Source organism: Metopolophium dirhodum, chromosome 3, assembly GCF_019925205.1.
Source record: "Metopolophium dirhodum isolate CAU chromosome 3, ASM1992520v1, whole genome shotgun sequence".
Classification (NCBI taxonomy): domain Eukaryota; kingdom Metazoa; phylum Arthropoda; class Insecta; order Hemiptera; family Aphididae; genus Metopolophium; species Metopolophium dirhodum.
This window is the reverse complement of record NC_083562.1, coordinates 9,628,995-9,701,083: the sequence shown is the minus strand read 5'-3', so window position 1 is coordinate 9,701,083 and position 72,089 is coordinate 9,628,995. Positions and strand designations below refer to the sequence as shown.

The following is a 72,089-nucleotide window of genomic DNA, read 5'->3' as shown; positions in this document are numbered from 1 at the left end:
ACTATCTTGTAACGTTTTGAATTCGATTTAGTCGAAGCGGGTGCGTATTTTCTTCTCTCTCTCTCACTCCCTCTCTCAGTCCGGCGCTCCTCGGCTCTACCACCCCGCCCAAACAGCTCGCCCGGTCGTTAATGGCAAATCCGTGTTTACAGACACGACCAAAAATCCTGCAGGACAAGTACATCAATTAAAAAAGTATATAATACACAACTTGAGCGCTAGTCGAAGACATTATTGCACGCGAGCGAACCCGTGTAGACAAAATAACGACAATGACGCGATAACAGTATAATATAATAATGATAATAATCGTAAATATATAAACAATATTTTTTTACAATACTATCACAATATAGATTGGTTTTTGCGGCAGAAGCTCCGGCCGCATATCATAATAATATAATAATATCGTACTGTGAATAATTATTCTTCCTTTTTAACTAAAATACACAATATTATAACGAAAAATAATGTTATTACTAGACCGCTGTTCGGAGTTCGATGTTATTGTATCACTCCAAATCAATAATTATTATTATTTATCATACGACGGTAATAATATTTCGTGATATGATTATTATTTCCGTGTAAAGCGCGATCATTATAATAATATTATTATCGTGCGATTTCAGTATTGTATAGTCAACGCCTGTTATTCCGACAGGTATGCACGAGAGCACCACTCAGTCGCTCGAACGTGTGCCTACAGGTAACGCCTTAAAACTCGCATCTACACATGATTGTATTTCTTAGTTAAATATTATTTGTGATTTATCAAATAGTTCTGTTAATAATATTATTCCGTGACCGAAACCATCTGAAATGGCCAAACGGGGATTTAAAAGGTTTTATTATTTATTCAATATTTCGTTTATTACACGTGATTTATTCTTGTTATTCATTTCCATTATATAGGTTAGGGGTATAGATACTATATCTATTAATTCATTGTGTTTTTGCCAGCCTGTAAGTTTGAAATTTGTATAATAAGCATTATTATTATTATTTTATTTTTTGTCTTTTACGTTTATATAATTTAGATATCTATTATTTTTTATAAATAAATATGTTTATTCAAAATTTGGGTATTATTATTTGTTTGTATTAACTATTAGCACAAATCGACAAAACAAATAGTATTTAATGACTGCAGAGACAGGAAGTTGACTCGTTTACATGTCACCGAATCGATGTCAAAATTCTGTAGAAAAAAATCCCATCTTCTTAAATTTAAATAAATTATTTGGAATTCTAGTTTTTTTTTTCAATTTAATTATTATCAGTGAATATATTATATTTTATAGCATTAAATTTCAATAAAAATATAATAAAATACATTTTTTATCTAAATACTATATTCCAATCACTTCATAATATACTTACACATAAATGTTTTCGTATTATATTATTACTAAAATTTGACAAACGTATATTTTTTTTTATCTTAAAATAATGCTGTACCTATCTATATCGTATAAGTAGTTAAACTGATATGCTGTATTGTTGTGTCTATAGTCTATATTATAGTATTGCTCAATTTGAAAAACTCGTACAAATAAATTCTTAGACAAAATTTTGAAGAGAAAAATAACTTAACTAAGTAGTCGGATCCGTATTGGAAAATCTATACAATATATTAGTATACAAAATTCAAAAAATACTATTCTAAAAACTGTATTTGAAGATACATTTTTTTTTCAAACATTTGTGTTAATTACTCGGATTTTATACTCACTTCGATATAATTCAGATACGAAAAACAAAAAATCTGGGCTTGGCTCTCCACCATCCGAAACATCGCATCTCGTGAATTATCTTTACTTTCAAATTTAAATATACCTACATATTATACATATTACATACATATTATCATACGACATACACATACACTATTACAATTTGAATTATGATATACCTAATGTAATAATATATTATATCTATATTAAAGACTATAAAGTATCGTATAACTGTTCGTATTTTATTGCAGTTGGATATATCGTGTACACGGCCCGGTTGGACGACGAGGGGGATAACATAATAATCATCAGACACCGCCACGGTCGTTTCATGGTTAAGCTACGCGTGTACCTATATAGGTAAGTGCTGCCTGCAATATTATTATATATACAGCCAAACTAGCAAACGGCATTAAGACTTCAAGTCATATTTGTTTATGGTATGTACATGTCGTATTATTATAATAATAAGTGGTCCTCTACCGAACGTAAAAAACAAATACAAAATACACATTATATACATATAGTATTATATTTCACCGTATCCTATACACACTTACATTGTACATCCTTAAGTGGTGTCGAACAGATAAGACGCCGCCGTCACTACCGCCAAAGCGCAGAGGCGTAAAATAATAATATATCGTACAAATATACGAAATCGGTATACGATTGATTAAACGCCGCGCGCGCCCGTGTAAACACGCCACAAGTGTAAAGTCGTCGCCTCCAAATACGCCTAATACCTACAACGAATATTTCTTATCTCGGTCGCTGGTCGGACCACATCGATATTAAACGTACATTATACTGTATAATTATTATATAGTATATTATATAGAGTACACGAGCTACAATGTTGTATTATACATAATATATTTTACGGGTATTGGTGGAAATCGGAGACGAGTTAGTGAAGAGGAGGAGGAGGAGGGATCACATACTAACCGGTTACCGTTATAGTATTAGGTACTTAAAAGTGATTGTGTGTGTGTAAAAGATTCTTTTGTGCGAATAATATCAGTATAGGCAAGTGGGCACTTAAAATATAATTGTCTTTATAAAATTTCTAAATTCTAACCTTCTACAATGCAACTCATCTCATACTTTTAAGAAACATAATATGTAAAATTCAATAACAGGTTAATAACTCACGATGTTGAAGCCTAAACTTTAAATTAAAAAAAATGTTTTTTAAAAATTCTCATTTATTATGAGATGCTTGTAAAGTCATATCCTCACCTGTTATTGATTTGAAAATAAAATTATAAAATAGGTGAACTTTTGAAAATCTTCCATTGATATAGGTTCGGTTATAGATTTATTAATGCGCATTAGCTACAATACAGATATATCGATATATTATTGCGAATTTACATTAAATCTGCAACAAAAAAAAAAAAATATTTAATTTTTATTATTTTCTACAAGGAATTATAACAATATTGTAGTTTGTCGAGCAAGAACATTTTATCTATCGTATTATCAAAATGTTAGCCCCTTCTCCATTAAAATTTTACCCGATTTCCGCTTATGTATTTATAATATTCTATAGGTGTGTATATAATATAACATAACTAAATCGGCGGCGATGGCGTGCACACGGTTTTTTCCCCATATAAACATACGTCGTATAATAGTAATAATCGTATACATTATATTATAATTATATATATATATATACAATGTACCTATATAATATTATACTCTCAGTGGTTTTTTATTCGATATTTTTTTTTCGTTTTTCGTTTTTTTTTTTTCGTTCACTCTTTACGATCTAGACGCCAACACGGCCGTTCCGACGATGGGAATCACATCGCATTAATAAAAATTTACTTATATAGGTACGCGCCGTCGTCTGCGGCCAGCGCCTCATCTCGACCTGCGACAGCATCGCCGCTGCTGCCGCTGCAGTGTGTGTATAAGCGCGCGCACTCTCGCTCACACTCGCATAATAATACGATATGTATATATAGTATAATAGTATCCCATTCGACATTTATTATTATTATTATTATTATCATTTTATTTTTTCTCTCCGTGCGGTTCATTAATTAAAACGATCGTCGTCGTTTCATTCAACGTATACACGGCCAGCTCGCCTCAATGAACTCTCCATAGATCGTTATCTCCTACATTATAAACACGAACCTCTTGTTTTCCGCCCTCCTCTCCCCTACCGCCGCCGAGCACAGGTTGTAGTCGTCCAAGTCGTCGTCGTCGTCGTCGTCGTCTCCGTCGTCGCCGTAAGCCGTCCGATCTCGCCGTAACATCTTCGCCCGCGTGTGCATTATATTTATTATAATTATAATAATATATACGCGCTGCAGGATACGACGTGACGATGAGGGACGTTTTTCGACTTACATCGCCGATTACCGTGTACGAGCGACCGCATCGATATGTATCCGTGATATTATAATAGAATATTATATACTTTCACACACAGATTGAGGAGGATTCAAAGAACTCGGCCGTTTCCTGGGACGACGTCGCCGGGTGCGTTGTTGTGTATAACTAATACGTTTATGTATGATATAATATATATATATATATATATTAATGGTTTTGCGATGGAAATTTTTCTGCAGAAAACTTAGCAAAATGTTAACGACGTATATATTATACAATAATATAAATACATACACACAAGTGTATACGTATATATTTATATATCTAAATTCGCTCTGCCAGGCATGATTGCACGAAGCGAAGACGGTGCAGGCGTCGGCGATCGGGTGTGTGAGTGCAGGGCCGGCGGTGTGGAGCGGTGCACGATGATGGGTCGGGTAGACATCACTTATTTACACAGTGGAAGTTTGCGAGTTGGCAACAACTTTTGCGCAAAGTTTTTCAAGCACTCGTTTATATAAACTTCGGTGTTTGTCTTCGCGGAAAACGCTCTGCGGAGTTTTTTGATAAACGCGTAAAAGTCGTTTGTCGCACGAGCGCTCGCGACTAAATTTAAGTGAACTTACAAAACCCCCGAGATAATTTCGAAACATTTTACATTTCATAAAGTGTGTAGTAGCAACGACTCCGCTAGTTGTATATACATAGAGTTTAGAAGTTGAGTTATTGTGAAATACAAATACACATTATATATACCTATCTGTGTAATATATCAAGCATGTTCATGATTGGCCAATGCACACGCGCACGCTTGTGACATACATTGATAAGATATACTTATAGAACTGCAGTTATCGGCCAAATATGAATAGTATAATATATGTATCGTGTAGAGTTAATTATAATATTTTCTACGCAGAGAATACATACGTGAGCCCTGAGGGTAAAAATATACATTGTCTGTACCATACAGGTTGATTTTTTAAGCATGCTCACCCTAATTTTTCCCTATAACAGTAAATTCATTTAAATTCTGATTTTTAGAATTTCTAAGCATACCTTAAGACCATATTTTAAAATTTCTGATATTTTTTGTACTACTAGAGTACTAGAGTGCACTGTGTTGACACAAACTTCTATTTTTCAAATGGGAATCCCTCTTTTTTACTATAAATTATTTAATGGATGATAATTTTGAATATTTCGATGTATCTATTTAAATTAAAATTCTTATGAGGAGTTTCTGTAAAATTCTTATACTATGGATATTAATAATAGTTTTATAAAAATTAAAACTATAGGTATGTACTATTAGATGTATTATTTATTATACTTGGATAATTTTTACAAATTATTTATAATGATAAATCAGTAGTATAATATGAATAATTTTTCCAAATCGTCTAAGCTCCCATATCTACCTCACCCATCACTATAGACATATTATGCTTAGTACATAAAGTTATATAACTCAAAATCTAGTAACTCAAATTTTGATTTAGATACATCAAAATTCTCAAAAAAAATATCTGCTTGATAATTAAAAATGAAAAAGGGGTTCCCTTTTGAAAAACAGAAGTTTGTGTTGTCACAGGATCAGTGGTACAAAAATCTCAAGGATTCAAAAATATGGTCTTCAAGTGTACCTATTTAAAAATTCAAAAAATCAGAACTTTTATATTTGCATAAAGATTAAATTTAAGCATAAAACAGGGTCACCAATGACCATGCTTAAAAAATCAACCTGTATAGCTATAACCACCGAATATATAGCTACTAAAATGTAGTTTTTATATAGGTACACTGTAATATTGTTACTTGGTAGTGCTATATAAATTATATACACAATAAACGGTCATGAAACGAGTTATATACTGCAGGTACCTAATTTTCTCGCAGTACTAATATGCGTCTATTGTATACATTGTACAGTCGTTAAAACTTGCAACACACTTTTCGTCTGGCCACTTTAACTTTAACTGACCACTTGGCGTTGATGCGATTTGCAGCGTTACACCGTGCGCACACCAGGGGATATCGGCACGTGCATAATACCACAAGTCTTTTTTTTTATATAGAATTCTATATACTAACTATATTACCAATTAGAACTGTAATGAATTATAGTATCATTGGAATACCTATAAAAGAAGATATACAATAATATTATATATACATTTGTATTATATGTATAGTTAATGTGGCGATGAAGTTTAAATAACATAAATAAAACATTTATACAATATTCATATTATATAAATATATAATATTATGTTTCATAAACTTTTCCTCCCAAATTTAAATTTCCTTTATTTAATCACTGTATTTAAACAGTTTTGAAGATATAAAACTGTATTTTAAAATAAATTGCATAGGGACTTATAGCATAAAAATTGGTACTTACTTATTTATATATATATTTTTTTATACACAACATAAAATTTAAGTCTGATATAATATGCATGTCAATATAGTTTATTACTATTAGTAATATAGCTATTATAATAAGCTATTGTTATATTAGAAATTAAGGTACGTTTATCTTATATTATAATTAGGAATGTACTACACTATAATATAACCGATATGTATAGTATATAATTAGATGATAAAACCTAATTGTTTTAAATAGAAATTGATTTAGGTAAAATAAATATTTTTTGGCTACCACGAAAACAATTTTCCTAAAAACTCAGCGCCTCCCACAAATAAATCCTTTTGGCTACTGATATACATATATATTATACTGCACCAAGGGTGAAAATACGATGAAAATATATTATTCCTCGTTGTTTTTCGACTTGGGCGGTGCTGTTGTTACACACAAAATGCTCGACGTGTGTTGTTCAACCGCAGACGACATTTCGCATGTTGTTGGCATTTATTTATTTATTAGAAAAAATGGTATACAAGTCCTGCAATGTACAAATAAACAGAAGCCTTAAACATAAAACATTTAAAAGTTTTTAAATTACTAAATATAATTTCAAATAAATTATAATGGGAAATAAAATACAACACCGCCTGAGGTTAAGTTTTTCTTAAAAATTCGTCAATAGTGTAAAATGTATAAAAAAAAATATATTTGTAAATTTTTAACGGTGACGATTTGACGAACTGACACGTCTTGCGAAGAACACGAATATCATATAATAAAATAACGTGCAAATCTGTAGTATAATAATTACGGCAAAACGAATATTTATTATTATTATTTTTTTTTTTTTTATCAAAAGTCCATATTTACAACTTGCGTATCGTCGTAAATAACCGTTCAAAATAATATGAACCGCCATATAAAATCGTGTATATAATATTATAACATATAAATATGTACAATGTGTATGCATATTATATTATGTTGTGATATCAAACAAACGTCTTCGAGTGCGTGCTGCAACAAGTGTGTATATATATATTTATTGTTTAGTATTCGAATTGTCGCGACGGACGCGAACTATCGTTTAGAAATTATATAGATATTCATAAACGGTATCGTCTAGTCGTATATAATAATAATATTATGCGTGTGCTCACGATGACAAGACATACGCACACCACACACTGCAGCACATAATATAATAATAATATAATCGTCGACAGGAACCGGGACCGCGTGATTGCGGAAGTCGACCGCCGCCGGTGTACATTATTGTCATTATATTTATGTAGAATATACGTTACAATATATTATACTTATATACTATACTTATAACCGTTACAATATGTATTATACACCCGCGGTTGTTCGCCTCGGAAGTGCAAGCGGCCAAGATGAGTCACGTCGCAGGAACCGGAACTTATTTCTTGGCTGTGTGCACACACGAGCGCGGTCGCGCGCGATCGCTTGGGCATTATTCCTGCCGGCACACACACACACACACACGTACAATACATACGCACATGTTATATTGACGCGTGCTGGCAAACACAATAGGAAAAAAAACATTATATATTTCGGTTTTCATATTATATTATTATTGTATATCGTTATTGCGTTACGTTTTTTTTTTTTTCACCGTCATTATTATTCCGCACGAACGTCACGTGTAATGATTATTGGTGATCGTGACTTCCTGCGTCTTACAACAAGTCGGGCTGACGCGATGACGTCGAATCCGTCCATTAACCGCGTCGAGCTCCACTGTATATTGAGGGCTACAGTACGTTATAATGCAGGTTACGGTGTGCACCCATATGGCTATACAATATGGTATATACATTGTATAGGTATAGGTACCTACCTAAAGATATCATCATATATATATATATATATATAACGCTGCTGCAGGTCTTGGATTAAAACCTAATCAACTGTCCGCTGCAGTTTATCCAGATAAATCCGGAAGTCACTATAGTACATTCAATCGGATACATGCGTCGTTTTCACAGTCATTTAATTCCCCATGATGTCATTTAACTCGTTTTTTATTTGATTTATACGCGACGGCTCGGCTTATATATATATGTATATCGCGTGTGTAATTATGTGTTTTATGAGTCTGCGGAAAAATAAACTCACTTGCAGGGTTTTAGCCCGGGTTAGTCACTATTAAAACGCATATCGATCGGTTTGTTGTACAGCGTGTATATATAGCGGGCGCGATCGAATTCGTGTACAGACATGTGTCGAATACGAGCTTTGCGAGATGAATTGAGAGGGAAAATAGTATAAAGTGTAATTAGGGGTCCGTCCACGAGGGTCGGCCTTGCACGTCGGCTTGTTTTCTTTGGTAATGGATGACGGAGTTATCGCGGGGATTGAGGCATACGTCGAATGAGACGGCGAGTGGTGAGGATGCGCGTATATAGAGTGATTATTACCTACTACTACAGAGTCCCGTCAATAGAATAATATATATATATATATATTTATCGTTAATTGTTCTAGTAGGTGTACGTGTAGAAAAGTTGATCGTTGCAAAGCAGACTGCGGATTGACAGACAGAGATTATATAGAGGAGTAGCCTCTCTGGAAAATAAAATATAGAAAAGCTGATACTAAATATATATATATATTTTAGACTGAGAAAAAATAATAGCAATTCCTTTTTATTGTTAATTCCGTTGATTGAGGCGGAGGCGTATCGAGTTGTATAAAACTAAAACTCGTGGTAAGCCTTAATCATTATTCATTAACATTATATTACAGTAATATACGTATACCTTCGTATATATACTTTATAGTTTTATATACACCGCGGCGCTTTCAGTAATCGTATATAATATTGACGTTCATTTTTCAGTAAACGAAACGACACTGCGACGATAGACAATCTTGACGGACGTTTGGACGGCAATGAAAATCGGATGTGGACAATGTGGTGATACGGCAGTAAACCAGACAGTTTCGGCATTCTATTGGAAGAGAAAAACGGTTTTAGATCGATCAAAGAGAACCCCCGTGAGTGATTACGCATTTAATTATATAAAGGTTTTACCTGTGTAACAACCTGTATAATTTAAACACATTTAAATAATATAATTTCAATATAAAATTGTCAGATGTTCTTGATAAACCCCGTGGGCGTGTATATTAACAGTTAAACGGATAGGTACACGAAATAATAATTTAAAAAATCATTCTCTTCGCCGCGTTGATACAGCACAGAAATGCATAATTTTTTTTTTTGTGGGGGAGGGGGGGGGAAGATGATAATATGTGGGTGGTACAGGTTAAGCTATCAATTAGAATCCCTCAAAAGTTTGGTATGCCGTCATTCTGATGCCATTGGTGTATAACATTTTCGACTTTTGCTTCAACTATACCGTACAAATTACAATTTTAATAAACGGTTATTACGTCTTATGGTCACAGAACACTGAGAGCATTTTTTAATTTTACTGAATTGTCGGGAAGGGCTGTGGCCTCCCCTGGATACGCCACTGTACATAGGTTGTTTTCACATTCGCGTTCGTCCAATATACTCACTCGTTTTATCGTCCTAAACATAACGCATAATGGGTAATAATAATGTGATATAAAAACCCTCATCGCGGTGACCATAATACACTCAGGAATATAGATAATATCGTTGGTCATCACTCACATAGTCACATGTAGTTTACAGTTTCAGTATAACAGCAGCTGTCTTATGGGTTTTTGAGGGGAAAAAATAATTCACCCTTGGTATGTTATACTTTTGTCCGTGTCTACACGCACACACTTATTATAATATTATATTGTAAAAGCGACGATGTTTTAAATGAAAAATAAAATAATCCCGAAAGCGAACCCGCCCAATGGAAACTACGTGTGCACGCCCACGGTGTGCTGCGCGTAACGTGCGAGAATCGTGCTGTACCTTATATTATTATTATATTCTCCGTCCACATATAAACATATATAATAATACATGCGCATACGTAATCATGTCGACTCGAGTTTTAAATTATTTATACGATTTATATTGTTTTTTTATGCAGCCTCGTGCTTTAATTAAACGCGCGCGCGCTCGTATTCCGTGAACAATATTCGCACGCCGATGTATAATGATGGCACATTCGCCGACGAACACACGCATATAGCATACACTTATTTTTTTCCGCCAAAAAAAACGATTTCACGCGACGAGGTGAATATCTCAGCATAGTTATTCGAGACGACGACGACAACGACAACGATAGACGTATATAATATATATGTATAGTGTTAGTCTCAAGGACCTTATTGTCCGCCGAACGCTCTTATAAGCCGCTTATACGAGCACACGTCTAAATACATTTACGATCGCGGCCGAGTCTCTAGTTTATTTCCCGTCGCGGAAGACAGAGAGTGATACTGCAGAGGGATAGAGCGCGAAAAATAATAACGATAATCCGATTTCTGCCCACTCGTCGGCGGCGGCCCCCTGCACTATGTGTGTACGTTCGGGATTTCGTGATAAATATGACACGTATGTTTGACACGCGGATAAGACGCGGGAAATATATCGCAATATAGAAGGGACCGTGCTGTGTACATATAATATATATGAAAAACGATCGGATTTTCTAATACGCGATTTTGACGGGGACGAACGTTAGAGGTGTGTGTATATATATATTATACACAAAACAAATACGCCAAAGCTCGTTTTTTCGGTCGACGACGTCACCGCCACTACACGCACATATTTTAACGGGAATAAGGAATACTGCGAGCGATTTTTATATTATTATAATATCCGCACCGCCAATAGAGTTCAGTTGGATTAAAACCAAATCGCGAACGTTGAAACGGAAATGAATTCGACCGAACCAAAATCACACCACTATACATTATACTGGTACTATCGACAATATAATATCATGTCGTATCATCGAATGTCATGGTATAGTGACAAACTGACGAACTGGTAGGTACATAGGTAGGTACCCACTGTACTTTGTGGTAAAAGAGGCGTACAGATGGAGCCGTTGGGTGCGCTTAGATACAAACACACGTACGCATCAGCGTGTTGGAAAGACGTGCAGTTCATTGCGCCCCGGGCAAAGACCATAATATTATATATTATATAATTTATGAATGGTGTTATAAGACCATAAGTGTATACTATGTAGATGATGTTATTATTATTGTCGTCGGAAATGACTAAAATGTTAATACTAATGTATAATCCGTCGTATCCAGTGGTTGGAAGTAGCGTGACATATTTAGCATGTATAGCAGACGCAGCAGTATCGCGACTTGCCAATAGATTAGTATATTATACTAGCTACTATGATAGGTAAAGGTATAGTATAGTAAATATATATATTGCTGAGCGAAGCAATCTGCGTGTCTTCTATTTTGTTCGCTTAGAATCAGCAAGAGTGACACTAGAAATGCCCGTTAATCAAATTATGCTATACTATTTACAACCATAAATATAGTTACTAATATAAAAACTATAATAAAATAACTCAATTTAATCGAAAACTAAAATAATTAACTCAGTCTAAAGTCATTTTTACACGTCTCAACAAAATACTGATATTACTTCACTTTATTCACTTCAGCTAAACTATGCACCACTCGTATTACAAATACCGAATAGTAAATCTGGCGCTAAATCTGGCGCTTTAGGGCGGACACCGGCAGATCAAACAGATTTTCTTGAGATTTTCTTCCAGAGCTCATAGATATTATTTATCTAACAATGTATGTAACAAAAAAAATCAAATGTGGCTATAATCGATCGTACATCAAAAGTATATTATAGTGACCATATACCGCCACATGGTGATGACAATCACGGAGTGTATTGACGTATAGTGTATAATATAGTAAGTACTATTGCAGTGTCGTCGAGTAGTAACGTGTAATATTGTTATGATAATAATAATATATTATTATCATAATATTCTTTGTCTCGTACGGTCGTTCGTACAGGCTTATATATGGTTTGAACACGCACAGCGCAATATAATACCATAATATCGATTATATTATTACAATACGTCGACGATCATGTCACGTATTTTATTTCGTTTTATATATTATTGTTTTTTTTTCGGCACAAGCCGGTATATGTGCGTAGAATATTTTCTCGATTCCGGCAAGTCGTGCGAAATCCGGACACGCGTAGGTGTATGTATAGATATAAAATAGTGTGTTTGTACACGCAGGTGTAATATTTACCAGTGCGCCAATATAGGTAATATATACGTATTATATATTATGATAGAATATTAATTCGATTTCTAGTCGTCAGTTTTGTATTAATGTTATAATTATTATTTTTTCAACCATCCAATATCTACAATTCGTGTCTTTTCGTTATTATATTATTATACACATATTTTTTTTTCGTTATAATAATACTATATAACGTTATAGTATATATTGTCTGCACGTTGTCAAAAACTCGAATCGTGTATTGTTATATATTATAATATATGCGAAACAATGAGTGATTCTTAATATAATGTACTATATAGTTTTTGTTTTTCATATAACTATGATAAAATATCGATATATTTAAATAAAACGTGTTTGGTTTAAAATTGGCGAACGCCGATCATAGGGCAACCTATAGGTAAAAAAAAATAAACAAAAAAATGTCTCTAACTTAAATCGAAATAAACTTACTATACTGTAAGTGTCAACCAATTAATAAAGCGCATTTAAATGTAAAATCTAATATAATTTAATATTCGAGTAAACAAAAGCTACCTTCTTTAATACATTATTATTTATTATACATGATAATAACTAACCAGCCAGCTCTCCAGTTAAACGCATATATCAATAACAGTGGAATAAGAATTGTCGTATAATATTATATAGGGACACCTATATAAAGTGTTATTTTTTGTAAAATACATAATTTTTAAATGAAAACGCGTGTACTACATTTCATGTCGAGTGTGAACACTTTGAAAATAAGAATAATATAATTTATTATTGTACAAACGCGAAAACTTAAACCATTCAAATTTATCGTTCGAACTATCTCGTGCTATATATGTATATTCTCTGTTTTTAGTTGGATTACTAGATTCTCTAATTTAAACATGTTTTAACATGTTTGTATATTTTAATTATATACAAATATAAGTATCTGTATATTTTATATGTTTATAATGTATCGGGTATAAAATATTTTTTCTAACTCTGCAGTAGATTATTCATTCTCAACATGTAATTTTTTTGTAGTTTATTTATTTTAACGGCACACAAATTGGCAGATAAAATAATACCTAGATATATTATATTACCTAGTTACGATATTCACGTTTAAGTAGGTACCTTATGTAAAGTATACAAATATTTATTGATACCACACGTTGAAGGATACCAGCAATTGTAATAATGATCACTGCAAACATATGTTCTGAAATTGCAGTTTTACAATACAATTATTGTAATATACTAATATAGATAAGTACCTATAATTAATTTAATTTTAACCATGGTTATTTTTAACAATATTTTCGTACCCAAATAAATTATATTATAAAATAACAATTTAAGTGTTTAAAATATATTATAATCTCGTAAGATATATTTCTCAATTGATATTAAATATGTAGGTCAAATTATAATATAACATTATATATATTAAATAGTCCTCAATATTCATATTAACTATTCGATATACAATTTTATTATAATATGTAAATTGTATACATTGCCACAGTATTATACAACTTAAAATCTACCAATATATATTTTTATGCATTACTGCTTGTATTGAACATTTTGAACACTGTTTACTAAAATTAACAATACATGTTATTTAGGTAAGAGATCACGAGGTATTACACACAACAGCCCGATATTTTGTCGTACCTTTACCATTGTTACTTTTATTTCCCATATAATATACAATAATTGTACAAATACATAAACAAGTAGAACTAGTCAGTAACTACAAAAATAAATAAATTACACATAATTTAATAATATGTATTATGATTTCTTTTTATATAATTAATTTAAGTGATTTTATTTTTGAAAAGAACATTAAACCTTAACAATTAAACCAGTATTATAAAATCATCACTAAAATTCTATGCTCTTTTTTTTTTACATATCAGACGACTGACAGACGTTATACATATTTCACTGGTGCGGACTATTTTTCTATGTTACTGTACGGTTGTGTACATACCTATGTGGTTATGTATTATAGTATGGTAGTTGATCTTCTGTTCGTGTCTTTAATTGGATATGTGTGACATATTATATAAATCAAAATCAAGTTAACGAAGATGTGTCATTAATAATTGTGGCTTCTACTGAGAAAATCGAATAATGAACTCTCCAAAGTACCAACTATAAATTCAATTTTAAACAAAACTAAAAAGTCTAAAATCATAAAGTACCAACTACAGCTTTATTAGCAGATATTCGAAACTGTGAAAAAAAATGAGATGACACATCATTTTAATATTCGACACTTTTATATTCGCTGTTAAATAAATTAAAAATAATATTACATATGAAAATAATACTAAAATTATTAATTAATGGCTGTCACAGTGTCACTATATAATATAATATTATGTATATTATTATGTATTATGTATCGATAAATCGAATTCGTCGAATATAAATATAAACGTTATTAATAGTACCTATACCGGATATAATGGTGCAAACTGTATACAAGGTGATTCACCAAGCATACTCACCCCCGTTTTTTTTCATTAATAATACAATTATTCAAATTCTTATTTTTAGAATTTTCAAATATATTCAGACTATTTTTCCAAAATTCTTGAATTTTTTTACTACTCAAGGTGTGTCCTAGCTGTGGCGATACAAATTTCTGTATTTTTAATGAAAACCTCTCTTTTTTACTGTACATTATTTAGTGGATAATTTTATTGAAAATGTTTATGTGCCAACTTCAAGTTTTCCTGCAAGTTTCTCTGTTTATGTTGATGATAATAGTCCTCAGCAGCTGTCTAACAAAAATATAAAATAGATGTAATATTGGATCTTGTATTTAATAAATTTGGACCATTATTACAAATTATTTATGTTGATAGATAGTATTAAATATTGATTAATAATATCCACCAAAAATGTTTAAATCTCTATAGCCTCAATATATCTTCCAAACTCATTATCATTACCTATTATCTTTAGTACATGAAGTTAAATAACCCGAAAACTATTCGTTCAAATTTTGATTTTGATTTTAGTACGTTAACATTTTCTTAAAAATAATTCAGTAAATAATTTACAGTCGAAAAAGAGGGGTTAATTTGAAAAACAGAAGTTTGTCATTAAGTTTGTCATTATGTGACACTCCTTAAGTAATACAAAAAATAATCTTTAACTTAAAAATCCAAAAATTTAGAATTTGATTAATTTAATTGTTTAAGGAAAAAGTGAGAATGCTTGGTGAATCACCCTGTTTATATTATAAATTAATTTACACATTGACGATAATGGTCAGTATATTGTTATCATATTTTTTTTATCCGATTTCTAGTCTGTATAATATAATTTTATAGGGAGAGTGATAACTGATGTAATTGTATAAATATTGCATACTATATACTGCTAATGCATTAAAAAAAAAAAAAAAAAAACAATTATAAAATGTAGTAATTATTATCATTTGTATAACAAATATTATCATCAGGGTCGGCAATGTTGTATATTATACAAGCACGTAAACGACTATAATTAATAACGTCCCGGAGCAATATGTGGACTACAATAAAAGTGCTGCGCTCTGTGAGGGCATCATCAGCCAGTTAGGAGAAGTTTGTAGTATGTTATATATATATACACAGAAAGAATAAGGGGTAGTCCTTTAAAGATGAAAATGAAAAAAAAAAGGTCGTGAAATAATCTTTGGTTCGCGAGGTCAGCTTGTTTAACACGAAGACCCGGGACGACCGCCGCGCTCCACCTGCTTGCCTTCTATATATAAAATGCCTCTCCGCCACCTTTTCCATCCAGCAGAAAACTCTTGTTTCTCCTTTTCCTCAGTCAACGCCATACCCGCGATTTAACTCTGACTGTCCCTATTTTGTACAACACACTAGCGCGTGCCGGATCCAATATAAATGCTACAGTTGCGCGTAAATTTCGTTTTCGTCGGGCTACAACATTTTTTAAAAATATTTTACTTTACTTAAATGGATTCACAAATTCACCTGTAGTTTTAAAAGTTATTTAAAAACCGTTCAATATTCGTGCTCTGATATCTGGTCAGTTTTGACGCAGCGTCAAAATACTTGATTTGCAATAAATATATTTGTATAAAAATCAGCTCCATCCTGAATTCCTGAAAATGTACTATATACCTATATATCTTTATGTATCATATAGGTTGATGATGAACAACAAGTAGTATAATATAACAAATTTAACATACATATATATATAAATAAGTATGGCTAATAATTAATACGACTTTAGTATACTATATAGTATACCTATATAGTATATAATAGGTATACACAATTAATAACGATATGAAATGTTAATGCATTTTTGAAACAATATTAATAATATTTTATAGCTGGTATCCAAAATGAGAAGGTCTATATCATAGACATTATACCAACAGTGTTTCTAAAATATTCAGGATAATGTTTTCTGGCGAGAATCGTATACACTTGGAAATAATCATGTTATTTAAAGAGAATAATTATTTTGTTTTTCTCGATGAGAGATTTTTTATCGTTGCAGTATACATGCACCTTTGACTTTGCAGGGCGCAGGGCTTTGGGGGGGGGGGAGGTCGGCGGGATGAGCTTTTTTGCGCTGAAAACTGGTAGATATATATACGCCGGCCGCCGCCGCCGCCGCCGTACTACGCGTGCAGTCAAGCGCAGTCCGCGCGAGTCGCTATCATCAAACGCTGACCGGACGCCGCGCGGGCAACATGTTCGCGAAACGCCTGCCACGACGACGACGACGATTATTGTACGACGACCGCCGCCGCCGACACTCAGGGGCCATCACCGCCGCGTTTTATTCGTCGTACTGCGACTCGACCTGTACCACGATCTCGGCCACGTCGTGTCCGTTACTAATTCTGCCGAGTTTATAATGTCATTGCAATAATAACTGCAACCGTAACCGCAGTACGCATTTCGGACGCTGTAAAAATTAACCGAAATAATACCGTTAAAAGCTGCAGTCTTATATAGGCGCCGCGACCATGCAAATAGCAGTGCTCCGGGCCCGGTCGTTCGCCGCGGACAACGCCAAACCGGTAAGCTGTACACATTACATCAATATTCAATACATTATACAATATAATATATATATATATATGTAATTGTAATATGTATATAACATCGACACGTCGACATATTATTGTCTATAATTTTTTTTATCGTTGTTTCCATATATTACACTGTGATGCGTCGATAACTACCGTTGTACAGTAAAACCGTTTTACGATGGCGCCTGGTGTGAAATATATTATATTGATTCACGTATTACAATATACATATGTTATTAATTATAATATTTTCGTTCACCCCGAATTACTTTGATAATACATATAAATTTACTAATATAACGAGCTTAAATTATATACACAGTAAATTGTACCTATATATATGCTTTTCTCACACCACCGTCGTGCATTGAATAAGTATTACTATAATTAGCAGGCGAATTCGATAGCAGGTAAATTCACACAAACGCGCTTTGTCGATTTTTAATAATATTATACATAATATAATATATATTTTACATAATATTATAGGTGTATAAGTAATATTTGATGCTCGATTTATCAGCATGAACATTAATTTCGAGCTTTTGTTTTTATATTAAAAAAAAAATAAGTAATTGTATATGTTTGTAAATATCTATTACAAAGAAGACATAATATTTGTGATGCTCATTAACTCCTATAATAAAATGTAGGTGCCTATAAATTATGATTTTGGTTTTTATATTTAATATTCATGTCTACGATTTGTAGTGTAGCACGTGACCGGGTATGTAATAATATATATGTTAACCATATAAAAAGATTGTTGGCTTCATTCATAAATTATGTATAGGTGTAGTTGGCTACCTATCCATGGCTATATAAATATTATTAACATCACGCTGTTTTCCGTACAATGATTCTACATGAATAATTATTATTGAATATTGGGATTAAAAAAAATATGGTTATTCATATTAGGTATAATATATAATCTTCAACCAGTAATAATAACTTTATATAACTACCTATAAACATGCACCTGCAGTATACGTAAATCTAAGTAAAATATAGCTGTCTATATCAATATTATAATATATAGATTAAAATTCATAATATAATAAATTATTTTCCTCCTTTTAAATATTTTTGAATTTTTCAACAAATAATATACAATTACAAACTGTTAGCAACCACATATAAACTATTACAACACGCGTTTATACGCAATAATATATATACACCGGTGCTAATTCGAATTTATTTCTTGACGACCGATAACATCTATTAAAAAAATATACCCATAATATATATATTTATACAAAAGTATATACACCTAGTACCTACCTAGATGCAGTATGAGCTTGTTTTTAAACATAGTTTTTTCCCAATATAATATATAGGTACACTGTACAGGTTGGCATACTACGTGATTTTCCATTTCCAATGAAATGACACTGTAGGCCATTCTGTATATAATATAATGCAATAAATAAACATGGTGACATGCGTTTTAAGTGATAATTATATGAATATGATTCCTTTATGTTATTTTAAAAATATCTATACTAGAAAAAAATATGAAAAGACTAATATTAAAATAAATTATATCAAGATAAAACGTGTATTAAAGTATAATATATACATATATACGATTTTACTTTGTCAACTATATTATATAATATATTGTATACAGTATAGTAGTATACTGTATAGTCGTGTTAACTAAATGAACCTATTTAAAGAATTTTTTTTATAATTTATATCAACTTATGTCGTTTATTTTTTATATATGTAGAACTTGTATAATATAGAGTATAATAAACGGTTGTTTAACGGTGTATATATACGTGTTAAAGTGTTATATGATAAATTCTATTAATTTTTCCACTTCACGCCGTGACAATAATATATAGGTGTACACGACGAATCTACTTACATTTCGTCACCTATCCATTAGTCTAGACGACATTGTTAACGTTTTATTATTATTATAAGTTAACAGCCTGTTGAGTTATTGTGTGCGTATTTAATAATATATTATATGCGCATATATATTATATTGTTTGCTCATATTATGTAAATATGTGGTGCGATTGTATTTATGCGCGCGCGCCTCATGTAATACGCGCTTGTTCAATGACACAGTTTGTAGATATACACCTAAATATACCTAATATATTATATAGGTACACACGCATTCATACATATACCTACCTACCTATAAATATTAAATAATATAAACATGATAACGCGTATATATATCTCCAAATGTAACACGGTGATTGGTGACTATAATTTATCGGGGATTGGGTGTTTTACACGAACGAAATTATTATTTGATTGATATAATAAATGACGGAGTATAAAGCTCGTGAATAGTTATTTTTATTTTTTTTTTCCCGGCGAAAATATTAAACTCTATAGTCCGAACTTAAGGGGCGACAACGACGACAAGGGTGGTCCATCCATCATCGCCTACGATCCGCTCCCATAATTCTTTGTATACAATACACACACACGCGCATATACATATACTGCAGCAAAAGTAACATTGTTATTTAAGAGCACATAATATGTTTAAACACATTTCGTGTTGTCGAATTTATTTTTGCGAATTCTTCCCGCGGCGTAGCTATAGGTACATGTGTACCATGAATATATAGCAATATTATATGTTATACTTTATATTATATACAACTATTATATATATAGTTATTAGAATATATATAGGTATAATAAAATATAATGTATATCATATACATAGGAGTAAGCTTTAATCGCTATAGATACCTATACGGCTATACCTCTATTTATATGATTATCATAATATAATTTATCAGATTATGTCTATATATACGTCATATACATATCATTATTATATGATGTATTATTACGTGATAATCGGCTCGTTATTATACAGTATATTAACTATACTAAGAAAAAAACATTAAAATATAGTGTATAATATATTATGATATGTGCGTGATTAGTTTGATCGGGCTGAAAATTCCGAAACCTATGTGATGACTCCTATATTGAAACGCGTGTGGCTGCCGCGGATAAAAGCAATATATACCTATCGGCTATCGCGTTATAATTGGATAAATTTGTTTTTGCACATTTAATTAATAAAATATAATTTATAAAAACGGATTTTTGATATAGGTTATATTATATAATAATTATGATATAGGTTCAATATGTTTTGTAATATTAAACTGAGGATGAATGACTATAGAAAGCGTAAAAATATCAAATTGATAGTCTATAATAGTATATAAGTAGTCCTACTCCAGCCTTCACTTCGTACATAAACAGTATTGATTTAATGTACCTATATTATGTGAAGGTAACATTTTTACAATAGTTTCGTTTTATTTTTTTTTTTTAATAAATATAACACAATTCGATGGGCAATGTACAGACTTGTACGTGCACTTAAGTATGATGCTCGGGTATTCCTAATGAGCATCTATATATTATGTATTATTATTATTATCTTAACAACTTAACTTTTTATACGAAGTTTTTTTATATTATACATTCATAAATTAATACTGTATTTAATATATTTCAAACTAAAATTATCAAATTAGTTTTAAAACTCTGGTATAGGTACAACGTGCAGTAGAATATTATAATATGTTAGACATTAATAATATTATACTATTCTCTCCCTCTCTCTTTCTATATCTCTCTCTCTCTCTCTCTCTCTCTCTCTCTCTCTTCCTCTATACATATATTACAGTGGTGACAGTAGTGTTTAATCACATGAATAAAGTTTTACTTGACATACATATGATATATAAAATGTACAAAAGTTGTATTATTATCATCATTATTATTAGAATGTATAATATATAATAGTATACGCGCTCGTATAGCTAAATATATAATACTCGCCGTTTATATACTATATAGTATATTTAGTCAATGTACGTATATATGTAGTTTATTGTACATAAAATATATTATATGATATATTTTGTACGCACACGGCGATTATTATAGAAAAATTGTGTTAAATTAGTACAATGTACCTACATCAGGCACCTATATACTTTAAATATGTACTGTATGCTTACACATTTTCTAGTCGCTAAAGGTAGGTAGGTATACAGTGCATATATTTGCAGCCGTTATCGAAACATATTCTCGAGCTTATATAGTGCATAATATATATATAAAATAATACTTATATAATAGTCAATAATCATCGTGTATGTACCTACGGAAACAATATTGCAGTACTTATATATGCGTAAATAGTAGGTATGTATATTATGTATATGCGATATGAAATAAGAATTTACATAGTATATTAGGTACCTATGTACATATATAATGTTTAGAAGTGCGTTATTAGTAGGTATATATATATAATGTGTGCCTATATATATATACCTCGTAATAATATTATTGCGAGTTGAAAGAGGAAATCGCATAAATTAAGGATTTATGCGTATATATATAGTTTGTCATCGTATATGTTGCGAACGAAGTACAAAGGTACTGTTATATTTACGTGCATATTATATAAGTATATAATACACAATATACAATATGCGAGAAATTAGCACCGGCGAAACAATGAGCTTTTGTAGTGCAAGTGCTTATACGATACGCGCGATATAATATACCTAACTAATATATATACAAAGTTCTTATACGACCATCGAAACTATATATTATTATTCTCCCAGCTGCATAGTATAGTCACGGCGTGTACCCTCTATCATCTATACCTATATACTCGTTTTGCACACACTTTCCGCGTCTCACTCCCACTATTATTATTATTATTATTACATTATTATATTATAACATAGGTATACCATATTATATACAATCTTCGACATCGTTTCAAAGGCTGTCACTGATTTCTTGCACCTTATGTATATATAATATTATATATATATATATAGGTAAGTACACGTGCAATGGAATCGCCGACCGAACAAAGAGCTATACACATACCTATACTTCAGAGTACCTATATATATATATATAGTGGCCCGCGGGTTTATACATATATATTGGTACGGACGAGTGGTTGGACGAGGGGTGGAAGAGGAATAATCGAGGGGAAGGCATGTGTTTCTCGTGCACTCTGTATATGTATATTCTATGTACATGCACATACCTTATACCTATATATACCTATGTATATATGCGTATATACATATATTATATATACCAACTCTGCAGCCGCTTGTTGTTTTGCAACAATTGCATCGCCCGCCCGCCGCGACGGTAGCCCTCTTTTGTTTACAATGTCGCTAATGGATTTCGTCGTGTCCCGGGAGCTCGGTTGTTCGCGCGCGACACTTGTTTCAAACGCTCGCGTCACCTCACCGCCGACGCCGCCGTCACACACACATGCGCACACGTATTATAAACATAGTCGTTTGCCGCACGTTCGTCACGCGTGCGCACCGCTCACGCGCCGTTTTCAAACACTATACATAATATGTCATATTATAATATAGTATATTATATAATATATATGATAATTGTCACCCTCGTCATCTCACGGACTCACAGTATATGGGCACCTATTGAAATGCAATAATAAAATAAAATGATTTCGCAATATGTGTCATGAACATAATATATATAAGTATATGGGCAAATATAGATGGTATAGGTACCTGGTACACGTAATAATAAATACGTATGGTGCAGTAGTAGGTATACTTATAATATATGGATTATAGTTAGCATATGATGATATTTTGAAAATGTCAAAAGATTAATTCCGATGAAAATAAAATGATATAATATAATAATAATAGCCTGCTGCGCAAGCCACTCGGCTGATATCGCGTTTAAAATCATGCAATATAATATACTAATTACTAATAATCTATAAAGCCTATATGTATATATATATTTATAAATATAATATTATGTAACTATACATAAAAGATATAGGTACCTATATTGCAGGTAATTGGAAATACATTTCGGATTCGTCATAACTCATTAGAATAAATAGTTTTTTTTTTAATATATTTATTACTATTTTTTATCATTATAATATTGCTCAAGTATTTTCTATTTTTATCAACAACTACACTTTCAATCTCATATTATATTTCACATTAAAGATATATCTAATATGTTATATAAGCATACCAACTATATTTTCAGAACCCTGAACCACGTGCACATAATATATAATATTATATATACGTATACCTACCGATTGAATGACTGTTTCGTGATAAAAGAACCACCCTGTATAACAAGAATAGACGCTATAACAATGATGTCTGCGGTGTGTGCGTGCATCAATGTGTTTTTGTGTGTGTGTGTGCGTGCGTGTGTGCGTGTGTGTGTGTGTGTGTGTGTGTGTGTGTGTTTGTGTGTGTGTGTGAGCGTGTGATGGGTGACGGTGTGGTCGGGTGGAGTATTAAAGGCGGGTAACGCGATTGGGAATGGGCGCGGCCTCTTCTCTCCGTCCCATCAGCACCCCTCCGCCACGGATCGGTGTATCGGTGGTGTGTGTGAGTGTGTGTGTGGGTTAGTAGTAAAGGAGAGGTGACAACTATATATAATATAATGTGTTTGTGTGTGTGTGCGTATACTATATAACGATAAGCATCGTGTGCACACGACCGCGGGACACGGAACGACGACGAATAGCGAACAAAAGTGTGTATATATATTATATATATATAATGTACAAGTGTGTGTGTGTGTGTGTGAGACAAATTCGAAAATGTAAATCGAAGTTAGCGTATATCAGCGTAGTGTATACACCACACACACAAAAGAGAATAGTTTTTTTTTATCATCCGACGCGTGCAAGTACGGTGGCGGGACGGTTTTTTTTATGTACACACGTATAATATATATATTACCCATTAGGTATAATCGAAGATGCGTTATAACCGTTGCCATAATATATTATCTGCACCGCCTATTATGCGTATATTATAGTACTATAGTAGTAATGATAATAAATATATAATAATATTATCATACTATTATTATTATTTGCGTTATAGAAATATTATTATATATTATATTGTAGTCGCGGTCGGTTCGACCGCCCGCAGAGTTTTTGATTCTCCTCTCAATCGCTCTCAATGCATATATATAATATTATTAAATATTATAAAGAATATCGCGTTTGTTATTCATGTGGTTTTAAACGCGACTGGTATACTAATATAATAATATATACATCGCACGCATATTATATTATATTATATTATACTCGCGTATGGTGCGTGTGCGTGTGTGATTATAAAACGACCTATACGCCCCGCGAGTAATGGACAAATTAGTGCGGTTTCGGCGTACCCATTATACCGTTTATATATCTAAACATATATATGATATATACGTTTTGAAACCAGTCGATTTCCTCCCGTTTTCCATTCACCCGCTGTTCAGCAGTTGCCGCCGAGCCCGCATCTACGTGACACACGTCATTGGGTTTACGCCGCGACGCGACAATCTAAATTTAAAAGGCCATTTTATTACACACACACACACGTATATATATATATATATTGTATAGTATATACCTATGTATATAGTGTACATATTATATTATGAATTCACCATCATGGCGGTTGAAGAGCGCGAACGGTAAATCATTTATATATATATATGTATAAAATATAATGATGGTTATAATAGTTTTAACAAAATGAATGTCAACGATTTATTTCGGCCGGCCCGTTTCACGTTTAATCGGCCGCTAAATTTACAATAATAAATTACGCATGTGCGTATTCGAACAAAATAAAAACATAAATAATCACATTTATGCAGCGAGTGTGGCGGTGTGGTCTAGAATTCTAGATGATAATAACGCATCATTCAGCATTGTACTTTATATATGTATTAATGTATAGGTATATAATATATAACTATAGGTTTATATAATATAATTATTAAACAATTCATTTATACGTGATAGCCAATGTGAATATAGGGCCGTGGTCATATAAAAGTACCTATATAATATTTAATATTATATATTATATAGGTAAGTAGGTAACGATAGGTATACCTAAATCAAACGTCAATCATTCTTATAGAAATGGCGATTCATCTAACAAAATATATGTATAATACGCTATTAAATTTTTATCTGCATTATGTCTTGGTTCCGCGTATATTAGGCTTATAAATTAGGTATAGGTATAGTAATATTTATTTATTATTTATTTTTAATATGGACAACGGATTTATATGGATATATAGGTATAAATAGAGCGCAATGTAGTGAAAAAACTATATTATAGGAAGTATATAATTAATATATAATGCAGTGTACCTATTTGCATAACATATATAAATGTGTGGATAATACGTGAAGCTTAACCCGCACACTGCACCCTTACTACTTTCTGCAGACCATAATATATCGAGCATAGGATACCCATCACAGCAACATTTTCCAATTTGTGTGTAACAATAATAAAATTGTATAATATAGCACGTCTCGCGTAAAACTAATAATAACGTAGACTATAATAATATAAAGTCTTAGTGGTATATAATAGGCCTAAAATTATTTGTATATAATATATAGGGAGACAATTTTTGAATATATATATATAGGTACATACTTAGGTATATAATATAATTATAATTGGTAATTACCTATATACCAATAGATATATGTTATAACTTCCAATTATCTATATACATAACATTTAACGGTTTTATTACCTATATATAGGCATGGGTGTAGATATAGCCGATATTATAGGTATAATAGGTACATTATATATATGATATATTATAATGTACCAATATATATATTATATGAGAAATGAGAGTAACAACCAACGCCGCGGAGTTGACGTTGCAGAAAAAATGCTAATATATCATAATGTAAGATTGTATACCGTTAAAAAACCAAAACACGGATAGTAATTAAAATCCATACTGCTGCAACCAGCAGGCGCGCATATATATCTAATATTTTAATTATTTAGTTCCATTTGTGTATTAGTTATCAAATGGGTGCATGTATGATGCGTTTTAAATATATTTACACGGGGAAGGCTTGTAATTTTGAAGTCCGTCGGATTAGGGTCGTCACTGACCTAACGGCATATATTACGATGGAATATATAAGAAAGGGTTCCAACGAGGTGTCTGTATTATATGCACGCAGAGTGCGGGGCCACTGCAGTGTTTATATTATTATACCTACTCGTTTTTCCGCGTCGGCTTTACGATAGAAAACACGCGGCGGCGGCGGCCCTGCACTCCGCTGAAGCATATTAACGTCCTATACGATTTACGAACGGATTTTTTTCGTTTCTCCGTGCAACTGCGACGTCGTAACTGAAATATAAATTATAATATACCTTTAAGGTACAACCGCGATGACAATAATTATATGATATTATTATTAAATTAGAATAGTAGATAAAGTGCCTAATAATATAGCCATATTATAGATAGGTACCTATGCGCGTGTCGAGGGAAAACACGTCCCGTCCGGCGGCCGACTGTAGGGTGTGCGGTATATAAAAGATCGACGGCTGGCCGCGCGCGCGATAACCGTTGGTTGGCGGGGTGGTGGTAAACATGGTCGTGTCGCGGGGAACGGTTGGCGGGTTGGGCGTGCGTAGGAGGCGCTATCCGTCGAGGCGGTGCCCCGCGCGCGCGCGCTCGTGTGTGTGTGTGCGTGGCGCCTGTGTGTGTGTGTGTGTGTTTTGTGTGTGTGCGTGTTCGCGCGTTCCCCTACCGCCGCCGCCGTCTGACGCAGTCCCCGCCACCGCTCCCACGGCAGCCTCCTCCGCGACCCGTTCGTTCGTCCACCGACACCGCCACCCCGTACCGCACCCCACCGACGGATGACTCGCGACCACTAGGCGCGCGCGCATCTACAGCGAGTGTGTGTCTGTGTGTGTGTGTGTGCGCGCGCGCGCGCGTACGTGGACGGATCTTGTGCGTGCGTGCGTGCGTGCGCGTGTAGTCGGCCGTACTCGCAGCGCAGCACGTCGCTCATTATAGTACGCCGCGCCGCGGACAAGTCGCTACCGCGTACACGTCGTCGTCATCGTCGTCGTCGTTGCCGCCGCCGCCGTCGTAGCCGTAGCCGCCACCGCACAGCAGTCTGTTCCGCATAACCGACCCGTGTCGAACACGGACGCGCTGCTACCTCGTAATACCTACATAATAATATTATACGGTACCGATATTATAATATTATTGCCATTACGATATTTATACATTACCGTCCGTGTACGTTGGTAATGACAATATTATAATTCTCGTCATAAATAAATAAAAAACAAAATAGTATCGCAATCAAGGTACATCCGTTAGGTGTGTTCGAGTTTTTTTTTTTTTTTCCGAATCTTGTGCCGTCAGACTTCGGGTTTTTTTGGTTTTTTTTTTTCGCGTCGTACTTGGTTTTTCGAATCGTCGTCCACTTCGACCGCATAGGCGTGCGGCCAATGAATCGCTGCGCGAGGACCGCAACCACCGCCGCAACCCGCACCGCCGCCGCCGACGACTGCACCGCGGCGACGCCGGCCGTTGTTGTCGTAGTGGTCTCGTAGCGCGCGCGTCCCGCGAAAACGTCTCGAAACCGCGGGTCTCCCGCGTACCATGACTTCTCAGTTTTCACAACAACTCGCCAAAAATATCGGACACCAGGTAAGGAGATGATTAATATAGTATTTGCCGATGTGGTATATGGTTATGAATTATGATATATTATATAGGTATACGAGTCAAGTAGGTGGTTAGGAGGTTTAGGCTTTACCCATACAAGCTATAATATCTATATAGAGTTCTCGTTTTCTTTCGTTTCGCAATAATAGTAATCATTTTCTTTGAACCTGCCTATAGTATGCCGTCGAGATATTGACGAGAAGTCAACGAGTCGCAGGCATAATTATATTATAAATTACAGTACTCAGCTATTAGCTAGGTACATTGAAATCCAATTTAAATTTGTCGAAAAACGATTTAGTAGCTCAATTATTCCGATTTTACTTGCGATAATAGATTACCTAACATAATAAGTCTTCAAAATTCGTTCTATATTTTTTGAAAATAAATCTTTTTAATTCGTACAATTTATATAATTGTATACAATAGTATACTATTTGGCATTATTTTCTTCTAGTAAATGTAGATATATAAAATTATAGAATTTTTCTAATTTTATATTCAAAGATATAGGCAAGCCGCTGCTTTTGGTATATATTAGTTATATACTATAACTTTATATAAGCATATTTATAAACCTTGCATAATCTATTTAAATCAGTTCTCCTGTTTTTAGTTATACCTTTACCTAAGTACCTATTTGTTTTCACCAATATAAAAATATTCTGCTAAATGAACGTTTTCGGCGTTTTTTTTACGTAGGTACTTATAGGTATTAATCATTATTCGAAATAAAGCGGTGTTTTAGTAGATAATCGAATGAAAATCAAAAAAATCGTAAACTGTAAAAGTGATTTTACTTATTATTCTGAATGATAATTATTTTGAAACTATTAGAACAATATCTACCTATATTTAGGTATAATATACTTACACTTATGTCATTGTAATTTTGACATTTTTTCATTATTTATGCTACTTTGTTATGTGTGAACATTACATAAATTAACATGTACCTAGTAGAATTAATTTACATAACTTAACTTTAGCACACTTTTAATAACCACTAGCTGTTAATAATTTTATTAGTAATTTTGGACATGCATTTTACGATAATCGCTCATATTTATACAAATATTAAAACCCTATTTCATATTATAATAAATTTCTATGGAATAATAATTAGGTATAGGTAGGTAAATATAGTCTTATTATTGGAAACTTATACCTACTAGAAAACACTTGTTACACACGATTTAGGTACCTATATTTCATAGAACTTGGTAATAATACATGTTTTGAAGTGGGATGTATAATTAGAATTTTTTTAATAAGTACGTTTCGGTCATAATACCTTTCCGCGAAAGAAAATCATTATCTCCGAATTTGTTCAGATTATATGAATAACTATAATATTACGTGTTTATATATTATCGTAAGACGTTATCTAATTTAAATACATATAGTAGGTATTTATTGAAACAAGCGTAAATCAACAACTTTTAAAAGCATATTATTCTATAAAACCAAAAGAAAAACATCGACATTATAATACTATAATAATTATTGTAGTATCTATATAATTATTATTATTGTAAACATTACGTTGTGCCTACTTATTATAACATACTCAATTTATTATACTATACTCAGCTGTTCCATGAGAGAAAATACTAGATATACTTATCAAAACCGGTTTTGCCCGTGGCCGCCTGGTGACTTTTGGAACAGGGTATATAAGAGAATTTGTAGGTTTCGTGTTGGTTTCAAAATAGTTTGAATTAAAATATGCTTTGCAATTTTTTCGTTAAGTCTATTTATAGATCTACTTTGCACGGACTTTTTTAGCCGTTATTGCAATCTATAAACAAATATATTATTGGTATAATATTATAATAAATAGTATATTTACCTATATATATATATTACTTGGCTATATTATACTCTTAAGTTATGATTTATGAATATCGCGACAACAGCATAGTTTCCTTGTACATATTTTTTCAGTAAATCCGCATACCTATAATAATTAGAATCTCTTAGGCTATAAATATTAACGCAAACGTATACCTAAACGAATAACTGTAAATACATTTAGGCACCTATACCTAACTCGAGTGTGCGTAAAGATATTGCGGTATGCCCTCTAAGCGTACTTATATATAGAGATATACATCTATAAGCGTGCGTTTATATCAACACAAAAACCGATAAAATTCTAATCATAATCTTGTGTATACCTACCACCTTTGTAGTACTTACCTTTTACCAATACACATATTATATTGTAGCATCGGTGTAATGTCTTATTTTTCCGACATTTCTGTGCTGGTGATGCCAGCCATCGCTTATATCTGCGGTACATATAGGTACACTGTATTGTATACCTATATATACCTATACGATTTAATAATACTCGCGATTTTGGTTATCTCGGGAAAAGCCGCCGCGGCTGATCTATACGGCGGCGCTCCGGTCGCCCACCCCGACAACAATGATATAATAACAATAATTATTATTGATAGGTATTATTCAGTGTAAGGTACCCATCACATAAGCTTCATTTGACGCGCGTCCGTTGTTCGTGTCCGATGTTCGCGCGTGTGCCCGCCGAGTGCTGCTGCAGTACAATAATTCTGTAATTTAGGTAACACTATGTAGATACACTATTTCGCGTTTTTTAAATCATAAAACAATCGTCGTTATTATAATATTATAAAATTGCTAACGTTGCAAGTTATTATATACCTACGCGAAATTAATAATAATTGTAAATTACGCGCACGATGTTCCTCGTCTACAACAGAGTTCCAGTAAGTAAAAATAATATGTAAATATTTCATAATAATAATGTGTATATAGGTAGGTACTTAATCGTTTCGATTTTTATTGATTTTGTTTCACACGTCGATCTCGATCGCATCGCATATACCTCGGGACATAATATAATATTATAAAACAGCTGCAGCAATTTGCGGTCATAAATTCGTCGTAATTTTTTTTTAAATTTTAATCCGACCGAAGATAATTAAAATAACCTATATTTTACATGACACGTTATAATTTTCTTCACGGACAGAAAAATTTTACTGTACCTATTATACGATAATAATATTATACGGTCGGCGGCGTTTATTGTACCCGTATAAAGGTATATAACAATATTAAGCACGCGCCGTCTTCTTCTTCATAATATGATATTATATTATTGTGTGTACTATTGTGTATATCACTGCACATAATATTATTTGTATATAACAAATGTGTGCTGAGCTATTGTATGTACTATAGAGTATATAGAGTTAGGTATATACATAATATATATATAGATATAAGTACCTACGATATAACACATATTATACCTAGCTGGTACCTATTTATTATAAACATTTATCACGTGTATACTTATGTATATATTATACATGTACATAATAATAAATAATAATTATTGTTCGACCGCGACTGTATAATATATACCTAATATAATCGTATACAAACGCGGTAATTGTATGCATGTGTGTGTGTCGTACGGTGGCTGAAAAACAAATTACACGTTGAATACTAAATGGTATAATGTGGCGACGGCGGTCCTACTGACCTATAGACAATCGAGGGCCGAAAACAATATCACGTTTATTGATTCAATAGTTCGTAATTTGTATTTCTTTCTATTGTGCAGCGTCGTTTATGCCGTCTCGACGAACAAAAAAATCTAAAACAATCGAAATCGAAAAAAAAAAACAACACCATAATATTATTATATGTTACTATAATACCTGTAAGTACAATATAATATACGCAATGATATCCTCTATAGCGACGTATAATACTTTTATAACGATATATTTTGGCGCCCACGCTTGGGATTTCGTATGTTGTTGCCGCCGTCTTACAAAATGTATATAACTATATCGGTACACAATATTAACGCCCGCGTGTATACATTATTGTATGTTAGACATAATATATAGATACACCTATAATATAGTTTAAATAAATACACTATAGCGTTTTACATACGTAAAAGGTATATACTATATAGGTATATTTGGTATACGATAATACATATCTGTATGTACCGAGTACATGATATTGCTTCAGTATAATGTATAATGTATATACCGCGGTTGTAACGCACAAGAAGGTACAAGCTGTTATATTTATTTAGATGGTATAAACCTATATACACACCGACAATTGGTATCCGTGTTTGGGGGGCCCCTTTTTATCGCTCGCTTGATGTAGGTACCTATATATACATGAATAATTATTATAGGTATGCATATATTATGTATAATATAGGTATACCTGACTAAGAGTCAACTTATTAATTATTAATAACCTGCGCGGTAGTTCTAATTAGGACAAAACAGGTCATATTATATAGGCATTATTGTTATTGTTATTATTTTCGCTTTTTTTTTTTTTTTTGCTTCTTCACTCTCTCCCGCGCGTGCACAAAATCGCCTGGTTTAAATAATTATACTATTATAATTTATAATCGTCACGCTTAAAAACATGCACTAAATGCATAGGTATAATATACAGCTATATACCTATATACCTATATATAATATACATTATACAAATTATATAGTTCCGAAAGTTCAGTTCGTGCGGCATTATACGTTTTCAGCCCAACGTTCTGGTCAAAACCAAAATTTCAATACCAACCAATATATACCTATTATACACACGACGATCGTTATATCGCGTGCTTGAAAACTCGGTTTCAGTGTCCGCTTTATATGTTTCAGACAGTTTCAGTACTATTATACCAATGTGTACACTGTACATATAATATACATAGGTAATAATTCTATGTTTGTTTAATATAATCGTTCATAATATGTCGTGTGTTACCGCGTAAAAATGATGGTAACACGTTTACAATTTTCCTCGGAAGTCTACGGACCAGAACAAACGACTATATTATATATTACCTATTATATAAAAACACCAAGTCACTGTGCGCTTTGTATATATGTGTATAGGTTATATAGGTACCCATATATATTGTTTTCTGAAATTCAATCAAAACACATGAATATATTATATGTATATAATATATAAGTGGGTACTTGCGAAAAAATTGATTCCTATATAATACCCTCTCTCGCACCCCACTCTCGCGGTGTTATATTATAATATAATATATATAACCATATATAGGTATATTATTTTTATGCGATTTTTCCTGAGTTATCGCCTTTGCATTACTGTATACGACCCCTCTTTCGAGAAAAGTGTAGATTATAATATATATATGTGTGTGTGTGTGTGTGTGTGTGTGTATGTGTGTGTATATAGCGTGTATACATGTATATTTATTTGTTTTCGACACGCAAACGGATTATCGCGTGGGCGACAACCGGCGCGAACGGTGTGTTTGCACCGCGCGAAATCTAATATCCGACTTATAGCCGTGCGAAGTTCTATGTACTCAGCCGAGTGAAATATTTATTTATTTACCCACCGGGTAAAACGTTGAAACGGCCAGATAAATTTAAACGAAATATGTCATCGTATAGGTACATATACGCACGCACATGCGACCATAATATATATTATATAAGATGGTATAAAGATCATATTATGTTATTCGAAGACGCGGTTCGAATAGGTAAATGTACGTATTATTTAAATACCTATATATATTATATACTATATTATTCTATATACATACAATTTACATGTACATAAACGGGGAAGTACGAGATATTCGTTTTGGTATTTATTTATAATACTGTTAATTTGATTAAACCGTATTACGAGTGTACCTATACATACCGCATGTTTGAAATAAAATTTAAAATACATTATATAGACTTAACACGTTTTCAGCTCTCTTACGAATATTTATTATTATACCTACATAGAAGATACCCTAAACATATATGTTTATATATATTCAAAAGAACTTTCAGTGTTCGAGTACCCGTATATATATAATATTCTCACTATATAAATATCCGTATATTAATTAACACCTATACGATCATAATACGGCTCTATTCTCTAAATATAATGTATTATACCTGTAATTAATCAGAACTTTATACATTTTCGTGTTGTAAACATTATAAGCAACCTAGGTAAATTTAATTGAAATGTTATCGTATAGTTTAATATTATAGGTATATTTAAACACTTGCACATAATATGACTATATAGGTACCTAAATCTTTTTTTTTAATGGCAAATATTAACGACTAATATTCCTATTCAATATTATAATACTGCCGCATTCAGTAACTTTTTATGAGCTCGGTTAGACAGTAATAATATAGGAACTATAATTTTTTATATAACTAGACTGTTTAATATTTATCTGATAATTATTTCAAATTATAACTTATACAGAAACATTCACACAATACGTCCTGTATCATTACTTATCATAACAAAATATAATAATAATGTATAATATAAAGCATAATTTTATTTTAGTGGTTTGCTATATGATATACCATAAATACATTTATTTTACTTATATTAATGCAATAGGAAATTTGAGAAATTTTAGGGTATATATTATACCTATGAGTTTTTGTCCACGCAAAATTTTACAATATAATATTACACCTAATATAATCATTATCACGAGACGATAAATTCGGGCACGCTTCATTAACGTAGTATTAGTTTATTACGTAATATTATAATAAAGGTATAACACAATGTCCGGATTTAATTATAAAATGGAAGACTTAAATAAACGGAATGTATGCATTGTGTTCAAAGTCGTAATTCAATATGTTACAATAATATATGTTTAATACATGCGGGCTCAGTGCGTACAATATGCAATTGGGTAGGAGGAGCGTAAAATGGTTGCCGCCATTCGTTCTACTTTCGTATATTATATATAAAATAATAGTATAGAATTTATAGAGGTGTGCGTCTAAGCGACTCTGCAGTAATATTTGATGACACGCGGTAACCAATAATACAACGTGTGTATATATTTTTAAATATCAGATTATACCCGAACGTCTGGGGACTTCAGTTTTCACTACGAATTTCCGTTTTTCCAGAGATTTTTTGCACAGGATACCTATATTATGATATGCGTAGTGTGGTTGGAAAAATAATACTCGCTTTTCTTCACACCAACCCGGACCATATATCCGTATAAAAACGCACTTTATTCCGTGGTGAAGACCGCGAACGGTTCGTGTTACAACAATTCATTAAAGCGGGGGTCTCTGAAACACACGACTATATTCCCATAGGAAATCTCCTGAAGTCTAACGGGAATTTTCGAACGGGTCACCTTATAGGTATAGATACTATATATATGTTATAGGTGTGTATAGATATATATCATAGTTGGGTGCAATACGTATTATAATACAAATACCGTTCCCAAAAACCTATCCGCGTGTACCTCTATACCATCGTGGTTTTACGATGCGCGGATTCGGTAAAAAATAGTTTTCCACAGATCCTATATGAATATATCGATTGCCGTATCCTGTTTCCGTATACGGTATCGACAATATATATGTACACGCGGCTATTACCATATAGGTACAGGTGTAAATCCGTCGCTCACTACCGCAAAAGTAATATGTATATAATATAGGAATGGGGGGCAGGGACGCGAATCGCGAAGAAATCGTTCGGTCGGGCGGAATCCAGGTATATACCTGGTATATTATACTACATAGATTGGTACCTACGATGATGTGAACGCATATATATATATTTGTATATAGACGTGGTGTGTCACACCACATCCCCATTTTCAGCGAGCGCCCATATAAAACCATCGTTGATATATATATATATATATTGGACATGGTTATATATTATACCGTTATACCCGACTGCTGCAGTAGGTACATACCTTTGGTCGGCTCGTCACTCGCATAGTATGTATTATATATACGTCTATATACCGCGTGCCTATACTCTGTCTCATATATATGTACATATACGATTTTCGTCCGTCCAATCCGTCGTGTAATATCATATCACACGGATTTCGCTTAAAATATAATATGATATTATTGTTCCGTCAAAAATCACGTCCTCCTGCACACTCGCTGCAGCCGTTTTATTATTATATTATTGTTATTGTACGAAACATATATTATTATTATAAGTGCGTGTGTGACGCTCGTCAAAATCCGATCATCCGTGTGACACCGCTCGTCGCCGTCCGCTGCAGACGACAACTGTCGAAAAACCTAACAATATAATAACATATAATAACAATCATGTTACATATGACACGGTTTTTAACAGCACGAATCACACGGCTCGTTGACTCTGGTCTGTCGTCGACATATTTTATGTACGTCAAATCGTATATATTTTTCTGCTGCAGGTATACACAACATATGTATTGTGTATTGCACTGCGGCCCGTCCTGTTATCAACACTATCGTTATCATATTATATTGCTATTAACTCAATTTTCACGGAAAATATGTAGATATATAGGTACTTACTACTTCAACACTTTCTTAAATACTTCAATATAATATTATTCGCTCTGCTCTGTGTATGAATCTCGACTCGAAGGTTACCTAACCAATATGTTAATAGCGTCACAACCGAGGTCACAACTTGATAATACGGTATTCTAGTGTATATTGTACCTATATGGCTGTACCTACCTATAATATAATATTGTCAACGTTATAATATACTAATAATACATTTTTCGTTTGCAGACCGCATCGTTAGTGCAGCCGTTACCGCAGCCGCCGCACACGTCTTCGTCGTCATCTTCGAGCCCGCCGCCCTTACAGCTATCGCTCACCGCGGCCCGGCGACACACTTCCGTCTCGCCGCAACCGCCGTCCTCGACCGCAGCCGGCCACAACTCGTCTCCGCCGCCACCGCACCAGTCAAGGTCCACCGTCGGCGGATCAACCACAGCGTCGGCGGCCCTACCACCGTCGTCCACGGCACCGTCGTCCGTCGGCGGCAGTCCCACCACGGCCGTAGCCACGGTCAGCACGTCCACCGCCGCGGCCGCGGCCGCCGCACCTCCCCGGTGCTGCGACACCGGCCGGCCCATATTCACCGACCCCATCACCGGGCAGACGGTGTGCTCGTGCCAGTACGACCTGCTCAGCTACCAGCGGCTGGCCGCCTCGGGCGTACCGGCCCTGTCCATGTACACCGCACCGTACCCCGAGGGCATGGCCGCCTACTTTCCGGCCCTCGGCTCCGACCAACCGCCTTTCTACTCTGCCGTAAGTACCTATGCCTATATCAGCTGTTTGTCAGACGGATAAATGATAATTATTATGATATTATTGGGTACAATAAACGCGTCTATATGACGTATTGAAGGATTTGGTTTATGAGGTCCCGTTTTATGTAATACCTATGTATGTAGAAAATGATTATTTGTATGAAGAATTAATAATAATATAATGTTCATAATCTGTTAAGATTACCCGTAAATAGGCACACTTGGTATATCCGAACGAACGTCGACGGAAATATTTCGTTTTAAATTTACGTAGATATAGGTGTAAAGGTATATTTGCGTTGATGTCTCCGAGTATAAATAGGGGTTTTTTTCTATCCTGGGTATATGAGAACATGTTTTATTTTATTAATATAGGCTATAGGTAATTACAATTATACTCTCGTTTTCATAATATCATATTATCTACTAATCAGCCAAATGTGTACGAACAAAAAATTTGATTAAAGTTTACCTGTACGCATACAATACAGAAACAAATGATATGAAACAATATAATTACCTTCACATTGATCTGCATTTTAAACAACATGATATGATTTTCTATTGCCGGGAATTATATTTAGTACTATCTATATTTATACGCGTGTAATACTCATATTATGTGTGATACCTACGTGAGCACGAGTAATACATCACTTAAGAAAACTATTTCGGTTGCATTTTATCTACAGCTTGCTGCTATAATACCGTACAATATTTATAACGACGGCATAATATATAATGATATCTACTCGTGTACTCTGAAAAATTAACCTAGCGTTATCAACCTTTCATACAGACACGATTCTCGTGTGTTCGTCACATAACTCGTGTTGTACGCCATTATAGCATGGACGTAAAAATAATATAATATATATAGTACCTATTTATTCCGCATGTCGGCCGTCGTTCAATTCAACCCCTTGTCCACTCTTATCCACCCTGTATACCATCCGGTGTGCCGTATAATATTCTATAGCTGGTATACCTAACTGCGTGGTTGTATACTAAAGGTTTATATATATTATTTAAAATACGCGCTTGGGGCGGTTCATAAATCGCGCTAGTCCCGATTCGTATATTTTGTTTAGGTATAATATAATATGTATATATATATTATGTTTGTAAGTTTGCATATATTTATAATATTTTAATGTATCGCTTAACATAATTTATAAATATATATTTCATATTTATAGAGCAAATAACAATAATAATAATATATCTCCAGTTCGTTGCGGAGATATCATTATACATTATAATATACAAAAACGATTTCGCGTGAAAACGCAGAGAATACCTATATATATACATAATGTATACATACAACGGCCGTATTATTTTTTCCCGAGATATACAGTTAAGGTATCTCTATATAAAAACTGATATAATTAGCATAATATACATAGTATTTTCTTTCCTCGCACAGGGATATAATATCTATATATATATATATTCGGAGTGGCAAAAAACCCATATTCTGACACGTCACGTCTGTGTCATATGTGAAGTGACGGCGTCGTGATCCATTGTCGTACATATAGACGCTTATATACCTACATAATCTATGTTATATATTTAGGTGTACCCGTGGTATATATATTATTATATTGTAACGACCGTGGTATACTGCAGCACGGCATATGTGTAGGTATTAACCGTATTATTTGTGTTACATTATAATAACGTTAATAAACGAGTTCACCCTAATAACGCTTGTATATAATATGATAATATATTTTATTATTATTAATATTATATGTATTTTTTGTGTGTGCGCAGGCCGCAGCGGGACTTGATCTCAAAGAGAACTTGGCAGCTGGAGCTACATGGCCGTACCACTCGGTCTATCACCCCTACGACGCCGCGTTCGGGTACCCTTTCAACGGGTGAGTACCCCCAAAAATACACACATACTAGGGTTGTAGGGGCAGAGGCATAACAATATATTATATTATTTTACGCGTGCGTGTGTGTGCGATGTACACATATATGTATGTACACACGTATGTACATATATTGTATTTATGTTCACCTAAAACAACAATGCGTCGAACGGCCGTCCGTCCAATAGGAATGGCGTATATATTATATTATGATCTAATGCAATATATAAATATATAGGTACATGTATATAGTTTTCCGACGGGGTGAAGGTGGGGGGTGCGCAGTATGCCAGCAATGTTCATATTTTTTTCTGTCGTCTATTCGACACACCGATCGTCAGCTATACATTTTATTCGGTATACGCGGTATATACCTGCGGCGGTATATCTATTCGTCCTTCGATATCGCAGGTTCTTACAAATATGGACGCCGCCGCTTTACGATTCTAACCCGACGACACTTATAATATAATATATAAATATGTTTCAATCATTTAGCAAAATACGGCGTTGACTTGTGGTATATACCTAGGTTTTGATTTTCTACTTGGTTCAATATGTAATGTGTTTAATCGCGATTTTCTGGTCGATGATTTCACGCCTATATCACGCTTTTTGTCGCCCTTAATTTAATTAATATACTCTGATAATTATTATAATCGTTATCTATAGTATATTATTATTAAATTGAATACTGCGCATGGTAAATAATATATAAATATATTCCATATGCGTATATTACGTATTATAAGCGCTAAAATAATTATAGTTGAATAATGTATAATATATTATTATATGATCGTTGGATTTTATGTATTATATTCTATGTTACAATAGTATAAGTACCTGCAGATACACGGTGTTGCATAACACACCATGTGCCATACAAGCATAATATAGCATGTTTCAACCATAGATTTTGTAGTTTAACTAGAATTATATGTTTCATAATATATACAAAATTTGTTTTCATCTAACATTCGTATATTTATATATGTTACCTTTACCTGCATTATTTATTATCTACCGCGCACGTTTCAAACAACTTTTTTCAAGTTGATATTAATAATAATTCCCGTGTGTATATATTATACCCATGTATTATTTTATACAATATTATGTTATCATATTAATGCACTTATATTTTAGACATATAATATAGCGAAAACATTATTTACAAGCTTCATAGTGCAGCGTGTAATTGTTTCTCAACTTTTTGTATAAAGCACTAAAACCCCATGCAAAATTAATGTATACATGTATAATTATATAAATTACCTACATATATTGTCATGTTGCAAATATGTAATTATCCTACTTATATATTATTCTATATCACCACAACTACTTTATATTATACGATTGTTGGTTTCTGGTAACATTTTCTACGTAGGTTAGGTATTAGTTTTCTTTCGATCAATTACAATTTTAACATTATCAATACAAATATGGTTATCATTGAGTTCATTAATATTTATAATTTATCAATGTTATAAAGTGAATCTTATAGATTTATGTTAATCGTATTTTGATATAAACTTCTGCTTATACGCAATACACGTAGGTATATACAATTGTAGGTTGACAACATTACAAATTTTAATTCTTGAACATAAAATGTTAATTATTTCGAAACACTAAAGGTAATGTTTTTAAAAGAACGTCTTTCGTTTGTGTTAAACGGACTTTTGATTACGGTTAACCTTTATAATCACCTCGCGTCGTCTGCACAGTTAAAATGTATATATATCAACGTTATTTTTTTTTTTTTTTTTTATTGATCTGAAATATACATCGACAACTAGGCCATTAGTACACGAATTTTAGATTACATTGTTAGTATTTTAGCATTTACATGGTTACATTAAATTAAATTGTACAATTCTGTTTTTTTTAAGAATAAGATTAAGTTTTTAACGTCTTGTGGGTTTGGTCCTAGTGCTTGACAAATTTGTTCTGATATGTGGTATTGATTTCGATACATGTTGTATTTTTGACATTCTGTGATGACGTGGTTGACCGTTAAAAGTACATTGCACGCGTCGCATAGTGGAGGATCGTCTTTGGTCATCAAATAGCTGTGAGTTAGGTGTGTGTGACCAATTCGGAGACGGTTTATTATGGTTTCTTCTTTTCTACTGAGTTCAAGATTTATCCATAGATTTATATTGTTTTTTATTTTATTGAGTTTGGTGTTGAGTTTTCGCCAGTAGGAATGCCATTTGTTGTTTGTGTGTAGTTTAATTTCGTTTTTTGCATCTGCAAATGTGATGGACTTTATGGTTGCAGTTAATTTGGAGGTGATTGCATTATGGGCTTCTTGGTCAGCCATTTCATTTCCTGGAATGCCAATGTGGCCCGGAATCCATACAAACTGGATGTATATATTTTTATTTTCTGCAAGAAAAGTTTCTTCTTGTATTAGCTTAGTAATATCTGTTTGGTTTCGAGTGTTTGTGATGGCAATTAAATTGCTGAGTGAGTCGCTAAGTATTATACATTTTGTTTGGTGGTTTGAATATTCAGTGTGGAAATATTTTACAGCTTTGTATATTGCCATCGCTTCTGCTGTGAATATTGATGCTTGAGGTGGAAGTTTGTATGCTATTGTTTGATTGTTTATTATCATAGCGAGACCAACACCGTCATTTGTTTTGGATGCATCAGTGTATATGTGTACACTGTTTGGGTGTTCTTGCAATATGTTGTTGAGCATGTTTTTATATATGGATGGCATTGTGTTTTCTTTTTTGAATTGAGTTAAAGTAAGGTTAACATTGAATGTTGTGTTCCAAGGGGGAAAAATGTATGGTTTTCTTTCTAAAATATTGTTTATTTTTATATTTTCTTTTTCGGCTTGCTGTATGTGTGCATTTATTACTTTGATGGCTGGATTGTTGATATTTCTTTTGGTTCTGGCACAATATAATAGCAGTAGTTTTTCTCTTCTAAGGTTAGGTGGGATTTCATTAGCAATGTTTCTAATACTCTCAATTGGGCTGGATTTGAATCCCCCTATTGAAAGTCTTATAGCAGTATTTAGTTTAGTTTGAACCATGTTTAAGTGGTTGGTTTTGGCATTTTTTAACAGTATTGATCCATAATCTGTTTTAGATCGAATTAACGCTTTATAGATCATTAAAAGAGATGCGCTGTCACCACCCCATGATGTGTGGGCAATTATTTTGATTATGTTGAGTTTTTGAGATAACGAGTCACGAATATTTTTTAGATGAGGTATCCAATTAAGTTTGGAATCGAATGTTATTCCTAGAATTTTAATTTTATTATGGTGAGGTATAACTAGGTTGTCTAGTATTATATTGAGATCTTTTATTTTTTTTTGTTTTGTAAAGATAATACTTTTGGATTTGAGGTTAGAGAATGAGAAGCCAGTTTTTTTTGACCAATCTGATAAGCTGTTAGCACTTATTTGGAGTAATTCTTGGACGGTTTTTAGGTTTTTGCTTCTGCAAAAAATGTTAAAGTCATCGGCGAATAAATTAGCTTTTACAGGAACTTTGATTGTTTCGACAATATCATTAATGGCCAAGAGAAAGAGTGTGACTGCCAGTGATGATCCTTGTGGGATGCCATTTTCTTGGTAGAACGTCTTTGATAGGGTATGTGATACTTTGACCTGAAATTGTCTTTCTTTTAGGTAGTTTGTAGTATACATGAACATATTGCCGTTTGTTAAGATTTTGCTTAGTAGAGCTAGTATTCTATGTCTCCATACAGAATCGTAAGCCTTTGTTATATCCAAACTGATCATTCCGAGTATTTGTTTATGTTCGAATGCATTTTCTATTTCAGTTTTTATTGTAATTAAGTTGTCCATTGTTGATCTAGTGTGGCGAAATCCACTTTGCTCTTTAGAAAGTATTTGGTTTTTTTCTAAGAACCATGTTAATCTTAAGTTTATAATTTTTTCCATAATTTTTGTCATTGTGTTTAGGAGTGTGATAGGTCTGTATCCTTCAGTGGAATGTTTGTTTTTCCCTGGTTTAAGAATAGGAATTATTATTCCCTTTTTCCATTCTTTAGGTATAACTCCTGTGTGCCATATATTGTTATATATATTCAATAGAAATTTTTTTGCTGATATGCCGAGGTTTATAATAAAACAATAAGGGATACTGTCTGGGCCAGGGCTTTTGCTCTGGCATTTATTTAGTGCAGTTTCCATTTCATTGAGTGTTATACTGGAGTTCAAGACAATTTGGTCGCTATTGTTCGGGTTTATCATTGAGATTATTTGTGAGTTTTCGAATGGTATTTTTATTCCGTTAATAAATTCTTGTGTGTAGATTTTGTTGCTAAAATTATCTTGGAAGTAAGCGCCGATTTTTTCGGCGACATCTTCTGGAGCTGATGTTGTTCCTTGTTCGTCAGTTATATGAATTTCTTGGTTTCGGTTTATACCTTTCAATGAATGGATTTTGTTCCATATCTTGGATGAGTTAGTTTTGGAGTTTATGCTGGTTGTGAATTCTTTCCATGAGTTTTTTTTGCTTTTTTTTATTAAAAATTTGGCTTGGGCACGCAGTTTTTTGAGTTGTATGAAATTTTCTAAGGTTTTATTTTTTTTGTACGTGTTTAAGGCGTTCTTTTTATTGATTATAGCTCTTTTAATCTCATCATTCCACCAAGGAACTTTTGGTTTTTGGTTATGGTTTATACAGCTACCGATTGATATTTCTGCTGCTGAGGTGATTATGTTAGTTAATATTTTGACTGCGTTTTCTATATTGGATTGGTCATTATATTGTATTTTGGTAATTTCTTCCTCTATAATATCACTGAATAATGTCCAGTTGGGTGTTTTTAGATTCCATCTACGGTTTTTATTCGTATTAGTATCCCCTATCCTGTGCATGAAGTTTGTGAGTATAGGTAAATGGTCACTGCTATAGATATCAGGCAGCACTTTCCACTTGAGTCTTTGGGCTAAGGAGGATGTGCACATTGTTAGGTCGATAGATGATAAGGTTCCATTGGCTAGGTTAATGTGGGTGGGGGATGTGTCATTTAGAATTACAATGTTTTCGTTTTCTAGTATTTTTTCAATTATCTTGCCTCTATGGTCTGTTTTTTCTGATCCCCACATGGTACAATGTGCATTAAAGTCGCCTAATAACATAAATGGCTTGGGGAGTTGTTTAATTATGTTTTCGATGTCGGAAAATTCGATTTTAGTTTGGTTGGGTAAATACAAGTTGCATACATTTAAATTTATTTCATTGAGATGTATAGAAATGGCAATAGCTTCGAGATGGGTTTTTACTTTTATTTGCTTGCTAGGAAAGAATGACTTGACATAGATTGCTACACCACCGCTGGCTCTTAAACCATTAGTTCTGTTTTTAGCGTAGCATATATAGTTCCTTAAAGTTTTGTGGGTTTGGTCAGTAAAATTGGTTTCTTGTAAGCATATGAAATCGGGCGAATGCTCGGCTATTAGTATTTTTAATTCATTTATTTTTTTTTGAAAGCCATTAAGGTTCCATTGTATTAGTTTTGTGTTATGTGTGAGGTTGTTTTCTTTTTGATTTACATTCATTAGAATTTGAGAATTTGATTAATTTATTTGTATATGGGCTTTACGAGTATAACTCTTGTGGAGTTGCTTGGAATAGTAGATTTGCTAATTTGGTGAGTTTGGTTTTTGTTGCTCGGTCGTTTATCTTAGGTCTGACTATTTCGATGGTTTTTAACATTGAAGGTATGTCAACTTTTGCTTCTTCACAGAGAGAATGTATGTTAATTGATTTATTGGAGAAATTTTCAATTATGTATTTGAATTGGTAAAAAGAGATATTGATTTCTTCGTTTTCGGAAAATAGGTCTTGTGCAGATTTTAGGTGGTCCTCATCATTTGTAGCAATATTTTCAAGCGAATTGCTTTTTTTTAATTTTTTAATTTGATCTTGAGGTGTTTTCTTGTTTTTTTTTGATTCTAATAACTTATGTTCAAGGTTTTTGGTCTGATTAGGTTTCTCAATGTTTGGCTGTGTGTTTGATTGTTCAGAAATTGTTGGAGATGTAGGACAACTTGATGTTGGTAGAGATCTTTTGATTTGTTTATTGGGTAAATTTGTATTGGTCGTTGTTTGGCTTAATATATTTGAGTTTTGACTGTTTTTAGGTATGGCAATAGTATTTACTTCTGTTATGTCGTCATCATGTGTGGGATATGAGGACGTGGTGGGGGCATCATCTATTGTTGGTTTTTGTGTAATATAAATATTGTTGGTCATGGTATTTGGTTCTTTTTTGCAGTGATTAGATGTGTGGCCGCTTTGTTTACATGCGTAGCAAGTAAGAGTGTCGTCCGTTAGAAAAATTCTGAAGTCTGTATTGTCATATTTGATTATTATCGATCCGGGTACATTTGCTGTGTCGTCGGGGTGAATATATACCTGTCTCCTAAAACTACTGATGTGAGCGAGCTCATCTTGAAAACCAGCTTTAAGGAAGGTTATTGGAGATAATGTCTTGATGTTTTCTAGTAATAAGTGTTCGGTAATTACTTCATGAGGTATTATCGGGTGTGCGTTAGAAATTATAAATCTCTTGGCAGGATTTACTAGACGACGAAATGGTATTTGATTTTCATTAACGGTTATATACGAATAGTTTTGTGTCAGTTCGTCAACAGTTATTTTGTCTCTAAAATATATACAAAATCTGTTGTTCGAAATACGGGACGCAAAGATGATGTTTTTAGGCGGTGTTATTTTGCTAAATGCTTTAACATATTCTATTTGTGGTATTTCGTTTATCGTATTTAATATAATGGCTTGATCTTTCTTAGGAAACGTTGTGTTGGCTGTTGTTTCGGCAAAGGTTTTTGTGTTGTTTATTTTTGGTGGTGATGACAGTTGAGATAGTTTTTGGTTGTGCATATTAGATAAAATATCCGTAGACATTTTATCGGTTTAATTGGCCGCTATGTACCGGCGGCCGGTGTAATTTTGCGTTGCAATTACGAGTAAGATAAGATTACATACCTTTTTCGCTGTTGATTTTTGTGTGCATGTATATACTGATATTGCTATCGGGAGCTAAGAAATACGGAACACACGTGTGCTTGGGACGGAGGTCAAACACGTACTGATCAACGTTATTGTTCAAATACAATGTGTCAACAGGGTTTTATTTGTATATTTAATTTCGCGTCTGCAGTACATATTTTGTATCTATACGAATTCGTTTTGCTGCGCTCGTTTTTTAATTTTTTATTATATTTTACAAACAAATACGGCATTTTCTAAAACTATTATTTTCCTCCCTAAACATTACTAATGTTATTATGTATTTGTATGTATAGTGTACGCGTTTAATTGATACAATATCTAATTTATCTCGTGTGTGTAATATACACATAGATAATATGGCTTATTGCGGGTGTTTAGAATTGCGAAACATGATTCCAACCGATTAGAAGCTTTACAAGTACTATATATATTATAATATTATACTACTAATACTATATAATATATAAAATAACATACGTCCCACATCGTATTATGACAATCGGTTGACTGAACGGGAATAATATATGTATATGTGTAGGCACACACATACACACATATTGGTACCGTTGCAATGCTATAGGAATTAGGATAATGTTATCCGATATATATAATATATTATTGGCAATGAATTATTATAACTATTATTTTTCCATTTAATACCCCCACGTGATGTTATAGTAATGTTTTCTGTCGGGTGTATAATGTATAATGTATAGGTACACTGTATAATATTATGTATAGATTTGCGATTTTGTATTTAGGACGGACGTATAGTATTATGCTTACCGGGTGGTGCTTTAAAATTTAAAAAAAAATATATTAATGAACTACAACAACAACACAATAATAAAATAAATAAATAAAAGTCTATCTCCGGCGGTGTGCAATATATATATATAGTGTGCCGTTGGTTGACCGGATAATGTTTATAAAAAATCATATCACGTTTATGTATATAATATTATTATAGAGAGCCGACGGTTTTTCCATTGAAAAATTATAATAATATTTTAAACACCATTACGAGTTTTCATCTTGCAAAAAAATAGCCGGGCTCGCGTATTATTATTCGCGCGCGGATGGGGTGAAAAAAAAGTTCCATATAATGGGCGATTCGTGTTATCGATGTTGATGATAATGATGAAAGCCAGTACGACCATCCCTTCGGAAAGCCGATTTTTTTTTTCGCTCACGACCCCTGTATAATATTGTTTCACTTATACATTATTCCGAACCGGAACGCTGTAAAAAAAAAAAAGGAAAAAATTGTAACGTTAAAAGCTTTGTCCACTTTTCAGTAGGTTAATTCTTTTTTCTCCAAACGTCGCGGATATATATATCCAACGACAACGATTTCTATGTCGGCCATATTGGTGGCCTTTGTAAATCTGTAACTTTTGCGTGTTCAAACGGAATCTGATTTGTTATTAGTTTATACGTATATAGGTACCTATTTTCACTATATATACGCGTTTATGATGTAATACCTATAGCAATAAGCATATATTTGTATATTATAATATATAGGTATTATATTATTATTTTGACAACACTATACACTGCAATCATACCATCGTAATATCTCTCTATTCAATACATTTTATATGTACGTATCAATGTATCATCTACACTGTATTTATCGTTTAATACGACTAATAGGTGTAGGTTTATTGTATGCATAACTTTTATTTGTGATGCCAAATGGATATCACGTAAGCTCAAATTTGTCTACAAATAACATTATACGTCGAGAGAAAAGTGTGAAAAAAATTAATCGTTTAACCAAAAAATACCAGGTCATCAATTGGATACATTCCAAAATGCATATATGATCTATATATATTTAACTCGAAATTATCAGATATAAAACGCGCCAGCTATAACAAAAATATTTATTCTTCAGTCGTTAACGAATTTTATCATCATATTTTCGACATCAAACAAATTTTGTTATTATATAATATCCTTCTCTTATTAAAATAGACTTGTATTTTTAATTTCCCTTCGGGTATACTTAATGCGTGACACGCAGTAAAATCATACTATACTCAAATTAATATATGCGTATGATGATATTAAGTTTTTAAAATTATCCTCAAGCTCATTTTTATTGGCAAATTCGAGTTATTTCGTACCTCGTTGTTTATGTAATGTTTATAATATTATATTTATATTAAGACGATATAATAAACACGACGAGAGCGGTACTCATTCAAATTATAACCACTGGCGTGTATAATATTAAATATAATATACTAATATTACGTACATATTATTACATTATGCGTGTGTTAATATTTCGGAGTTTCGGTGAACAATATATGGTTATTATAAATTGCAAAATTTATCGTTTTTTGGTGCGGTAATCGTGGATTCGAAACAGAAGAATGTTGGGTTACAAAATTCTGAACATAATATTTTTGCAGCTTTTATTTAAAATATAATGAGCGTATATATATACGGAAATTCCAGTTGTCTCTAGAGGTTGGTAACACTGAACCGTAATTTTGTTGTTTTTACTTTTTTTTTTTTTGCACGTTTTCGTATATACTTTTATGTATTATACCTACGTGTTTTATACATACATAATATAATATATTATACAACACGGCCCTTATTCCCTTTGGTCAACTGACACGTCGTCGTCGTCGCGGTCGTCGTCGTAATCGTCGTGGCCGCAGCCGTGCTGGTCGGCCGGCAGATGGTTATGGATGGCTCCTAGGCACGAACGGGTGGTACGAAATAAAAAACAAAAAATTAAAACAAAAATAAAAAGTAGGTAAAAAAAAGGAAAAATGGTATACCTTAATGCCACACACACACACACACACACACACCACGCACACTTACACGAGCGCGTTTTGGGTGTGGTTTGTTGGCACTGAGTCTCTGGGAAAAGATAACAAATACCGCCGTGCTTTTCGCCATTACACCCGGTAGATAAGGACGCAGGAATTTTTTATTTTTTCGTTTTAACACTCCTCGTGTTTTATCTGTATATACGGCTAGTGTGTGTGTGTGTGTGTGTGTGTGTGTGTGTAGGTATATAATATACTCGCTTCTGTTTTTCACCGCCGCCGCCGCCGCCGCCGCGGTCGTTCCGACACACAATTTGTTAATGGAATCACGTAGGAAGCCGCTCGGCGACGTGTACTGGTTAAGTAGCCGATATGCGTGTATAATAAATCATACCCCGATAACTACGCTGTTGCCGCCGCCGCAGCCACCGCCGACCTCCCTCGAAGTCTATACAGCAGTCGATTCCGAAATTTGATCAATTTATAATATATAGGTATTATACATATAAAACGCATCGATGCGGCGTGCAAGTGCACCGTTGCAACTGCAATTTATTATAACGACGACTATTTATCATGTATTGGCGATTCTTATCGTCGTTCGCATTAGCTGTAGGTATACACTCATCGGCGAATATCGTAGCTTATATAGGTACCCAATAATATTATAGGTGCGTATATAATGTTAGCTATACGGGCCGCGATAATCGCAGGTATGGTATAAAATGTGCGTGATGAACAAACATCATCGAAATTAATGTATTCGACGACGGTGTACGCGCAGAAATATTGCACCTATGATGTATAATACCTCCTGTACTTGCACACATCGTCATGGTTGCCCGTCTGCGGCTCACCCCTAACTGTTGTAGTAATAACAGTAATAATGCGTCGATGATAAGACCGGCACAAACACCGACGGAGGCCGTATAAAATGGCGGCGACGGATTTTTTTTTCGTTGTAGGGCTTGCGCGTCACGCGAAAACGCATGTCCAACCGCTGTTATACACCACCGCAGCCCTAACATTTGTTTTTTTTTTTTACACACCTTTACACACTGTTACGTATGCCCACCCCTTTAATATTCGTGTATTATGATGTGTGCTAATCGAATGTATACTTTGGGCCGAGTATCATTTCATTAGCCCGCGACCATATTGAACACAGGTATTATACATGGTCGACTGCTATGAGTATTATATATATCTGTTTGTACATTATAATATGTCGTTTTGATTCCATATATACTATTACCTATAATATATCCATGCGCTTATGTAAGAAACGTATAACGCGTGTCTAATATGATGGGTGGCCCGTTGCAATTATTGTCCTAAACGTATATTATTATGGTGTACACCTCTATACAAATGTTCAACTATCGCATCGCGAGTTCATCATCACAGCTCTTGCTTCGACTTTTCTTCAAAATAATTATTGCAGTATACATATAATGGCTGTAGACGTACTGCCCGCGAATGATGCTCATAGCCCATTATACTGCGCCATATTATATGATAACTAATTTATATTAATGTAATAATATTTATAATGCGGCGGTATTCGAAACGTCCGCACTATAATATATAAGCGTCGCCCGACCACTATATAATATACACTAACATTTTTATAAAAAATACATCTTCAGCTGATCTGCGCTCGACAGAATTCTTATTTATTTATTCAGTATCGGAAATACGATCGCGTGTTATACACACACTACACACACACACACACGTAATATCATACGTCTCCGTACTGAAAAAATAACGAATAATATTATAATTATATAATATTATGTATATATTGTCTGCTATGTGTCTTGACGCCTATTTTTCGCTGCGACACGAGTTTTTCATTCGTTGGCCGATGTACGATTCATAAACGCGTCTCACACGAGGACGAAACGAGGTGCGATGTATAGTGGTGTTTAAAACGCGTATATATAGGTTCTGCTCAATACCGCAGTGAGCGTAATGCTCGTATATAGGTATATACGGTTTTAACCACCGCCACCGTACGTCGTCGGCCCGACAAACCGAACCGTTTAAACAAATACACACAGTCGAACGCTTCGGTTCTGTTTCCCTTCCCCGAAACCAGTTTTCAATTTTATCGTGTCCGACAACCGAACGCGCGTATATATTATAATACGTATCAAATAATATATTTAAATATACAATAATAGTAATACATATTATTATAATGTTCCTTTATACACATTACGTGTCAGTGTGTGTGTGTGTGTGTGTGTGTGTGTGTGTGTGTATATATAATACGCGTTTTTGTCAATCCGATTTCCATTAACGTCGTCCTCATCCTGTATATTGTGGGACAACTTTCAACGTATATATATAGGTATACAACACCGATCGTCCTATAATATATATATATGTGTGTGTGTTTAAATTATGTGATGGCGAGAGCCGTGGGGAAACGAATTCGTAATTTATAGACGGTCTGCAGGTACACACACGACTTATGTGTAGGATACGAAATAATATTTGGTGTCGGAATATATGATTATAACATTATATGCGTGTACCAATACATCATAATATTATATTCTACACCGCACGACACGAGCGATCTTTGTACCTATATATATATATATATATATATATATATAGAGTGGTAATATACTATATATACGGCGGGACGATGAAAATGATTTTCTGTCCGTCACAACACTCGCGCGCTGGCATTACTGCGTTTTACCATAATTTACCATATAATATATAAGCCCGTCGTTACACATCATCCACACCTATACACGTATAAAATATATATAACCTTGTTTCGTTGTTAACACGAACGCACACACACACTCATAATCGGTCTCTCACTATAGTATAATCAGTCGATCATGAATATTCATACGTTATATACACGTATAACGTAACGTGCAACCCCGTCGTCGCGCACAAAATTGTAAATTTTAGGTCGCCACGAGGTACGGCGGCGGCGGCCTGCCGGAAATCGGAGACACGCCGACAGATATGATCGAAACGCCGAAAATCGCATATAATACATTGGTATATCCACCGTCGGGCGTGTTATTACTTATTATATTATTGTTTTCGTCCGCCGCGATCGTAAATCTCCCGATCGATTTTCAATGACTTGTCGTGGGGGAGAAGTGGCGGGCCCCCGTGTTTACACGCGCCTCGCGCGGTGCATACGAATTTCGTCGAATCGGACAGATAACATTATTGTACCGCACATGTGCAGCGTACGCGCGCATATTATAACGGGTGAAATTGTCTTTGGTGTACACCGCCACCGGATGTGCCGGACGGGCGCGATGAATTCCGTTCGGTTATGATACGGTCGCATCGAAATCCGATTCGTGCGCGACAGGTATTCTATACAACAATATTATATTATACAATATTATACGCACCTTTACCTGGTGTACTGCTGCAGTGCGACTTAAAAATCATTTTTTTTTTATGCGTGCAACGCAGTATGAAAAATTAAAAAAAAAAAAAAAAAACGATACGACGCATAACGGAAACAGTCGTAATATATACAGTAGTCGCCAAAGTGCGCTGCAATATTGCACTACCGGGACCTATTATAATTGGTATATACGGATGTGCGCGGACCGGAAGTCGCGCCGTCTCCTCCTCCGAGAGGTGTAATAATAATAATAATAATAATATAATATGTAACTCGAATGAATAATAATATGCTATATGCATATAATATTGTAATGTATGATATTATTATTATTATTATTATACGGTATATTATACCTACTGCTGCAGCAGTGACCGCCGTGTGATCGGACACGACGAGGTCAGTAACCCCAAGTTCGTCACCGCTAATCGGTTACTTCCTTCCGATAGATTTATGTGACATATTATATATTTAAAAAAAAAAACACCTCCCGCGCGCGTAGGTTTCGATGGATTTTCACACACATAACGGTTACACGTGTGTGTGTATATATATATAATATGAGAATGTTAGTGTGTGCGTGTGTGTAAAACGTGTGCGTGTGTGCGTTATTGACGCCTTAGAACGAAACCGGTCGTTAAAATCGTCGTCAAATCCGCGGTCGTTCCCATCGTTCGGTCCGAGTCGTAAAATCAGATAGAATTTATTGTACCTATACCTACCTACCACCGAAAATTTGTGCGGACACTTATAATGGCATTCCGACGACATGCACGCATCTCACACACGGAAATCTATAGGCACACACAAAACAAACGAACACGTGTACAATTAATAAATGTGTATATTCAAATAATACATAATAATATGTTATAATGTGTACTGTGTTATATATTATTATTATGATCATGCGCAACACTTTTACGCTGCCCGCTGATGACGACGTAGAAAATATTATAATATTAAACGATATAAAAATATTAATAACAATATTATATTATTTTAATCGTTGTTATCATCATCACCATCATCGTTATTATTATTATAATAACATATTTTTTTCTTTATTCGTTTTCAATCAAACGCACACTGAACGAACTAGCCCCGCGTCACCGCCTCCGACGATGTCGAGTTATATATTTGGTTACACGCCCGATTACAAATCATCCGTGAAACGAAAACGACAATCGGGACCGGTCTTCAAACTGGACGAAAAAAAATTGTATAAAAAACGCGGATCTATCCACACACACACACATATATATACACACAATATAATACTTAAATTACTGTATGGGTACAACACGTATACTTATTATTATTATATATTTATAAGTTAGCCGTGTGTTTCTCGCCCTTCGCCGCTGCGGCGGCGTATACGATATAATAATATCACACACGCACGCACCACTATCTCCTTTGTGTGGAAAAGCCGACACCGGTGTTACACGCGGTTTTACAAGTTTATCATTTTTACACCTTTCACGCACATCGGACCCGTCCGGCCGCCTCCGCTGTCCGTTCGCATTTTCCGCCGGCGAACCGACGAAGCGGACGACGGATTTCCAAAAGGATTCTGTATACAGTCGTGTTGTAACACACACACACACACACGCCTATTATAGGTATTATATTATTATTATTAATATTTAGGTATCGAGGTGTAGTGTACGGTGTATGTATACTGCACTGTGGCCGAGCGGTGCGCGGGGATACTCAAACGGTCGGCCGGGCGAGGGGATTATAAATACGTAATATCGCGGTGGCACATCAAAAAAGGGTTAAACACACACGCCGACACCGATTTAACGGGTCTGGTTCGGAGAAAAAAAAAAAAACAAAACGGATACGGCGGCGACCGACGATGAGGGGCAATATATATTATAGTCGTGGTGGTGTCCCGGTCGTGTGTTTTTTCGTATTTTTCGTTTTCATTATGATGATGATGATTATTATTGTTGCCCACCTATAGTATTATATTTTTTTTCACTCCATATACATATTATACTCTCTCTCGACCCTCTTTACCGCTCGCAATATATTCGACTGCGGTTGGCCGGTAACCATACTAATATTACTTCACCATAACTGCACCACAGCACCGCACATATATTATGACCTCATCTATGTATTATATATTTTACGCGACCATCATTGTTCAATGTATATGTATATATTATATTGCAGTAGTTGGAAATCACTTCTAAATAATACTACTACTGCTACATAATAATTAATAGAATATTCGATCCAATCATCGCTCACCCGCGGTATACTTTTAATCGAATTTAGGGCATATGAGGAGGGCGCGTCTATAATATATTACTATATATGTATAGTGATATAATTTCAGTATTTTGTTGGGATATGACAATATAATATGTTTTATATTTTAAAACTAATGTTATTTATTTTAGTATCTATATACATGATTGGTTAGACACATATAAATGGTTGGGAAAATTTTCGAAATTTGATTAACGGAAATGTTAAGTGTTACTCTTGCTAAACTCAACCGAACAAACTGAACAAAGCAGTATACCTACGATGGTTGCAATATTGCATCATTCAATAAATAGTGCGCTACTTCCAACCACTGTCAGAATTATTTTTAATATTATTAAATATCGTCGCGTTCATCGTAATATAATATATATATATTAAGTTCATCGTATATACAATCGCCATACGACGTGATATTTATTGTCAATTTTATCGTATAATGTATTAGGTATATATTAATATATTGTAATTTGTAGACGTCCAATAAAATTCCTCATGATATTATATTATAGTGGTTGACCGTCATCGTTGTGTCTTCTAATATTTCCGTGTATACGAATGATATTATAGTTACATAATGTATTATTATGACGGTCATCTATTAACCAGTCAAAATAACAGAACACCATAAGGGCCACCCTGCTAGTATATTAGTGCATACTACTGATATTATAGTGATATATAATTATTATTGTGCAAGTCGCCGATGGTATCCCCTCCACTCAAGCACTCCTAAACGCTTGTGGCGTTTAATTTTATAATTACGATAATAATTGTACGTTTGTACCGTAAAACTACTATAATAGTAGACCACGACAATAATATGGCAACCCACTTATATATAAACTTGGTTTTCAAATTTTTTTCACTTATACCTACATTTTTTTTACCGTTCTTACGACTTTCGACGTACATGATCAATTCAACTCGCAAATTCGCTCTCAAATACATAATAACATTGTGTATATACCGTGCACTCGTATAGTCGGTATACTACTACGGACATGGTTGTAGTTATAAAAAAAATTATTAGATTCAAGTAGCCACTCGTGAAAATGTTTCAACGTGTTTAGTTATAACAATATGTGGGTACAATATTAATTGTTTCGCATTCTGGAAAGATTTGTTCTTATGTAATATTGTTATAAACGCTTGGTTTATTTTATGGTCGTGTTCTCGTCGTGTACACAGTTTTATTTGTGTCCTAGAGACCTTATATTATACCGAATGTTGGTTGTCTGATATTATATTGTAATATTATTATTTGGACACGGGTACCTGCTGTTATTTACGGTTCGTGTTATTATTACATCATCATTGTGCGTTGCTCATTTGCGCTATATGTTTGATATGTAATAATAATATATTGTTGTATGCCTGTTGACCGCATCATAACAATGTTTCCCGAACAACGACGCGATTATTCTTAATATTAGACCTTTAATAATAATAATAATTGTGATTAGGTTTGGATTCGTAGCTATATCGAGCAGATAAAACTCCAAGCATTACAATAATATCCTATGTTTATGTACATGCGAATTTCTACTATAAGTACCGTTACCGTACTAGATAAAATACACGCCATGCGCCTAATCTGGGTGGAAAATTGTGCTGTAAAAATGTAAACTATAAATTGCCCTCGTCGATACTGTAAGTTATATAGGTACACAATTACACACGATAACATTATTATATCTCGTGTACAGGTTAGTGAACCCGCGGTATCGAAATCTCCAATGACTGCTGGTATAGGTATCGGTACTATTTCGGCATTATAATGATTATTGTTTAACTTTAATTATAATGTGTGTTAAAACCAGGTAATATAATATATTATATCTACAACGTCGACCTTTCTGAAATCGAAACGCATTGACCAAGGTCGTTGAACGGTTTGCGAATACGGTTTTACACTTTTCGTCTATAAGCATCCGCGTAGGACGCAATATAATTTGATATTTCTGTCGGGTAAATACAATATTTTAAACGTAACATAAAATATCATATCTATACGTTTATATAACATTTTGTTTTATCTACGAAATTATTTAACTTTCGACTCATAAGTTTTAAAACTTTGCTCGAGGTACCACGGCTAGACGTTCATTTTTTCACGTTTCGGTTTGATTATTAAAAAATATTAAAACATATATGAGTTATATAACTGCATAATGTCAATTATTGTACTTAGTTACAAACGTGTTTCCTAAAATACCATACATTGTTAACTATAACACAATATTATTATAATAGGTACCTAATACACTATTCCCTATAATATGATTGCACAGCGACTTAAGTTATAATTGTTATAGATAGTTGGATTTTTGAAACATTAGGTACCTATTATGTGCGTGACATCATGTTTAACACGTATACAATATTATACAGGTATTTTCGGTAAATATTATCGAAATCGCATTAGAATCGAATCAAACCTAAATATTTTTTTTTATCAATCAAAAACTTTTTGGTATTGTTATCAATGGTTGTATTCACTTGACATTTTCTATCATGCCTAGCCGCCTAGGTAGGTACTCGAATTTTTGCGTCTTAAACACATAACAGTATACATACATATACCTATAGAATATTGTAGGTCAGGGTTTTAATACCGTAGTAAAACTAGTGCGCGCGTCAGAATGGCATTATCAATTACCGCCGCGGTGCAGATACAAAAAAAAAAAATCGTATATAAGGCGATCATCGTATATTGTTATTTTGCATATTATATTAAGTACGTTATATTGTACTCACATATTATAATAATATTATACGATCACATAATATCATATTGCAGATGTGGTCGTTGCGGGAACACAAAATATCGCACTAAAATAATTAAAAATAAGTGTATAATACTGCAACGGCGTATATTTTATTATTATATAACGTGTATAGGTTACATTTCGTTACAATAATTTCGCGGTGGATATCATCGTCGTCCTCGGTGTACGCATGGTTTATCGTCTTAATCGACACGACCTACGTACCTATGTATTTATATATATATTAATATTATGACCATCGTCGATAAGTTGAAATGTATCGAGCTTAGACATATAATAATAATGACGTACATCATAATGACATTATGCGCCATCGTATAAACCGATTTGACCGCGTGTACACGTCATTTATTGAAGAAAAAAACCGTCCTAAAACTGTCAGAAAATTGAATAGTATTTATATATTATTATGCTCACACACATTTCGGATAGCCGCGCCGCGCTGTGTACGCGCACGCAACCGTCGACGACGTACCATCTGCCGGCAAAGCGACCGTTTATGTGTGTTTAGAGAATTTCGTTCCACACCATTATTATTATGCCGTCTGGTCTTGTTCGTGTGTTCATATTATAATGTCTCACAGTACATGGCTGTATATTATGTGCTCATATTTATATGCCTTAGCACCCATACAATGTATACGCGAGGAGTATATTTCGTATTTAAGGTACAATTCCGCGCCGACCGTTATAAGTACCCATATACTTACATATAATATTATTGTATTGTACAAGCTCTATATCTGATTATAATTTTTTTCAACACTGATTTTTTATGTTAATTCGCCTATACATTATAACGTATACTCGTTGCGCGCTATCGGTGTATAATAATAATAATAATAATATATAATATTTGTCATATACGAAACTGGCGTTGTTTCGACCCACCCCGCGACTCCGCTGTAAACAACTGAAAAAAAGATCATAAGATCAGGCCGCAGGCGGAAATTAAAAAAAAATTACACACAGACACATAATGTGTATCTAAGTACCTATATATATACATAGCATACATATATTATGAATTGTATGCCGGCGGTGCAGGCGCGTGAAAGATATAGTTTATTTCCGTTCAGAAAAACTTAAACGAGTTTCAAAATATATTCCAAATCAAATTTATTCCGCCGTCTCCATGACCCTAACCCCTGCTGCAGGTTGACAATAATAAAAACTGAGTGGATTTAAAATAAAAAATAAAAAGGAAAAAAATGTAAATCGGGTTTTAACGCCGTGACAAGTAGAGATGGCTCTAAATAAAAATCCATTAGTTCGTTGAGACGTTAATTGGATATTTCGCCTGAAGAATCGGAATCGTGATTAACGGAGACGGTGTATATATATATATATGTACGTGTGTGTGTGTGTGTGTGTAGTGTAGTGTATACATGGAATGGGTGGTGGAGAAAAGTCGTGGTGTTCAGGTCGGTGGCTTCGTGGGCGGGTGTGTATAATGCTGCTGCTGGTCGCGCGAAGAGGGAAGCGATGAGAGTTATTCAAATTCCATTAAACGGAGGGCGGCGCTTAATTGGAATTAATAAAAAGGATCGCCGTCGGCGGCGGGTAAAAAAAAAAAAAAATCTGCATAAGTTAAAAAACATTTACACCCCTCCGCCGTCCCACCCGATTGGCAGACCCGAGCCCAGCCCGGGGAGTTATCCCTGATTTTTTCCCTCGCTCTCTTTCCACGAAAAGTTTAACCGCGTGAAATCGCCCCGGCGTTTTTTTTCTCTCGTGATGGCTTCCGCATTAAATCCGGCCGCGTGAACCGACGACGGAATTGTTTAAACAATTTGTGCGATTTCCCTCGTATAATATATATATTGTCTATATCACAACCGCTCAGTATATATACCTAGCGGCTAGCTTAACTCGTTGATTATAAAAAATAATACTTTATATTATATAATCTACCTGCAGTGTGCAGCGTTCTCACACACTGCACGTGCACGCAGTATTGTATACAATATTATTATATTATAATTATTGTCATTTTTCCCTGCCCGTCCATGACAATATGATGGCCGTAAATTCTAATTCTAATATTATATATCATGTGAGTCATTGTTTATAATATCGTTTTTTTTTCGTTTCGCTTCAGGTACGGCATGGACCTCAACGGTGCCAGGCGGAAAAACGCCACTCGAGAGACTACCAGCACGCTGAAGGCTTGGCTTAACGAGCACAAGAAGAACCCGTACCCGACCAAAGGCGAGAAGATCATGTTGGCCATCATCACCAAGATGACGCTCACGCAGGTGAGCACGTGGTTCGCTAATGCCCGAAGGCGGTTGAAGAAGGAGAACAAGATGACTTGGGAACCCAGAAATAGGGTCGAAGACGAGGACAACAACAACGAGGATGACCGAAAGAGCCCGGACCCAAAAGATCTCGGTAAGTGCCTATACCTAGCAAGTTTATGCATATATATTTATTATATTTATAAGTAATATAAAATTATAAAGTATAAAAGTTAAAGGATTGACTTTATATTTTCTCATCGGGTCGTGCTTTACGATTTGCTGCATTGACTGCACTTTATCGCCTTATTCGTATTCTGCGGGTCATATATAAATTTCTATTTGCGCATTATTATAATTGCATCACTCTTTTGTTTTCCATAAACATATTATATAGGTGGGGGATATGGTAAAATCTTATTGAGACTCTTATCCAAGTATAGAAGGGTTTATTTATTAAAATTAAAATGTATAATATCGCGTAATAAACAAACGTAGGTTCATAATAATATGCATAATATTATTCTCTGTAGTTGGTTGTGCCTATATTTTTAATCCATTAAAAAAATGTGAACCAACAACCCGTGTAGTTTTCGTCCACATCGTTTTATAATGTTCACTTATCGTATATACGTATATACATATCGTTTTAAGTACGTTAATTATTTGAACGCGTACTGACGAGATCGTCGTCACAGGTGAAATGAATGTTTTCCACCGATTTATTAATGCCGCAGTTCGAACGGAACGGCTAAAATTTGAACGTAGTTATATAAATACAATATATGTCACGTATTATATTGTCGCGTGGCCGTATGAAATAATCTTCTGTGTGTATTATACTGCACCTACATTCGCCTGCAGATGCATGTGCGCGTATTGAGTACATAATTTCCACTATATAGTTACAGTATGTAAGTATACACGCCGTTTTCCGGCAATCTAATTCACCGGGTCTAACACGAATCATTATATAGGCCATCAATCTGTCCCCCCCCCCCACGCCGTACAGTTCGATATTAACGATTTATTTATTTTTTTTAACCAGATCTGAGAATAAAACCTACACGTCGGGTTCGTATATTAGATATTATTTCATACTCGATTGCTATATCATTTACTATGTCGTTATTATTGCTCGAACACTTGGCAGCAGTACGCCGCGCGCGACTAGAATCACGCGCCCCGTCGATTCCAATGACCGTTTCGAAGCGCCTCCATCCGCCGTCGAACGTCGCTATATATATATAGATTATAGTTCCCCCTTTTTTTTTTTTTTTTTATTTCCCCTATTTCGGTGGTCGTAAATTTCCGGAGCCCAACACTAGTCACGTGCCCGTCGTAATGACAATAATAATAATAATATCTAAAGCCAATAACACGGTCCATATAATATCTCGTTCGGTTTTCCGTCGGCGTGTCCTATACGATATTTTATTAATATATTATAATACCATTATGTCACGTCGGAAGGAGGCTGCTATACACACACACACATTGCATTATACATTTTTCTCATCGCCAGACCATCTCCCCCGCGCGAACAGTACATTTTTACACGACACGTGTGAGTGTGTGTGCGGGAAAAAAACAAATAAATATTATTAAACATTATTATTATCGTTTCGCTGACGGAAATGTCCTGCGGCACGCCGCCGATCAGTGCCGTACTAATTATAAAACTACAGCTTTGAAACCGGAAACGGCGGGTACGACATTATATTATGTGTGCATAATATTATGACTGCCAAAAATGCGTAATCGAACCGTTGACAAGTGTTGTAACACTCCGACACAACTAACACAAACCTTTTCCGCGTTTTCGTCGCTATCCGATCGGTGACGTATAACGGGTGTTATATATATATATATATATATATGTGGTAATAATTATGTAGGAGGCATCCGTTTTTCCAAACAGACGACGGTGTGTGATACACTCGTTTCAATATGTTGCAACAAATATTTCTGGTCCTTTCCCCCCCCCCCCTCCTCACCGCCACCACAAAGGTCTCCGACGATGTCGTGGTTCACGTTGCGGATCCTTTTTTACACAATTCATAGGTCTCATAAAACACATCATCGTCGTTGATGAATAATAATATTATTCAGAGGCCCGCGTAAGAGAGGACGATGGTCTTACGACGCGGTTCAGCGGTTCGTTTGGCTTATCATTTATATTTTTACATGCATTCCGAATAAACGGTACACAACAATAACCGTTTCGTCGACGGGAAGAACAAAAACTTATATTATATTTTACATCGTTATAACCATCTTACATATGCGTACGGTGTATGATAAACGTATACATGACGTGCGGTAATATTTTATAGAACGATTTTCGCGCGCGCTTTAATAACAAATCGAGTAAAAATGAGTAACAACCATATAGCAATCCCGCGGTCCGCCGCAGTCGTACACAGCGATAACACTGGCGGCGTCTGTGTTCACATAATGATATTATGTACGATTTTTTTTACATTACGTGGGATTATTATTATCGGTTTGGCGCCGGCGACGACGTTTTAATGTGCAAAAATACCGTGTATACATAATATTATAGTGTTTAAAGTGTACGCGCCAAAGTGGCCGATGGTTAATTAAGAATAAACGCGCGTCGGTTGCATATAAATTTATTATAATATCGCCGATCGGAGCGTATACATATGTATTAATGTATAAATCGACGGCGACCAAGTCAAAAGTCATCACTTAGTTTATACATGAAGTTTCATGCATACCGTCGATGTGCGCCCGTGTTCTTATTCTATAATGTTGTATTCTTAAAGGTCAACGTGCGAATTATAACGTATATTTGATGTGTAATAGTATAAATTATCGCGCTCCGTTCGACGAAAATAACTAGCTTAAACGAGCTTTGGAACCGCCGACTGTGTGCAACAGGTGTTATAAGAGGAAAATACAAAAATAACATTTTCGGATATAACTATATGATATAATATACCGCGGTACACACTAGGTACCTAATAAATTCTATAATATATACTTATACACCCTATGGTTAGTCAGATCTGACCGAAGTTACCGTGTTACCACCGCACTAGTCAATAATTTATATGGTCTGTACAAGACAGCGTACAACGAGCTTTTTGAATTTTAAGAATAAATCATGCATACAAAATAAATAAATACCTATACGTTTATTAGTCAACAAATCACCCACTTTTGAATGTTGACAATATATTTTAATACCTATGTATAATATAGTAGTTTTTATCATACCGAAAGTCGAATTAAAAAAACAGAAAACCCTTCGAAGTGCCATTAAATTAACATACCATTACAATATTAAAGTCAGTATCTCGAATTTGTTGATATATTTCTCTGTTACCCTTGAGATTCGGCAAAACGAAAGTTGACTGTAATTTGTCAGAGTATAAAAGTGAAGACTAAGTACAAAATATATTTATTAATATTATTCCGTTTTTGCTTGCAGATTGTAAAGACTCGGGCACGGGATCGAGCGAGGACGGTGACCGGCCGGGCGCCAATCACACAGGCAGCGAGTGGAGCGAATCGCGGGCCGACAGCGGACCGGACTCGCCGGAGCTGTTCGATCGGCCGCCGCCACCACACTTCCTGCACCACCCGCCGCCGTACCACCACGGCCACTATCCCGGAGCGCCGCACCATCCGCCGCCGTCACACCTCGGCCACCACCATCACCACCACCATCCGTCGGCGGCGCCACCGCACCACCGGTTCGCGTCCGTGTCGCCACCGGCCACCGGTGGAGTCGGCGGCGGGCTTCTGCCGTCGCAGAGTAGCGCCCCCAAGCCACGCATCTGGTCGCTGGCCGACATGGCCAGCAAGGACACGACGACCACGACGACGGCCGCGGCCGCGGTCGAGACGTCGACGCCGTCCACCCCACCGCCGCCGCCGTCACCGCATCAGCACCAGCGGTCACCGCACCACCAGCAACTGTCCCCTCCGTCCGTCGGCGGTGCGTCGTCTGCGGGCCACCGACGGCCGCCCGCCGTTCCCGTACCGTCGTTGCCCGCCGGTTACGCGCGCCACGAGCAGCTGTACCGATCGTTCTACGAGGATCCCGCGGCCGCGGCCTATCATGCGCGTGCCTTCGGCGGCGGCGGCGGGATCGTGTTCCAACCGTCCGCGGCCCACCAGCACCATTTGCACCATCACCATCAGCAGCAGCAACTGCACTCGGCGGCCGCGGCGGTCGCCGAACCGTCGCCCGCCTCGTCGTCGTCCGACGCCGAATCCGTCGTGGCCGTCCAGCACGCCGAACGGGCTTGACGGGAAGCGGCTCGACCACAAACACACGTAAATCCAAAGACAAAACAAAAAAATTAATAAACAAACATTATTTTGTAAATATTAACGATAATAATATATAAAAGTAAACTTTGTAAATAACATATTATTATTATTATTATATATTATATATATTAACGAATATTATAAGGTAAAAACACATAATATAATATATGATATGATTATATAATATATAGAAAACGGCATGTATAAGACATTGTGCGGACAATAAAAAAAAAAGTAATGATACTACTGTTGAAAAATATAAAAAAAAAACAAAATAATTATATATATATATATAATATAAACGTATTTACGAGGAAGGAATAATAATATTATACCTAAACTATAACGTGATTGATATATATATATATACATGTCGTGTGTGTACGTATATAGTATGATGTTATGACGTATATCGTTACAGTTATTATGCATATATTATTAAATGTGACGTGCGGAGATTTCTTAAAAAAAAAAAATAAAAAAATTATCAGGAATTTTGAGCGATGCGATTGGCGGGCATATCGGGGAGGGGGTCCCGTGTGGTAGTGACTCTGTCGTTTTGTGTTTTATTTCATCCGAGAACCTACCCATATTGTACTATTACGGTATGCGGTACGCGACATGCGCATAACCTACACAATGTTTTATAAAATACAGTGGGTGTAATAATATAATATTTATATAAATATATACGTTATATCATATCATCGTGTGCGGAGGACAGGCGTACCCGGGTCTGTCCGGTTTAAGACGACTGGACAATCTTTTGCATTTGCCGCGGGGACACGAGTTACACGATATAAATTGTCAATATTGTCATTACCTATATATATATATATGTATACCTATTATTATTTTTTTTTCTCGTGCGAGGTGAACCGATTGTGTTGACGTTCCTTTCTATATACTGACATTATGTTTTATTATTTTAATTTATTTCCTCTCGTCTTGTTTTTATTTTTCTCGTTCTTACAATATAATAGGACGTAAACTACGATTTTTAAAGATATATATATATATATATGATGATATATACACACAAACTAGACGGAATGTATGACAAAAACTACTATGTAATAATAATAATATTATCTCTTCTCGTGCAGCATCATATTATTATATATTGTTTTCCATTTTAGTGTATGTTTAGCGGTTTGTACATTGTATTTGTACGATATATAATTATATTTATAGCGGTACGCGATATTATTTTATTTTGTAATTAATTGGAATATAAAAAAAAAAAAACCATTGTTATAGCTTTTAAATTTAAATTATTCTATTATGTTTTTTTTGTGATATTGTAGTCGGTACTTTTCCTAATACATTGTTTTTTCTTAAAAAAAAAAAAAATTCTATTTTTTTATCCTCTTATAGATCCGCTCTCTTTCTATAAATATATTATATTGTTCGGTGTAACAGCCAACTACTATACATATATATATATATATACGAACATATTGTATGCGACGTCATCGACATGTCTTTTAAACAAAAACAAGTTTTTCGAAGCCGGTGAGTTACACGACACCCAAACATAATTTTTTTTTTTCGTTCATTCTACAAGAAAAAAAAAATGATGTCGTCTCTTCGTTTCGCGGACAGATGGATTGGAAGGTAACGTAAAACGGCACAAACTTCGTCGGATATTGATTATGCTTACAGTTTTTATATCAACTATATTGTGCGTGGAAGTCAATATTGTCCAATCACCGCTATATATATGCAGGTGTACAAATAACATAACCTTATAATATAAAAACTGTATCATCTACACTGCAGTGGTTCCCAACCATTTTAAAACTGCCATCCCCCCCCCTGAGAAACAAAGGGTTTTTCACCCCCCCCCCCCCTCCTCATTAAAATAATAATAAAAATAGTACGCATGAAAAGTTTTTGGTCAAACAGTATAAATACGTAGATATTGTATTATACTATTACAGGTACATAATATTACATAGGTACCTACCGGCCAATACAAGTAAATATTAAAATGTGCTCATCGTTGTTTAGCCATATGTGTACAAATGGTCACTGGTGAACGCTGCGGACTCGCGTCCCATATATCCGGCGAGTATACGTCGAGGTGTGATGGTCATTGGTCAGCTTTTTTGAACGGCGACTGTAATAAAAATAATTTGATACGACGTTATTGTAAAATACAACAACAATAATAATAATAATAATGGGGACGTGTTATACACAATATTTGCGTGCTTCGACAATGGGTTAACGGTACATATTCGTGTATCAGTACCTATATGTACACAATGTACATGCCGGTGATAATAAAAATTGTGTTATTTAATATCGCAGCCCCGAGCCGGTTAAATAATGACAACACCTCGCAATAATATTTACATATAATTATGACGACGGGACAATTCATCAATTCCTATATTATTATGTATACGTGTCTGTAGTATACACGCCCTGCAACGATACACGGGAATACCTATAACATATTATACCGTGTCGTGTGCATATACCTGGCTAGATTGTGCGAAAATACCGCATAAAAAAAAAACGGCAATCAGATTTTCGATTTTATTTATCGCAGTCGGTTTTTTTTCTCGTCGTGTATATAATACGTACACTGCTAATTACATTATTGTCGTCGAAATCTAAACGGGGAAAAAAAAAAAAAAAAACCGAACGATTTATCTCTGTCGTCGCATGCGCGTTATTGGCTTATGTACATATTATTATATACATATAAGAGGATTTCTCTTACAGACGGCGTGCGCGTTTTGTGTGAAATAAAAAAAAAAAAAAAAAACGAATAAACAGAAATACGCTGCACAAACGTAATTTATTATTATTTTATTGCGTACAAACATTGGTTAATGAATATTATCATCTAATATATAATATATCGCATAGGTGTGGACACCGCACGGGTGTACTATGTATAGGTAAGACAATCGTCACCACACGGGGTGTGCGGGGGGGGGGGGGCGGAGGGGAGGAGGGGGAGAGGTATAGAGGTATAAATTCGGTGCAAATAATAATCACCATATACGTCTCCGCGGCGAACGAAAATTGTTAAAATGTGCGCTTGGACGAGAAAAAAACCACCGACGACGACCGCAGACACAATCGAAAGGTCATCGCAGGCGGTCTTCTCATCTGCAGCAGATATATAAATATATTACCTGTACATTGTTATGACACTATTTCGTTCTGCAGGCGACCATCGTCGCAATCGTTTGCGCGTGCGCGTGTACGTTAACCCGCGTCATGATCACATTATAATATAATATTGTGTGTTGCATCGTGTTGGGAAACACGACGGATGCTGCGCGTGTTGGGGTGGGGGGGGGGGGCAGGGGGCGAATCGGAAAAGTCTAGGTCGCAAACACGCGTTATAGTTTCGAGTGATCGTAATATAATATACGTGTGCGGGACGACAACCGTTTTAAAAGGTTAATATTATAATCTTGTATTTCGTTCGCGTTGATCGCCCAGCAAGTATACGAGGTACTACAACATTATAATACGATCTCACTTTATTTTGTCTTAGCCGCGTCCCTGACGGGCCACTCGCTGTCGTATTTTGGCGCGCGTCGTCTTCCGACTAATATTATACCACAGAGGTCAGGTTAAACCTTTAGGTTTAATACCACCCGTATATTAGTTGTGATCTGCGGTATAATGATGACGACTCCCGACTTGTAGGTCGGGACTTTTTTTTTGATGCTTCGCGTGCATAATATTTTATTAAAAACCCGATATTGAACACCTACTATGAGTAGGACAACAATAAAACTATAGTTTTGTTCTCATACGTTTTACTGGCAGAATTAGCGGGTCTCGCGCGGTTGCAGGCACATCGGAAAGCTTGTGGTGGGAAACATACTGATTTATCACGATTCGGTGGTGATAAGAATGGGTAGAGTTAGTGCGAATAATATTACGCACCGTATACCCATATTATACAACAGCTAATAACATAATATCATCGTCATTGCCGTGACATGCAACGGGTACCGCATACCGCACTCGAGTATAACCCGACGCGTTTCAGGTACCACTGCTGCTGAGGACCGAACTCGGATGCAGTAGGTTGGCGTATAAATATATACACAGATCTGGACCTGTACACGCTGTATATGCTGCAGCGACAGACTCCTCGAGAGGGATCGCACCTGTTGAATACTCGTGACAACGGACAAACTGACAATACATATTGTATAGGCATATGCGCACAGACAAATGCGGGTGGGCGGGGGTCGAGGGAAAGACAATCGGTCGGCGTGAAATATTTGCGCTAGGGATATTTAATGGCCAATTAAACGCGTACGACAAGAATGTGTGCATCGCCGCCGCCGCCGCAGCGTGTGTGTGCACATTGTCGCAAAACGCATTCCAAGGCCCAAATTGTGACGGTGGTCGTAAATCACCGCAAGCCACTCGCATGTGTATTATATATATACTTATGTACCATGCTTTACACGCAGCGGCGGTATATACTGCCGCACCGGCTCGCGCTTTATATACATACTGCACGTCGGGAGGAGGTGAGAATATTTATATAGATTCGGTTTTTTCTGTACAGCGTTGTTTTTTTTTTCCCCCGTCGACTTTCAACACCTCCGAAGATGGTTGCGACCAGATAAGGCGAGTTTTTTAACAAATCGACGTGGTGTAGACGCGTGTACGGCGCGCACACATAATATAATATATAATAATATGTGCGCGGCATCTCTGCTGCCGCCGCCGCCGCGGACCACCAGCGGATTGTCTCCACCGCGGCGGCACAACCGGTGGTACGAGAGTGTATATAATAATATCGTGTACCTGTACAATATTATACAAACATGTGTTTAGGAGACGGCAGTTGTGGACAATAGTATGATGGCTTCGAAACGCATCTTGTAGTATTACTGTTAGGCATAGGTGTACTTGCGAGTTGCGACTTGCTGCTACCCACGCAATATGGATATTTATGCAAATCAAATTATTATAAATAAAAGTCGTGCTTCCAGAGCGGCGCACTCAAGATTTTTATCCAATAGGGCTTACAAATCAAAGGCGATGGCTGACGACTGCCAGCGTACAAATGTGTCGCGAACGAACCGCTGTTCGGAGAATACAAAGCGCATCGATATAATATGATGACGCCATTATCACTTGTGTACCCGTGTATGGGAAATTATGTTAGTTGCTTTTTAGCTATATCACAACCACGGCAGTCCGATGGGCTAAAACAGTTGTAGGACGTAATCTAGAGTCATAATATGTTTTTCCGTACGAGTATTGCTGCATTGACAGCATTGCCATCGGCGAGCACATCTTTTATCTTCAGGTCATCGTTTCCGTTAAGTGACTTCTATATTTTTTTTACCAGACATATTATCTTATGAACGTGTACCCATACTGCAATATTGTTTATACAGTTTGCAGATGTATACTATTAGTGATTACAATGCCGTGGTGCTACATATGAATATAATATGATATTGACAGACGATTTCGATAACGGTAAACAGCTGGGACACTCAAATCATTTTGACGACCGGCTACCAATAAAAATACCTAAAATATAGAAGAATATATTCTGAACGTAACTAACGATTAATATTTAATAAATATAAGCCCATAAAATAGAACGTTTTTTTTATTAAAGAACAATTAATATTTCTCCAATGTATAGCTGTAAACACGTTGTTGACATATCGGATTTTATCAAATTCCCGCACTGTTAATCACCGGCATAGGAATTATTTATACCATGTCCAATTTTCCATTTGATCGTAGGTATCATACGTACCTACAACTACTGAACGGCGGCCGTCCCTCAACCGCAGCGCTTCCGCCCACACGAGTCGTCGCCATCAATATAATATAATATACACATAATGTTGTTCAGCTGGAAGCAATAGAACAATAATACACCTTTATCGCGACGGAATAGGATCCGGTCGATACTATACACACACATATATACAATATACATATCACATTATGTGCTACTGTCTGCGGTCAACACCGACGCTGTATGGTCGTGTATAATATATTATACGTTTATACATATTATTACTCTCCGTGTACGTATTTATCATAAATAATGTCATTGGCCAGTCCCACCGCCTAACGCCCAAACGACAACTCACGTCACTCTTCATTGCCGTCTCTATATGTACTGCTGTTCGTGTACGTACGAAGAGTTCCTATTCCTTTGACGAGTATATAATTTGGACTATATTATATATAGTCTGCAACGGTGGCGGTGCTAGAACATAGGTTAGGTTAGGTTTATATTATAGGGCTTGTGACGTGGACATTGCACAGGCGTGTGGACTGCTGCAGGTATAGAGGTGCATATCATATAAAGGACAAGGGAGTGCGAATCTCAAACACTTTGTGGGTGGCGATTCCGAGAGACGAGAGTGAGGTTCGTAAATTATTATTAACTACTAACGCAATAATATTATAGCAATATAGGCAAATAATATAGGGTCAGACTTGGTTTACACTTGCGTGCCTACATAATATATATATATATATATACAATATTATTGAATAAGTAATAGATATAGGTATATAGTATTATGCAATAGCCTCAATCGAGTGTATCGTGATCAACGCACATCGTATCGTATCGAATGCGATTATAACTTAATCGACGCGATTTGCAAAGATATGTTTAAAAAGGGGAATGCGACGGACTCACTGAATTTATTGTAGCGGTGGAGGTCCAATAATACAGTCACTGTTGCACATCATCAATGCCCCTAGACAAAGATAGGGACCGCATCATAATCGCCGCCCTCAAACCGATTGACTTGCTCTTACGACTAGACATGATAACTTTAGTACTTGGCTGTACATTATGCATTTATACAATTGTATTTGTACTCGTTAACAGTTTTTTTAGATCTATTATTTTTTCTAATTTATATAATGCTAGCCGACCCCGCGCACTTTTCATTGCCAGTAAAAAATTACGACTCTTAAAAAAATTGTGATTGTTCGTATTCATTTGGGTGTAACTCGCTACAGTATGTGCAACTCAGCCACCCTTGTATAGGCAATCGTTGGATCGCGGACAATATAGGTAACAGCTAGCATGTCTAGTATGCAATTCACCTGCAGTGGATTGCGAAAACCGCCGATGACCGGCTATAAGTTCAACTCAGCCACCTAGGTAGGCATTGTGTGAAAATTTGATTTGATGCGCATGCTTGTACCTGATCTGCCCAATTAGCCAATGGCAACCAATATACAAATAAAATAGTAATCTCCGTACTAATTATTTCTCCTATAACCAATAGCAACCATTTATAAACAAAAATGTCCATCGTAAATCTCAAAATCCCTGTTTGAGAGCACCTCCCCGGGTTGGACCTACTGGGTCAAATTGTGAATCTAAATCATCCCGAGAACCACTCAAACACACATAGTTTTAGCTAATAACTTAGTTATTGGAGTGCTAGTTGCAAGACCGAAAATCATACATGGTGAGGACAAACGATATGTAGTTAAAGACATAATAGCATAGTATTACGGGGCAAGAGATCACCTTTGCAGATCGTAGCCTATAAATGCGGGCACTGAACAATACGGTTATATTATATAGCGTTGGGTGAACCTTATAGAACTGCAGAATAATCGAGGGAAAAACTTAAGACCAATATACGAATACTGATAGTACAACCAGCTACTATATTATATTTGAATCACGTTTACACTACCGTATATAACTACGTACGTACGTACGTATCTATCAAGATTTGTGTACCAACGCGATTCGTCGTTCGCGATATCTGTAAACTGCAGGTAGCAGCATTGACGGAAATTGGGGGGGGGGGGGGCTTGAGTCACCCTAAAG

At 34.8% G+C, this 72,089-nt stretch overlaps 1 protein-coding gene across 3 annotated transcripts; it reads left to right on the top strand.

The window, feature by feature from the left end:
• Positions 1-17,375: 17,375 nt before the first annotated feature.
• LOC132942151 (homeobox protein caupolican) lies at positions 17,376-65,298 on the top strand. 3 transcript variants are annotated; one of them, XM_061010459.1, is made up of 5 exons: positions 17,376-17,737; positions 36,976-37,503; positions 39,288-39,394; positions 59,809-60,101; positions 63,408-65,298. In XM_061010459.1, exons 1-5 carry the CDS (start codon positions 17,684-17,686, stop codon positions 64,229-64,231), a joined length of 1,806 nt encoding a protein of 601 aa, XP_060866442.1. In that variant the 5' UTR covers positions 17,376-17,683; the 3' UTR covers positions 64,232-65,298. The 3 variants fall into 3 exon arrangements, with proteins under 3 accessions (XP_060866442.1, XP_060866443.1, XP_060866444.1); XM_061010460.1 differs by lacking the exon at positions 17,376-17,737 and adding an exon at positions 27,665-28,333; XM_061010461.1 differs by lacking the exon at positions 17,376-17,737 and adding an exon at positions 30,865-31,104.
• The last annotated feature ends 6,791 nt before the right edge of the window (positions 65,299-72,089 follow it).

What these genes read in the sequence shown, in the direction of transcription:
- LOC132942151 (XM_061010459.1), top strand. Translation starts at nt 17,684, where the DNA reads ATGCAAATAGCAGTGCTCCGGGCCCGGTCGTTCGCCGCGGACAACGCC. An exon ending in AACCGCCTTTCTACTCTGCC is followed by an intron (nt 37,504 to 39,287) that starts GTAAGTACCTAT and finishes GTGTGTGCGCAG; the next exon opens with GCCGCAGCGGGACTTGATCT. An exon ending in CCCGGACCCAAAAGATCTCG is followed by an intron (nt 60,102 to 63,407) that starts GTAAGTGCCTAT and finishes TTTTGCTTGCAG; the next exon opens with ATTGTAAAGACTCGGGCACG.